The sequence below is a fragment of the Coregonus lavaretus genome (assembly GCF_964263955.1).
Source record: "Coregonus lavaretus genome assembly, chromosome: 33".
NCBI classification, from domain to species: Eukaryota; Metazoa; Chordata; class Actinopteri; order Salmoniformes; family Salmonidae; genus Coregonus; species Coregonus lavaretus.
In genome coordinates, this window is record NC_140020.1 from 9,821,973 (window position 1) to 9,872,515 (window position 50,543).

A 50,543-nucleotide genomic window follows, 5' to 3' on the forward strand; every position below is an offset into this window, starting at 1 on the left:
TAAGTGGATTTAACAAGTGACATCAATAAAGGATCCTAGCTTTCACCTGTTCAGTCTGTCATGGAAAGAGCAGGTGTTCTTAATGTTTTGTACACCAAAGAGGGAATGTAAATTGAGTTTTTCTCTGAGTTGTAATTTCTAAATAGACTATGATAAATTGTGAGATGTAACATTTTATATCTGGTGTTGTGATATTGCAACAAGTAGTACAATATACTGATGTGTACCAAAAGCCTCAAGGTTATACAGGTAAATGAACAAACTGTTCTCCTTACTGTTTTTTCAACGTCTAGCAGCTATTTTTGCATATAAAAACTGATCACCAACTGTAACAATTCAACAGTAACAATGCTTTAACAGCCGAACTTGAGCTAAAAAGTACAAAACTATAAAATGCCTCCCATGTGTAATTCCATTGAATGTAGTATTTCTCAAAGGAAAGAATTACATAAATTCCCTCAGTTACTCTTTAACTTGTGTTAGTGGTGTAACCTTGAGCTTTGCTGCGCTCACTATTCATCATAACTGTGTCAGGGCCACAGGGTACAGAAGTATTCTGAGCACAAGTACCATTCTGTCTCTGGACTGCCCACAGAAACACAGCCTTTATTATTCACAGGGGCCAGCTATTAGTCTCCACTGATGGCGCCAACACAGCTGGCACCGACCAGTGGGAATGTACATGGTGTTGCCAATTACCATATCCATGGAACACTGCATGGAAAGAATCTCCTTTTCACAGTGGACTAAAACATTATCAGGGCAGAAATGAGTCTCCAAGGAGGGAGGGGAGATGGAAATCACATTAGGTCATATGCAAGACACAACCTCATTTTAGAAAACGGAGAAACTGACAAACAAATTGGATGTGAGAAACTAAACAGGTCTAAGCTCAGCTTATTGCTCCAACCTGCTTCTCAGCTGTAAAATTACACAAATTAACCTATAGTTACCATACAAAATACACAAAAACAGAGACAGATTCAATTGGTCTTTAACAGTCATCTCACTTGGAGAAGGGAAGACATCATCTAAAATTGACACATTATCAAGCTAAAGATGGACCAGTGTGCAGCCAGCAGTTAAATATGCCAGACAAAATATCAAATGACATTTGACCACCCAGTAAAATCAATAAATATATTTTTATTAATGCATTATTATACAGTGGAATGTTGATATATGCTCCCAGAGACATTAGAATTTGCTAAGTATATTGCACTTTGGCTCCAGGGATGGGAAGCAAGCTGTTATCTAAATTCACTGGTTACTGTCTGCTGACGGCTCCCCCTGTCCCTGCTGAAGAGACAACATACAGTATCACCATGGTACATATCAGCAGGGAGGTACACAACCTACATCTTGTTACCTTTCTACTTTCACTTCATTTATAAAATGTCTAAATAGTTTGGAGAAGACATCCGGTTGATTACCCCCTAGTTGAAACACAAAGTGAGTGTTTAACTTTCAGGGGCCCTATGGCAGAGAGATGCTTAAGTTAAATACGATATACAGTGCCTTGCTAAAGTATTCAGACCCCTTGGATTTCTTCACATTTTATTGTGTTACAAAGTGGGATTAAAATGGATTTCATTAATTTTTTTGTCAACAATATTCACAAAATACTCGAATGACTAAGTTTAAGAAAAATGTGATCCTTCTTTTAGATTAATTAAAAAATATATACAGTGAGGGAAAAAAGTATTTCATCCCCTGCTGATTTTGTACGTTTGCCCACTGACAAAAACATGATACGTCTATAATTTTAATGGTAGGTTTATTTGAACAGTGAAAGACAGAATAACAACAAAAAATGTTATAAATTGATTTGCATTTTAATGAGGGAAATAAGTATTTGTCCCCTCTGCAAAACATGACTTAGTACTTGGTGGCAAAACCCTTGTTGGCAATCACAGAGGTCAGACGTTTCTTGTAGTTGGCCACCAGGTTTGCACACATCTCAGGATGGATTTTGTCCCACTCCTCTTTGCAGATCTTCTCCAAGTCATTAAGGTTTTGAGGCTGACGTTTGGCAACTCGAACCTTCAGCTCCCTCCACAGATTGTCTATGGGATTAAGGTCTGGAGACTGGCTAGGCCACTCCAGGACCTTAATGTGCTTCTTCTTGAGCCACTCATTTGTTGCCTTGGCCGTGTGTTTTGGGTCATTGTCATGCTGGAATACCCATCCACGACCCATTTTCAATGCCCTGGCTGAGGGAAGGAGGTTCTCACCCAAGATTTGACGGTACATGGCCCCGTCCATCGTCCCTTTGATGCGGTGAAGTCCTGTCCCCTTGGCAGAAAAACACCCCCAAAGCATAATGTTTCCACCTCCATGTTTGACGGTGGGGATGGTGTTCTTGGGATCATAGACTGCATTCCTCCTCCTCCTCCAAACACGGCGAGTTGAGTTGATGCCAAAGAGCTCGATTTTGGTCTCATCTGACCACAACACTTTCACCCAGTTCTCCTCTGAATCATTCAGATGTTCATTGGCAAACTTCAGATGGGCCTGTATATGTGCTTTCTTGAGCAGGGGGACCTTGCAGGAGCTGCAGGATTTCCGTCCTTCACGGCGTAGTGTGTTACCAATTGTTTTCTTGGTGACTGTGGTCCCAGCTGCCTTGAGATCATTGACAAGATCCTCCCGTGTAGTTCTGGGCTGATTCCTCACCGTTCTCATGATCATTGCAACTCCACGAGGTGAGATCTTGCATGGAGCCCCAGGCCGAGGGAGATTGACAGTTATTTTGTGTTTCTTCCATTTGCGAATAATCGCACCAACTGTTGTCACCTTCTCACCAAGCTGCTTGGCGATGGTCTTGTAGCCCATTTCAGCCTTGTGTAGGTCTACAATCTTGTCCCTGACATCCTTGGAGAGCTCTTTGGTCTTGGCCATGGTGGAGAGTTTGGAATCTGATTGATTGATTGCTACTGTGGACAGGTGTCTTTTATACAGGTAACAAGCTAAGATTAAGAGTGTGCTCCTAATCTCAGCTCGTTACCTGTATAAAAGACACCTGGGAGCCAGAAATCTTTCTGATTGAGAGGGGGTCAAATACTTATTTCCCTCATTAAAATGCAGATCAATTTATAACATTTGTGACATACGTTTTTCTGGATTTTTTTGTTATTATGTCTCTCACTGTTCAAATAAACCTACCATTAAAATTATAGACTGATCATTTCTTTGTCAGTGGGCAAACGTACAAAATCAGCAGGGGATCAAATACTTTTTTCCCCTCACTGTATAACAATATAGTCGTTGCATAAGTATTCAGCCCCTTTGTTCAGGCAAGCCTAAATTAGTTCAGGAGTAAAATGTTGCTTAACATTTCACATAAAAAGTTACATGGACTCACTGTGTGAAATTATAGGGGTTGACATGATTTTTAAATGACTAACCTTTCCTCTGTCCCCCATTCATACAACATCTGTAAGGTCCCTCAGTCAAGTATTGCACAGTTAAAGCACAGATTCAACTATAAAAACCTGGGAGATTTTTGAAAGCCTCATAAAGAAGGGCAGTGATTGATAGATGACAATAACAAATCAGACATTGAATATCTCTTTAAGCATGGTCTAGTTAATAATGATGCTGTGAATTATACAGTATATTAAACCACCCAGACACAGCATGGTCTAGTTCAGGGGTAGGCAACCCTGTTCCTGGAGTGCCGCAGGTACTGCAGCATTTTGTTCCAACTACGCACCACACCTGACCAACTGAGCTAATTGATCAGTTCAGTGATTGCCTAAATTCAAAACACCTGGTCTTCCAGGTCGGTTAAATCAAACACATGAAGTGCTTGTGGCCCTCCAGGACCAGGGTTGCCCACCTCTGGTCTTGTTAATAATTATGCTGTGGATGATGTATTAAACCAGCCAGACACATCAAAGATGCAGTCGTCCTTCTGAACTGAGCTGCAGGACAGGAAGGTAACTGCTTAAGGATGTCACCATGAGGCCATTGGTGATTTTAAAACAGAAATGGAGTTAAATGGTTGTGATGGGAGAAAACTGAGGATGGATCATTGTAGTGACTCCACAATAATGACCTAAATGACAGAGTGAAAAGAACACAAATATTCAAAATATTCCAAAGCATGCATCTTGTATGCAACAAGGCACTAAAGTAATACTGCAAAAAAACATGGCAAAGGAATACACTTTTTGCCCTAAATGCAAAGCCCTATGTTTGGGGCAAATCCAACACAACACATCACTGAGTAACTGCCTCCTTATTTTCAAGCATTGTGGTCGCTGCTAAGTGTCCAAGTTACAGTTCTGCTTGAAATACTATGGCAAGACTGTAATGACTGTCTAGCCATGATCCCCAACATCTTGACAGAGCTTGAAGAATATTTAGATTTCTTTTGGGGGGGGGAAAGGAAATATTGTACAATCGCCGTGTGCAAAGCTCTTAGAGACTTACCCAAGAAGACTCACAGCTGTAGTTGCTGCTTAGGAGTTTCTAACATGTATGGACTCAGGGAGCTGAATACTTATGCAATGACTATATTTGATTACATTTTATAAATTAACCCCCCCCCAAAAAAAACAACATTTTAACACAATACAATGTGAAGATATCCAAGGGGTCTGAATACTTTTGCAAGGCACTGTATATCTAAAGCTGTGTTTGGTAACAGTTTAACTTGTAATTTATTGGTGTAATACAAGCAAATACACAGTAACTTCTTTAGCTAACAGAATAACAAACAGAATCTGGCCAGTTTCCTTTTAAGAACGCAGCTACCGTATACAACACAGTAATTACGTTCTAGTAACAAGTAAGCATACATATTATGACAAATGTATTACAAATGGTTTCCCTGTGTATAGCTGATTCTCAGGAGTTTACCTTGCTGAGTTCTGGAAAGAGTTCTTCGACAGCAATATCCATCAGAACGTAAGTCATCTGAGGGGAGCCAAAGACAGAAACAAGAGGAGAGAAAACAGTTAATGTCACATGAGACCTTGGCTGCACAGAAGCTATTATTTTGTCTTCATGTTTGGCTTTCAGCTTTACCTGCTTGTTGAGAAGTGGCTGCTGGAAGCCGTCAAAGAGAAGTCGGATGCCCTCGTACTTGGCCTCCTGTCCGATGCACTTTTCCACAAAGTCTGCAAGGTGAAAAGACAGAAAGACGCATCAATACAGTACAGCTGAACTGAGGCCCATGTTATCTGCCTTTGCCATCAATGGTACTGATTGGTGAAACTGGAATGTTTCTGCAATGGAAAATATCTGGGATTGGAGGAAACTGTCTAGGATGATCCCAGAGTTTCCGACTTGGAATCCCGAGTGGGATGACCGCTCAAAACAATTTTTCCCAGTCAGAGCTTGTTCCCCCCCCCAAGTTCCCAGTTGTCTTGAACGTATTGAAGTCGGATGTCGGAGATTTCCGAGTTCCAAGTTGTCTTGAACGCAGCATAACACATGTAAGACACATGAATGCATCATGCTGAGAGCTGTACATTGTGTGTAGAACAGTGCATTCTGTATCTGTTCAACTGTCTAAAGCAGATGAATATGGCAAAATAAAACTATTGAGAAGAGAAAATATTAATAGTCAGCCAAAGCCTGGGTCTAACCTGGCAGATAATTCATCATCTCTTCAAATGCCTTCTTGGCTCTTCTCTGCTCGTCTCCTGTGGTGCGTTCCTCACTGTTCTCGCAGAACACAGCATCTGAAATTGGGCAGAAAATGTAATTATGAGTTTAGGAGAGGTGGATTAAGTAAAGCAGGGCAATCCCAGACCTCAATGGACATGGGATAACAAACAATAGTGTTTGGATTTGGATGAGCACTGAAGAACAGCACATCTACAGTGATTGTATGTTGCCCTCAAAACCTTTGGTGGAGCCTTAGGAAGGAAATAGGAGGGGTTGGGGGAGAACGTCAACAAAACAGTCAGGTGTATGAAGGATGCGTTACTGAAGGAACACACACACACGCACGCGCACACACACGCACGCTCGCACACACGCACGCACGCACGCACACACAGAAACAGACAGACACACACGGAGAGAGACAAACAAACACACACACACACACAGTACCTCTGAGCATGGTGACGAGAGACACCACACGGTGCTCCTGCAGGATCATCTCTAGTTTGTGTTGAATGTAGTTATCCATGTAGGCCTCCAACGTGTTCTTAAGCAAGATCCGCCCCCCTGAAAGAATGTGATGCAACCAGTCTGGCATGTGGAACATGACTCGACCTGTCCATCAAACACAACATGACTGGTCAACGTGTGCGTCTGACAGTCAGGATACGCAAACCATAGTAAAGCCTTTCTATCATGACACACACTGTAGTGGCCATCACTGGTAGTGCTAAAACCCCCTAAATAAAACTCTGGATTCACTTGCACAAGGTGAGCGTTGGACCAGTAACCGAAAGGTCACTGGTTCGAATCCCCGAGCCGACTAGTTGAAAAATCTGTCAATGTGCACTTCAGCAAGACAATACTCAACCCTAACTGCTCCTGTAAGTCGCTCTGGATAAGAGAGTCTGCTAAATCAGTGTTTCCCAACTCCAGTCCTCCATTACAGCAACTGGTTACAGTGTGTTAGTACAAGGTGTAGAGATGGGTTGTATGGAAGTTATTTTGTATAATGTGGAACTCGAGTCTGATCTTATTTCTAGTTCCGTTGACGGCGGCCTCATTCATTTTGGCAAACGATTTGGCTGGAGGGAAGGCCGTGCCAAAACCTGTAGTTTGTAAGGAACCCAGAGTAGAGGAACCTGGTGGGTTATCAGAAAAGTACCCTAGAGTGTTCCCAGCGTGTGCCATTACATATGCTATGTCTAAGAAAGTCGCCGGGAGCAAGTCTAGTGTGGAGGAGGATGTCAGTGATCCCACCATGGACGATCTGTTTAGAAAGCAGCTGATTGCAGAACAGAGTGAAGATGTTTCCCTCTCTTATTTTTGCTGGAATACATCCAGAGGAGGAGTTTGAGGAAGTTAGTGTGGGTTACTTTGACAGAGATGGTGTTCGAGTGGGGAAGTGGCGTTCTCGTGCCACAGTGTATCTCAAATTGTCGTTCCAGTTACACTTCAACAAGAGATACCGAGGTTGTCTCACAATGGTAGAATGGTAGACCATCTTGGGGTCAACAAGACGTATGACCGTATTTTGCATAACTTCTTCTGGCCTGGTCTGAAACAGGATGTTGTGGCTTACTGTAAATCCTGTCGCATTTGCCAGCGGACGGGTAAACCGAATCAAGCTGTGCCGGTTGCACCTTTGCAGCCTATTCCTGCTTTTGACGAACCTTTCAGCAGGGTTCTGGTGGACTGTATTGGTCCTTTGCCCAAAAAAGTGGCTGTTTTTGTCTTGTATTTAATGATTTACGGCCAGTTTATATTGGAGAAGGCAAGACTTTTAGGTTGATTATGTTGTGAGATTGAAGTAGGATATATTTGTTGTCTTAAGGGGGAAGGTGTTACAGGCTTTTGTTTTTCCATTTATGTTTTGATGTTGGACTTGAGCATGTATAGCTCGTTAGCATGTAGGGCGCACTGATTGGTGTCACCTCGTTAGTCAGTATGGGTTACACCTGTGCTGGTTGCCATCTCGTTAGTGGGAAGGTGTTTCACCTGTGCTGGCCCAGGTGCTATTTAAGAGTGGCTGGCCCAGTGCTCCAGTTGTCTTGATAGATGCGGAGGGTCAACACCTTTAGTTGGGTCTTCCTATTTTGATTTTTAGACAAACAATCCTTTATCTGATTTCGTTTTGCTCCACCGCTTTGATTTGTTTCCTATTATTACATTTGGTGTCAGTTTTTCTTTTGTTTGCTTCTTCGGCACATTTTGTGGGCGCTCATGGCGAGTGTCTTAGGTTCCAGTTGTTGTTGCTAGTCAACTTTCTGTGGACATCCCCATGAGTGTCTTTCAGAACTCCTAAAACCCCACCTATTTCGTTTTGGTTGTTGTCAGTGACCCGTTGTTAGTTCCCCCTTCTGTTTGAGTGCTGGGGGAACATAACACATTTCATGGTTCAGTTCTTCTGTGAAAGGGAACTACTACTTGTGCCTGGTCACTTACCCATAAACATCATGTAGTCATACATCCCTTCTACTGCAATCATCTCCATAAAGTAGTTCCGGTTATGAGTCTCCAGTGTCTTAGACAGATTAGCATTGTTTTTGTACAGGTCATTGGAGAGCTAGGGAGATAGGAAGGGACACAATCCTTATATTGACAAGGAATGAAATACTACAAAATATACACAACTGTCAAGGCAGTTCAGAGCTACAGGGCAATCAGTCAAGCTATCTTCTTACTAACACTGTCTTACATCCTTACTGATCAAAATAGTTTTTTATATGCACAGTTTCAGTGGAATATGTTCTTCCAAAAGTGATAAACCCTGGAATGACCGGAACATTCTCTGTTTCTGGGAAGGCGTGTGTAAAGATTTATCGTTCTGACATAAGTGAGAACATCCTGGCAGAGAGCAGGGCTAAGGAGATAATCAGGGATTAAGGCTGTCCACTGAGGCAAGATATATCCCTACATATAGCTGAGATGGATGGGAGGGGTGTACATAGTATTTCCACTGTGACGTGTGTATAGGACAAGTGGACTCAGGACAGATGGAGTTTTGCACAGTGATTGTAACTTAGGTAAAACCAGGGAATTTGGGGAAAGTTTAGGGAATTTTGCAACCATAGCTGACCTTCTTGTTGGCCTCAGCAGTAGAGCTGAGGATGGTCAGCTCAGGCCTGCTGGGTTTGACTTTGGGAGATTCACAAGAGTTGAAGAAGGACTGGATGAAAGGCTCTAGGTTCTGTCCTTTCTGGCAGGCAGAGGAAGCAGACAGAACATCGTGATTAATATCAGACCACTGAGCCGGAAGGTCTGCAACACCATTGTCTGATCATATATTCTTTATTTAAGAGTGGAATAGTTTCAGGGACTAACTACAGTATATCCAAAGAGATATTCTACTATTAAAATACCATTGGATAAATGCCTCTTACCTCTTTTATAATTTTTCCAGGGACAGACCTGAATATTTTACCTGAGAAGGAATTAAATCAATGAATCAACATGGCTCCACATGGAGCTACATAGCTATTCATCAATTCATTTCTCGTATATTTCTCCAGGGCATGTTTAGGCCTCCTTGTGTTATACATTCTGTATGAATGTGTGGGTTATTAAGGATGCATCCCAAACGGCATCCTATTCCCTATACATTGCACTACTTCTGGTCAAAGGTAGTGCACTATATGGGAAATAGGGTGCCATTTGGCATGCATCCTATGCATTTTTAGTGCTCCTTGTGTTATACATTATAAATTAGTGTTATTCGATGCTCCATACCCAGATTGACATCAGGCATCATCTTGTCCATGAACTGAGTCTCCATGCTGTGAGGTGACAGGAAATCTGCTAACAACTGACTGTTACTCAGCTCTGGGTGCTGCAGCAGTCTCTGTTTACAACACAGACACGCACACAGACACACACGCAGATCACAGACATATTGTATTGTAGTAGTTTGATTTCATAGAACTGTATAGGTACTACAGTTACTGTATACTACACACTACAGAGCAACAGGCCTACGTACACAGTGTACAAAACATTAAGAACACCTTCCTAATATTGAGTTGCACACCCTTTTGCCCTCAGAACAGCCTCAATTACTCGAGGCATGGACTACAAGGTGTCGAAAGCGTTCCACAGGTATGCTGGCCCATGTTGACGCCAATGCTTCCCACATTTGTGTCAAGTCGGCTAGATATCCTTTAGGTGGTGGACCATTCTTGATACACACGGGAAACTGTTGAGCGTGAAAAACCCAGCAGTGTTGCAGGTCTTGACACGAACAGGTGCGCCTGGCACCTACTACCATAACCTTCTTGAACCTGTCTCCTCCCCTTCATCTACACTGATTGAAGTGGATTTAACAGGTGACATCAATAAGGGATCATAGCTTTCACCTGGTCAGTCTATGTCATGGAAAGAGCAGGTGTTCATAATGTTTTGTACACTCAGTGATTAAGAATACCTGCAAATACTCCTCAAATTCTTCCCTCTTTGATGATAGGAACTCATAGTTCTTTGGTCCAATAATTCTTTTGGAAGGGAGCTGTGCATCTGCAAATGAGCCTGTGCAAAAGAGAACAAGTTCAAAACTACCAGTGACACATAACAAATGTGAAAAAAGGTAACTGAAACTCTGGTCACATCTACTAAGCACAGGATTACAGAAATGGCAAAGCCAAAAAGGTACACTTCCTCTAAAGAAATGTGTGAGAAAGTACACAATGTTGTCTTACCATGGAACTCTGTGAGTTTATTTTCTAGAACGTAGAATTCCATGTATCTTCTGAAGATGGACCAGTCCTCCGTTTCATGTCCCACTGAAACAGGAAAAAAAAAAAAAAACACTCAAGAATCAACACAATTGAAAGCCAACATCAACACTGCAGTTTTATATTTCCCAATCCCCACACACATTATTCATAAAACACATACATTGTGCATGCAAAATGGCACCCTAAAAGTAGTGCACTGTGTAGGGAATAGGGTGCCATTTGGGACTTCCTCGTAAACAGCTCTGTCCATGCCCTCACCTTCCTTCATGTCGTTGCGTTCCACATCGATGCAGAACACGGGGACCCTCTCCTTCTTCACCTCGTCATCGTAGAAGTCAATGTAGGGGATGGTGATGCTCCAGGCTGACAGGTTCCTCAGGACTCCTGGAGTACTAGCTGCCTCCACAGGGATGTCATCCTCCACCACCATAGCAGCTTCCTCAACCTGCAACACAACATGGGATGTGTTAGTGTGTGAAAATTCAAGAACCATATTGGAATTGGAAATAAGTGTTGTGTGATACTTTAAAGTATATCCTCGGAGTGTACTTTTTTAAACTGTACTTACTACTAAATTAACTGAGAATTAAATCAAAATCACTATGGAAACCCAGCCTGTGGAGACAATATGCAGGAGTAGAAATCCCCCATTCATATGCACAGTGGAGGATTGGGATGTAATCATGGTTTGGGTGTCAGTGTTAGTTTTGGAGGGGAAGTTCTCACCACTTCATCTTCAGCGTCGACCATGGCGTACGGCAGCATCGCCCCCTCCATGGTGGTGCTCTTGAAGACACCTTTGATTTTGCTGCCGATCCGGCTGATCCCGAACGTCTCCCCTCGTTTTGAGACGATCCTTCACAGGCACACACGAAAACATATGCATGAACACAGAACTGAACACACATGGAAATGGAATGCCAGACAGGCAGCTGTGTGAGACTGCATGTGTTGTTGCTGGCAACAGTTGTTGATGCCACTTATCCAAACATCTGCTGTTAATGCAGCGTTGCCTCAAATGGTGCTATGCAGATCAAAATAATTGAAAATGCTGTAAAGATGTTGAAATTATAAGTCCAAAGTCAAAATGCCATGCTGAGGTCCAAATCCAAACATGAACACACAAAGAGAGCACACATTATGAAATGTTGCACATTCAACTAATACCAAGCAGATAGATGAGAACATATGCACTCAAGCAATGAGAGGTAGTTTGTAGTTGTGTTCAAGGAGTCCATGCTTACAGACTAAGGCTCAAATCTAGCCATGTGTCAGTAGACGGTTGAATGTTGGATGGGCAAGTTAGTGCAGACCAAATATTAGGAACAAGAATGGAAGGTTGAATAGAGATGGCGTGAAATTGAGGCCCTCCAACGCTGTCCCGACAAGGGGGTCTGGCATCCATTATACACAGGAGAACTATGGGCGCTCACACAAGACAAGACATGGATAGACCATTAGAGAAACAGCATGAGAGGAGATTAGTTATGGGGCCATGGGTAACACCATCTTTCTCCTCTTCCTCCATTCTGTGGCTCTTGAGTTCAACCCCAAAACTAGAAATTAAAATACTATTTAAAGCACCTGCTACTTTGAATGTTCAACAATTCTTCAACTGAATCGAAAAAAATTACATATAACACCAACTCTTGTTCAGTTACAGCAATACAACAAGGTAAACAGTAAGTCTTAACAAAAACAACACACAAACGCTAGCTTGCAAAAGCCTACTGAAGAATAGTGCTTATTGCCCCACAATGCTTTTTCTCAGGCACATTTTGGTTCCATTCACTACATTCTGGGCAAATTATATCTTGCATGCAGCCAACTCAACGGCAGTGGGACATTAGCCTGGCCTGCATCATTCCGAGACACATACTCACCTCATATCATCCACACTCAGACTATTCCTGGAATAACAGGTACAATGAATTACAGGCTGCCAAGATAAACAGGATAAGCCCACAGCTAAAGGCTTCAAATAGTACAAAATAGCTTCAGAGCCCTTTGTGGGGATGTGATGGGCGTAAACAGGCCTATGTTACATGATCCAATAATAACAATACACCACCCTAATGTGGAGTCTTGGCTTAGAAGTAAAGATGCATGGTGTGTAGTACATGTGTAGTAAATAGCCATTGAAACTACACTTAACACTTCTGTATAGAAGAATATGAATCCTCTCCAATCAAGTCTCTATTTAGATGCAGAGGCAATGTGTGTGTATAATATGAGTGAGTGCAACATGAGTGAAAGGTTATCCTAGAAAAAGAACACCACTAAACACTTCAGCTTAGAAGAATATTACACCTCTTTCTAATTTTACAATCATTGCCATCAGGAGCACAAACCTGTTCATTCTGGAGTCCCTTTTTGGAGACTCTGCCCCCTTCAGCAGGTGTGTGAAATACTGCAGAAATAGAGTTATGAATGGGTCAAATGTTATCAGTTTGTCAACTTGCGTTTGTATATTGAAACGTTCACGTTGTCATTGTATCATGTTCTGGCTCTTTGTAGGAAAATTTCAATGAAGGCGATTAGATTAGGGTGTATGGTTTATGTCCACATAGAAAATACAGGTTGCGTCCCAATAATCTCTCCTTTCTCCAGAAATGTGCACTTGTGTCTGTTCACTTCCCTTCATGGATTAGAAAGGAAAATGACAGGTAGATGGAAACTCCCTCTAGCCCAAGCCTACTCGACCAATCCAATGCTTTAACATTTTTGGGGAGTAGTGAACGAGCGCAAACTTCAGGAAGTAGGTGAGATTATTGGGACGCACCCAGAGAGTACAGTGTCAGTGCATGGCTGGGGCTCACCTCATCGCTGTGGCAGAACATGGGGGTGAAGACGCTCTCCAGCAGGGACAGGACATGCTCGTAGGCCTCAAACAGGCAGCGCATAGTCTGCAGCTTCACCACTCCCTCGTACGGCCCCTCTGCAACTAAAACAAGAGACATATGTTTTTAAAGGTTTGTGGACTTCCAGAAAATAGCACATCTCACATCACACTGTGTTAAATGATTGGGGTAAAATTGTGAGCACCAACTGTCCATCACAGCTTACTGTTTCGTATTTCCTCGACGATGAAAGGGTCAAAACTGATCTTGTCGATACTCTCCTCTAGGCAGTAGGTCTCGTAGAGGTTCTGCACCTCACCATGCAGACGCAGCAGCTCAGAGTCACTCAGCTCCGGACACAGGATCTTATCATTGAACTCCTCTGGAATTACATGAAAGAGAAGTGGATAAATGCTGTTACAGTGTTACCTGATTGATCTATGTTTTATAAAACTTTAAAATTCAATAAAAACTTAACTGAAAAGAAAGAAAAAGTGGGGTTGTGTAGTTCCTCTTGAAATATCCATGGCTTGACTATGGCTACTTTACGTGTCATCATGGACATACAGTACATGTAATGGATCTTTGATGGATTTATATAAATGCCTCTCAATATAAGAGTAGTATGCAGGAAAGATGTTAGGGCTGAGAAGAACCACATTTCTCTCTGGGGACAATAAAGTTTGGTAGGAGGGGCAGTTAAAGGACCTTATAGCCTTGTATAAGGTTCTATTAGATTTGTCCTTACCCACAGTGAGTAAGAACTGGAGCACGTGCACGGCCCCCTCCTGCTTTAGGAACTTCATGAAGCGGAACAGAAGGTCCTGCTGCTCCCGGATCTCCTTCAGCTCCAGCTTCAGCACCTGGGAAACCAGATGGCAAGAGGATAGACAGAGTTCAGCAACTGTGGGTGCTCCCCAAATGGCACCCTGTTCCCTTTATAGTAAACTACTTTTGAACAGGGCCCACAGAGCCCATAGTAATGCTCTATATAGGGAATAGGAGGCCATTTGGGACACATCCTGAGTTTGTCCATGCAAAACACTCTACCAATATTTCATTTATTAATTAATCTCTTCTCTTTTTTGTATAAAAAAAAAGAAAATCTGTTTAAGTTCATTAAGTACCTTTCTCACTGTGCTTGTAATGGCTGAGAGGGTACTGTACAGCCAATTAATTGGTCAGTGGAATGGATATGTCGCTAACAAGGGCTTTTTGTGCCCATAGGACAAAGTACTTACAGATGTCTTCTTGGTACGAGGGTCAGCATATTTCTGCAGGAATGGAACCAGGGTAGACGGTGGCTCCATGGCCAGCTCAGACTGGGAAAACAATTTGAGGAATGAATCACAAATCCATGAATGCATGATGCTTCCACTAGAGGATAGGTAAAATGCACAATTTACTTACTGGAGAGTCATCAACAAATATTAGCACCATGTGGTTTACAGTATCCTGAAAAGCAACAGGAGGAATGCATCAGTAAGATGGAATAGGTCAACCACCACTCAGTTACATTGCTAAAATTCCAGTTCTAGAATGTTCTGCTCATTCATGCATTTCATTGATACAATATTGATGCAGAGAGTTCTGAGTTTGTATAATTGGTCCATTCACTTGATTCTCCTCCATTGAAAAACAATGGCTTGCTCAGCACAAAGCTGTTCTTGCACGGGTCATGTGAATGGGCCTTTAACTTCTATACCCTCTATCACTAAGCACACATACATCATTACACTTACAGGATCAGCCATGAAGTCCATGGTTGGGAGGAACACAGAGCCTACCAGGATCTCTTGCATCAGCAGAGCTAGAGATCTGACAAAGAGTAAGACACAGGATTCAGATTAAGACAGGATTCCAATTCCAAAAAAGAAATGTTGTCCTTTCCCTTCAACAGGTACACGAACTCTGGCTGTGTCCCAAATGGCACCCTTTTCCCTACAGTTGAAGTCAGAAGTTTATATACACTTAGGTTGGAGTCATTAAAACTCATTTTTCAACCACTCCACAAATGTCTTGTTAACTATAGTTTTGGCAAGTCGGTTAGGACGTCTACTTTGTGCATGACACAAGTAATTTTTCCAACAATTGTTTACAGACAGATTATTTCACTGTATCACAATTCCAGTGGGTCAGAAGTATACATACACTAAGTTGACTGTGCCTTTAAACAGCTTGAAAAATTCCACAAAATGTTGTCATGGCTTTAGAAGCTTCTGATAGGCTAATTGACATAATTTGAGTCAATTGGAGGTGTACATGCCGAAGAACACCATCCCAACCTTGAAGCACGGGGGTGGCAGCATCATGCTGTGGGGGTGCTTTGCTGCAGGAGGGACTGGTGCACTTCAAAAAATAGATGGCATCATGAGGAAGGAAAATTATGTGGATATATTGAAGCAACATCTCAATGGGTCTTCCAAATGGACAATGACCCCAAGCATACTTCCAAAGTTGTGGCAAAATGGCTTAAGGACAACAAAGTCAAGGTATTGGAGTGGCCATCACAAAGCCCTGACCTCAATCCTATAGAACATTTGTGGGCAGAACTGAAAAAGTGTGTGCGAGCAAGGAGGCCTACAAACCTGACTCAGTTACACCAGCTCTGTCAGGAGGAATGGGCCAAAATTCACCCAACTTATTGTGGGAAGCTTGTGGAAGGCTACCTGAAACGTTTGACCCAAGTTAAACAATTTAAAGGTAATGCTACCAAATACTAATTGAGTATATGTAAACTCCTGACCCACTAGGAATGTGATGAAAGAAATAAAAGCTGAAATAAATCAACCATTCTTTCTACAATTATTCTGACATTTCACATTCTTAAAATAAATTGGTGATCCTAACTGACCTAAGACTGGGCATATTTACTAGGATTAAATGTCAGGAATTGGGAAAAACTGAGTTTAAATGTATTTGGCTAAGGTGTATGTAAACTTCCGACTTCAACTGTTTGACATTACTTTTGACTATTGCCCTATGGGCCCTGGTCAAAAGTAGTGCACAATACAGGGTATAGGGTGCCATTTGGGATGCATCCTGTCTGGTTGGTTTGGCCTACCTGCAGTCAGTGGCTTTGGGAGGCATGAGATAGGCAAAGAGCATCTCTGTCACCTTCCTGAGATAAAGCAGCTCATCTCTGCGACTACGCAGAGCAAAATGTAAGTCAGGGCCATACTCATCCAGAGCAGCCTGCTGCAAACCCTCAGTGTTCTTCACTGGAACACACACACAGACACAGTATTATGCCTTGCACAGTCAGTGCACATTTAGTTCTCTGTTGACCAACATCTTACAGTGCAGAAACGTATTGTACTTTGTGCTACAAAAATCTACAAAAAAATAAACCTTTTTGCTTGGCCTTTGCAATGATTTCAACATGCTTCATGGCTGCTTTCATCATTTTGCCAGAAATAACTGAGGGGACATCAACCTGTATGAAACATTTTCACAGTTAGTGTAAAGCCTGAGTACATTAACAATGTATTAACCATTATCAACAATATGTGCATGCAAATGGCATACATAACTCGAATGTGTCTGCTGAACATAACTGTTCTGAGAACAGAATGTGGGACGAGAGAGATGAATGGACTGAGAACTATGCATCACCTTCTGAGCGCGTCGAACTAACACAGATGCAAAGAACCGAAAGGTCATTCTCAGTTCATCTACACATGCCTCATCATCTGTGATGTTCCTGTCAAGTAAAGAAAAAGCATAATGAAATACTCATTCACACCTCTCTCTCTTCTCCAGACAGAAAAGAGAAGTCAAATGTTCAAAACTGTGGTAGAATCTACTCACCGGTACCAGGGATATACAAAATTCTCCAGAACCAACTCGAGCACCTACGGGCCAAACAATAATACTACATTTATTTCCTGATTTGGACCATAAAGATATTGACTGATTGACAATCTGTTATAATTGTGATTTCTAATCAAATTCTATTTAAAATGACCCATTGCAATACCTCAGAAATGGAAGCATCCACTTTGGAGTAGACTTTCAAGTCCAACCATGGCTGATAGTTTTCTAGGAGTAATGTTGGTCTGTGAAACACAACATATTTCAAAAGTGATGTGAATGAGCAGCACCGACTCATAGTGTCCACTAGACGGCAGATTACCTCTGACCAATGGGGCCAAATCCTTTTTTGCATTTTACTAATTCACATTTACATTTTAGTCATTTAGCAGACGCTCTTATCCAGAGCAACTTACAGTTAGTGAGCGCATACATTTTCATACTGGCCCCCCGTGGGAAACATACCCACAACCCTGGCGTTGCCAGCGCCATGCTCTACCAACTGAGCTACAGGGGACTAATCAATGCCACTGCTGTTCATTGCTGCTCAACACAAGCTTCCATTCATTTGCCATACATGTAAACGTGACATTTGGTCTGTTCTCCATTTGTGCTAGGTCTATATTGAGTGGTCTGACATACCTGTGGCGTTTGCACTTTACTTTCCCACACACTGCACAGCTATGTCCCAATGGAAACAGCTCCTGTTGCGCTTGCTGCTGGAAGAATAGATAGGGAGACCCTGCAGCTACAACACTTGTCACTTCCTTTTGGATATCCCACTGATAAATGGGAAATGACCAACTATTTACAGAAACTTAATAAGCAACTCAACCACAACACACTGCATTGCCCTCTGACTACTGGGTCGTATTCATTAGGGCACACGAGGGAAAACGTTTGCAACAGAAAACTAAAACGAGTACTTATTTTTCAGGAGTTCAGGAGGTAGTCCCTCCCTGTTTCAGTCCGTATTCTTCCATTTGGTGCCTAATGAACATGACCCTTGTATTTAAGGCTTTTTAAATGTACTTACTTTGTTCTTCGGCTTTATCGTGTACAGGATGTTGGGCAGGAGTGATTCTGGACCGAGGGAGCAATAGAACGTAATCACTCCAGCCAGGAAGGACCAAAACACCATCAGAATGTGAAGATACCTAGAATAACCAGGTCAGACACATAGCTAGATGTCTAATACCTCAACTGAAAAAATTACATATTCTGAAAGAATGAGTACAGACAGGATGCTGAACTCACGTTTACCCCGACATGAATTGAGCAAAATAACCTTTAAACTACTTCAGATTACATGAGCATAAGGTATAACATTTGTCATTCATTCAAAAACAGATATCCAGCTTGTTTGTCCACAAAACCTACCTATTAAGAAGTATAGTTAATGATAGCATGAAAACCAGAAGAAAGCAAAATACAGGATATTGACGTCCAACTTCCCTCAGGACATCAATTTGCAGTCCTTGCTTCAGGCTCTCCAGATAAACTCGAATACGTTCCATTTTACAAATGGGGTCTGTTGAAGAGGTGAACATTGCATTTACTCACGCTGGCTTGAAAGATGTAGCTAGCTAGTTAGCTACATGGATAGCCTACTATTTGAAGCAAAAAGTAACACCATACCAGCTACAATTTACTTTAATTATCAAGGGGTACGCGACATTAACTAGCAGGCAACTTACAAATGAGTAATCCAGTCAGCTAGTTCTTCAGACAGCGAACCATGTTATAATTTTGTGCACGTTTCAGATAGTTAGCTATAATGTCTTCTCTGATGTCTTCATTTTAATTGTGGCTAGCTAGCGTTCTGTTATTTCCTATTTCAGAAAGTGTTGATTTCCTTGACAGATCGACTGTTTCCTTAATCCTACGGTCGTCACTTCCGGTTCTAATCCTTGCCACTACTAGAAATGCCCAGCAGAGCAAGGGATAGGGATGCTACTGAGAAATATTTAGTACCAGTAGTCTTTGGTTGTATAAGCGTTCATATTTATTTTCTGTAACGGTCGTTAATAATCCTCTTATTATTGATGTGAAAATTCTGGCATTTACAATTAAACTCGTGTAGTTTTTAAATAGTGACGTGAACATCGGTAAACAAAATAAATCTTTGACTATTGCTGTAAATTCCAGAAAAAGGAGTGAGTGTAGTAGTGTACTAATCAGCATGTTTGAGTTGTTGAATTGTCAGTCTTGTCACCAATTACCAATACATCTATACACTTATGACTATAACCATTAACATACACATGGATATACAGTAACAAGAGCACTGCAATAAAATCAAGACCTTTATTTTAAAAATAAGTTACTCGCCTCACTTTACAGTATAAAACAATTTATTTGCAAGATTGCAAAAAAACTTGTTAGCCACCAACAATATTTTAACACTGGTAACATTATTTCAAAGAGTTGTGTAATGATAGACTTACTGAGGGAGTCAACTGTGTACAAAACCTGATCAAGTTGTTCAGTCTACTTTAAGCAATTTCAAAAAGCTGCAGCATCCCTTTTGAACTGGATAAAACCAGTCATATCCAGCTAACTAGGCTACTAATCACATGCTCAACATGATGCAAATTGAAGACACTTGTCACATATGTCAAATGTGACAAAAAGGCAGCTGGTTGGATGTCTGATCAATGTTCACGTTGTACAACATGATTAGGCAAATTTCTGTACACAAAGTAGGTGGATGGCTTTCAAACAGTGTATGCAACCTTACAAAAGGGATGCGATCATGTACAAAAGTTAGACTTCCTATCCCATTGAGCAAAGAAAGGGACACTACAAAGCTTCTGAAAAAAGTAGGTCTTTCTGGTGTTCAAGCTTTTACAAAAGTAACATTTTCCTAAACTATAATACAACCAGTAACTACATTATCTGAAGAAGCACATTGCAAATTCAGTTCAAACCAGATGAAAGCAGGGCTTGTTCATTCAGGCTCATTACATGAGATTCTTTAACACGCTGAGTTTGACTGTTCGCAGTGTCAGACAAATAGCACGCAGCACCTATAATAAAAAAACTAAGTGCTCTGCTGTTGCCCTTGTGCATATTTAGTAGGGCCGGGACGATACCAGTATCGCGATACTCGTATTGTGGCAAGGAAACAAAACCCTAATGTTGGAAACAAACATTATGGTGTCATCCAGAGTCACATCTATTTATTTTCCAAGCTATAGCACACAATATTATACATACAGTAGATTTTTAAAGGACCAAAGAGTTTGGTCTGCTTCGTGTTGTCATTTTTGCCATGGAAAAACTAGTACGATGCTGGTATCGTCACAGTCCTAATATTTAGTGGGGGGAACAAGCCCTGCTTCCAATGAAGTTTTCCTATTTACAGTACAAACAGGGCAGTTGAATCCTCTGTACAGAGGTAGTTAACCAACCCTTTAAAGACAAGTTCTGAAAATAACCACTTTCCTGGAATGCCTATTTATGCCAGGGGGTTACAGCTAAAACATGATCTTAAAACCAATCCAAATCAAAACAGGATTAAACATGTCTATTCCAGCATAAAGCTGCATTAAGCACACAAATATACATTAGCATCAAGCTCCTCTGAGCCACTTCAAACTTAGACAAAGTGCAAAAGACATAACTACATTTCATTTCAGGATGAAGAGTCCGCTGGGAAATCTCAACATCTTCAACAGTCATTTAAAATGGCATATTCTTTGGGGATATGGGGGAAGGTGGCAAGCAAGTGACTTGACTTCTCTTTTGATCATCTTCTCCTGTGGCAGTTCTGGGAGATACGCTGCTGTAAGGTTGGAATATCATTGGACCATTGAGTTGACCTTACCATCACTTCCACTGGCAGCTTCCTGGTGTAACCCCACATACAGTAAGTAGCAGGTCAGTCTTCATAGTGACAGGTCAGGACCGGCCTCGACCCCTTTTCCCTGCTAGTCAGGTAACAAAAGGATGCAATTAGAAGATAGATCACAACAGAAGACCACATAACATCTAAACACATGTAACTACAGAAAACAGGCTACTGCACATTAAAGACAAACACTCTTGTAAGCATTCCCCCGACTTCCACACCTTTCAACTTCACATGCAACAAGTCTATGCCTTTAGGAAAAGGTCATGCAGAACAGTGGCTTTGCTGTGTTCTTTAAAAGGAGACAAGTTAAGTAGTTGGGATGTGGAAAGATTAGGGCTTATGGCCAAACTACAAGCACTACATACAGACAGTCTATGCATGCCAATTATTTCCCACCATTGCTCAATTAGGATTTTTTGAGAAACATGCAAGATCAGTGTTAAGGCTACCAATGACTATATAGATCCTTCTGGGACAAGAAAAGCTTCACAAATTGTGCTTTCTTAATAGCCAACGGGACAGATTTGAAGTGGCCATCAGAGAAAGATGTCACTTATTTTCATGGCATTTCTTTAATGAAAATCCATTTAATTTGGGCTACAAAAAATTGTGAAATCAAATTGACAGCAGAATGTTTGAGATATGGCTTTTAATTAAAAAATACTGATGGAGTGTCTCTACACATACGTAACACTTGAATTGTGGAAATATGCCGACTGCTGAACTATGTGATAAAAAATTTGATGGCATGCAAAAGTGACGTTGCAGCATGTGGCTAACATAGGCAAACCTTTAGTCCTTTTCTTCCACAAGGAGCCTTAAATTTGAAGGCAATTTAAAGAGAGAATTTGCCGAAACATGAATTTGCAACACAATTTGAAGTTTTGTACACTTGTGCGTGTATGTTTATTAAAGCAGACAAACAGCAAAGAATACAAGCCAAAATGTAAAGGCAAAAAATAGGACTAGTCCCTTTTTTTCATCTTTTTTTTTTTTTTTTTTTACAAGACAAGCTATTTCCTAGAATTACCTTCTGTAACATACAAATTGTAATTTCATTTGTTTTAAAAAGCGAGGCTACATGTTTAAGAGACATAAGCGTTGTTGCTGTTAGCTACTTAAGACATGGAGACCAGAATTGATAAAAACATACATAATACTACTATAGCCAAATAGAGAGCTGAAGCACATGATTGCAAATTGTCAAAACATTATGGAAATCACAATCAACTTTGTAAAAAATTTACCAGTTCGCCAGAAGCAGGTGGGATTGTATCTACGGTTCGAATCCAAGCGGATTATGAAAATATATACAAGACAAAACTTGCCAGATGTCACCAAATTGGAAAAAAGGGAGGCAACTGTATGGATTTACAGCTAATCAGATCAAGCGTCTAAAAAAAAGCCCTAATGTTTTACTTCCACTGTTGCCCAAAAGAATCCTGATAAAACTCCTGGTTGTCAGATTTGTAACCATAGTTACCAGAACGATCACCACCTTGGAGCGGTTGCTGAGCAATGGGTTGAGAGCCCCAGTTCTGATTATTGGTCTGGCGCCGCTTGGAATCTGGCTGGTTGTACCCATCAGCTTTGCGCTTTCCTCCTACATTTCCACCGCGGCCACCCCTTGCACCACGTACCCCGCCGCGGCCTCTCTGCTGCACACCTCCTCTGGCACCTCGCCCACCTCCTCTGCTTGATCCTGGACCACCACGCGGTGAGAAGCCACCTCTGCCCCTGAAAGCGCCTGCACCGCCTCGGCCTCTGGCTGGAGATGCGCCCCAGGCACCTCTGCCCCCTCTTACTCTAACGGGAGCCTGATAGTCATCATAGCCGTAGTAGGGGTCCTCGTATCCATCACGGTAATTGTGGTAATCATAACCATAATAATCGTAGTAATCCTCGTAGCCATAATAGTCTGGGGGGTAAGCATACCCTCCCCTACCACCACCTCTACTCCGGCCGCCTCTTGTGGGAGGGGGCAACTGAGGGGGGCCGTAGTTGTAATAATAATCATCATACCTATAGGGCAAAAACAAGCAGAACCATGCAAAAACTTTCAAGACACTGTACACACATGGACTCATAACTGTTCTTATGGGATTAGAACATAGAATCAGTCATGCAACCATTTCAAATTGGGCTTTGAAAAGTGGAGCCTTTTGTAAAGAGCAGTAACATTTGTAACATTTTGGAAGACTTCTTACATGTTTGTTTTGGCTGCTTGTCTCTGAGCTTTGCGTTCTTTCCTCTTCTGATCGGGGGGCTTTGCAAAGACTATGTCAATGTGCTCTCCCTCTAGATCTTTGCCATTCATTTCAGCCAATGCCTGTGGAGATGGTGGCAAACAACAGTCATCATACAATTACACACCTATACACTGTCATGTACTTACAGCAGTGTATTCTCATTATATTATCACTCAATGTCAGTACCTTGACTGCACTGTCCCGCTCATCAAAGTGAATGAAGGCGTAATCTTTCAGCTTTTTCACTCGCTCCAGTTTACCAAACTGGCCGAAGGATTTTTCCAGTATTTCTTCCGTAACACTGTTCGCAAGGTTTCGGACAAACAAAACTTTGACCTGTGGGTTGAAATGCATGAAAGGAAACGTATTAAGAATTTCAAGTACATGGTTTCCACAAAGACATAAGTATGATCTCTACCCAGTTAAAGACTAGCTGTTGTATTTTGTTAAACTGCAAGCAAGACTTCAGGTGGGAAACGAAACATTTTCCCTTCTCCTTCAACAGAGGGATTTGTATACCCAAGATTAAGTTAATTTGGCACCATTCAGAAACCCTGGTATCATCCCAAATGGCGCTCTATCCCCTATATAGTGCACTACTCTTGAGCAGGTCCAATGGGCCCTAGTCAAATGTAGTGCACTATATAGGGAATAGGGTGTCATTTGGGATACACATCATTTATCCAGTGTTTCATCACTTTGCAATCAGCAGAGCACCTACCTTGGCCATGACCTCTGAATCGGGTTCCTCGATGGGGTCTGCCCATTCCACAGTAACCATGTTCCCCCAGACTTTCACCTTGCCACTCATCAGCCTGCGTCTGGCCTGAGCAGCAGTTTTGTGGTCCTCGTATTCCAAAAAGCAAAAACCTCTGTTCTTCTTTTTGTCATCCGGCTGATGGTACAGTATGACATCATTAAGACCCTCTGTTGGAAAAAGAAAAAGTCAGGTCAGGTTTAAACTGCATTAAATATCACATTCTCATAGCTAAAGCAAATCTGATCTTGATGTAGTTAGTTACAACCACAAGACATGTCATTAACTTAATAAAATGAAGAGCCCCAATCTCACTAATCAGCAAAGATTTTTCTTACCTGTGACTTTAGCAAACTCCTCCACCATCTGCTCTTTCGTTTTACTCTTGGGGATGGAGCCAACGAACAGCCTGTTATTGGCAACAGATATACACACTCCAATGTGCTTGCCGGGGCGTATTTCATGATTATTACACTACGGAAAGAGAGGAATTCGTCAACCAGGGTGACAAGCATAAATATGAAACCGCCATGGCACAGAAAGTTCATACTTTCAAATTGATTAAACCGATAAAGCCTGAAAATACATTTCATATTAGACATGAGGAATACTGTAGAGCTGGGTCCTCCAACCTTCTTAAGTATGAGCTACTCATTTTTTGGTGGCTTTCAAATAGGTACATTCTCCTCCCTCCCCTGCAACTCTTCCCCGGGTCCTTAGTGTACAAGAAAAAGTAGAGCACTGTGTTCTGTCAATATACCTGGTAAAATCATGGTTAATAAAACTACTAAGGGGGCCCTATAAAAGCAAAAAAATGTCTCTCCAAATTATGTTTCCCCAAATTATGTTTGGTTTAATTTTTTGCTGGTTTTAGACTTGTTTTGTTTTTCACTCATTGGCAGATACTGTGTTAGAGTTAGCTTTTTAAGCCAATAGTGGCTAACCAGGGGTTGGGATGCTGTCAATGTTGCGTTGATTAGATAGTAGCTGATACTTGTGAGATTTGTTTATCACAGTTTGCAGTGGAACATGTGAAAATTGCATGTACTTTCAGAATTGTTTGGCGAGCTACTCATACAGTACCAGTAAATGTTTGGACACCTACTCATTCCAGGATTTTTCTTTATTTTTACTATTTTCTACATTGTAGAATAATAGTGAAGATATCAAAACTATGAAATAACATATATGGAATCATGTAGTAACCAAAAAAAAGTGTTAAACAAATCAAAATATATTTTATATTTGAGATTCTTCAAAGTAGCCACCCTTTGCCTCAATGACAGCTTTGCACACTCTTCACATTCTCTCAACCAGCTTCATAAGGTAGTCACCTGGAATGCATTTCAATTAACAGGTGTGCTTTCTTAAAAGTTAATTTGTGGAATTTCTTTCCTTCTTAATGCGTTTGAGCCAATCAGTTGTGTTGTGACAAGGTAGGGGTGGTATACAGAAGATATCCCTATTTGGTAAAAGACCAAGTCCATATTATGGCAAGAACAGCTCAAATAAGCAAAGAGAAACGTCAGTCAATCCGGAACATTTCAAGAACTTTTAACGTTTCTTCAAGTGCAGTCGCAAAAAACATCAAGCGCTATGATGAAGCTGGCTCTCATGAGGGCCGCCACAGGAAAGGAAGACCCAGAGTTACCTCTGCTGCAGAGGATAAGTTCATTAGAGTTACCAGCCTCAGAAATTGCAGCCCAAATAAATGCAGTTCAAGTAACAGACACATCTCAACATCAACTGTTCAGAGGAGACTGCGTGAATCAGGCCTTCATGGTCAAATTGCTGCAAAGAAACCACTACTAAAGGACACCAATAAGAAGAGATTTGCTTGGGCCAAGAAACACAATCAATGGACATTAGACCGGTGGAAATCTGTCCTTTGGTCTGATGAGTCCAAATTTGAGATTTTTGGTTCCAACCGCCGTGTCTTTGTGAGACGCAGAGTAGGTGAACGGATGATCTCTGCATGTGTGGTTCCCACTGTGAAGCATGGAGGTGGTGTGATGGTGCTTTGCTGGTGACGCTGTCAGTGATTTATTTAGAATTCAAGGCACATTTAACCAGCATGGCTACCACATCATTCTGCAGCGATACGCCATCCCATCTGGTTTGCGCTTAGTGGGACTATCATTTGTTTTTCAACAAGACAATGACCCAACACACCTCCAGGCTGTGTAAGGGCTATTTGACGAAGAAGGAGAGTGATGGAGTGCTGCATCAGATGACCTGGCCTCCACAATCAACCGACCTCAACCCAATTGAGATGGTTTGGGATGAGTTGGACCGCAGAGTGAAGGAAAAGCAGCCAACAAGTGCTCAGCATATGTGGGAACTCCTTCAAGACTGTTGGAAAAGCATTCCAGGTGAAGCTGGTTGAGAGAATGCCAAGAGTGTACAAAGCTGTCATCAAGGCAAAGGGTGGCTACTTTTATGAATCTAAAATATATTTTGATTTGTTTAACACTTTTTCTGGTTACTACATGATTCCATGTGTATTATTTCATAGCTTTGATGTCTTCACTATTATTCTACAATGTAGAAAATAGTAAAAATAAAGAAAACCATTGAATGAGTAGGTGTGTCCAAACTTTTGACTGATACTGTAGGTGGGGTAGCTCACGATCGACCTGTTGGAGATCCCTGCTGTAGAGGATGCCATAACTGGAGTGTCAAGGTTTGGTTTGGAAAATTCTGGGAACTTTCAATATCTTCCCTGGTTTATCCGAAATCCCGGTTAGAGGATTCCCGGAATCAGGAGTGTATAATCAGGAAATACGGAATCCTACAATCAGGATTTCTGGAAAACCAGGGAATTTATTGAAAGTTCCTGGAATTTTGCAACCCTAGTCAAGGCACGGAGACACTCACCAGGTTTACTGCTTCTGAGGAAGCCTCTTTCGTGCAGAAAGTGACGAAGGCATAGCCCCTGTTCAGTCCACTAAGGGGGTCCATCATTAGACGTAGATCCCAGATAGGTCCCGCCTTCTCAAAGAGCGGCACCAGCTCGTCCTCAAACAAGTCTCGAGGAATTTTCCCAACAAATATCTGGAAAGGGAGGGAACATGTTATGAAGAAACATCTGTGAGCAGATGTGAAAGTGCTCGGTTCTGGAAATGTATACACATAAAATATTAATGGAACTCAAGGGCATAAGGGGGGATTTTTTTTGTTACACTTCAGTGTTTTAAATTTCTGCCCAGCCAGATCTTAGCTGTAAGCTCTGTGTTTTATTTTATTTAACCTTTATTTAACCAGGTAAGCCAGTTGAGAACAAGTTCTCATTTACAACTGCGACCTGGCCAAGATAAAGCAAAGCAGTGCGATAAAAACAACAACACAGAGTTACATATGGGGTAAAAAAAACAAAGTCAAAAAATACAACAGAAAATATATATATACAGTGTGTGCAAATGTTGCAAGTTATGGAGGTAAGGCAATAAATAGGCTATAGTGCAAAATAATTACAATTAGTATTAACACTGGAATGCTAGATGTGAAAGAGATTATGTGCAAATAGAGATACCGGGGTGCAAAAGAGTAAAATAAATAACAATATAGGGATGAGGTAGTTGGGTGGGCTAATTTCAGATGGGCTGTGTACAGGTGCAGTGATCGGTAAGGTGCTCTGACAACTGATGCTTAAAGTTAGTGAGGGAGATAAGAGTCTCCAGCTTCAGAGATTTTTGCAATTCGTTCCAGTCATTGGCAGCAGAGAACTGGAAGGAATGGCGGCCAAAGGAGGTGTTGGCTTTGGGGATGACCAGTGAGATATACCTGCTGGAGCGCAGACTACGGGTGGGTGCTGCTATGGTGACCAATGAGCTAAGATAAGGCAGGGATTTGCCTAGCAGTGATTTATAGATGGCCTGGAGCCAGTGGGTTTGACGACGAACATGTAGTGAGGACCAGCCAACAAGAGCGTACAGGTCACAGTGGTGGGTAGTGTATGGGGCTTTGGAGACAAAACGGATGGCACTGTGATAGACTACATCCAATTTGCTGAGTAGAGTGTTGGAGGCTAGTTAGTCAGGATGATATCTATAAGGGTGCCCATGTTTACAGATTTAGGGTTGTACCTGGTAGGTTCCTTGATAATTTGTGTGAGATTGAGGGCATCTAGTTTGGATTGTAGGATGGCCGGGGTGTTAAGCATATCCCAGTTTAGGTCACCAAGCAGTACGACTGAGGATAGATGGGGGGGGGCATTCAATTCACATATGGTGTCCAGGGAACAGCTGGGGGCTGAAGGGGGTCTGTAGCAAGCGGCAACAGCGAGAGACTTATTTCTGGAAAGGTGGATTTTTAGAAGTAGGAGCTCAAACTGTTTGGGCACAGACCTGGATAGAATGATAGAGCTCTGCAGGCTCTCTCTACAGTAGATTGCAACTCCACCCCCTTTGGCAGTTCTATCTAGACGGAAAATGTTGTAGTTGGGGATGGACATTTCTGAATTTTTGATGGCCTTCCTAAGCCAGGATTCAGACACTGCTAGAACATCAGGGTTGGCGGAGTGTGCTAACGCAGTGAATAACTCAAACTTAGGGAGGAGGCTTCTGATGTTAACATGCAAAAAAACAATGCTTTTACGGTTACAGAAGTCAACAAATGATAGCTCCTGGGGAGTAGGAGTGATACTGGGGGCTGCAGGGCCTGGGTTAACCTCTACATCACCAGAGGAACAGAGGAGGACTAGAATAAGGATACGGCTAAAGGCTTTAAGAACTGGTCTTTTAGTGCGTTGGGTACAGAGAGTAAAGGGGGCAGATTTCCAGGCGTTGTAGAATAGATTCAGGGCATTATGTACAGACAAGGATATGGAAGGATATGAGTACAGTGGAGGTAAACCTAAGCGTTGGGTAACAATGAAAGAGATAGCATCACTGGAGGCACCGATTGAGCCGGTCTCCGCGTGTATGGGGGGTGGAACAAAGGAGCTATTTGAGGCAGTTTGAGAGGAACTTGGGGCTTTACAGTGAAATTGTATAATAACAACTAACTGGAACAGCAATAGGCAAGGCATATTGACATGGGAGAGAGGCATAAAGAAATCACAGGTGTTATTAGAGAGAATTAAGACAACAACTGGTAATGGCGATGAAAGTTTGGGCTGAAGCTAAACAGATAAACAGGACAGGGTACCGTGTAAAGGAACAGTCCAGCAGGCATCAGCTGTGCAGCTGAGTGATCATAAGGTCCAGTGAACAGCAATATGTGAGTCCGAGAGCAGTTCGAATTGGTGCTACAGCACAGGCTAGCAGGAAGCATGGCTGTTGTTTGCGTGTGCTAGTGGGCCGGGGCTAGCAGATGGACCTTCGTGGTCGTCGCAATGGGAAGCCTGTTGAAACCACAGATGATTACGTCGGCAGACCAGTCGTGATGGATCGGCGGGGCTCCGTGTCGACTCTAGGAGGTCCCGTCCGGTTGACAGAGAGGTAGATAGCCGGGAGATGGGCCTGACTCGAGGCTAGCTCAATGCTGATTAGCCAACAACAACATCCATTTGGTTGCAGTTAGCTAGTTGCGATGATCCGGAGTTAAAGGTCCAGTGATTCAGTGATTCCAGCAGAAAAACCGATATGTTCTGGGTCGATAACGCGCTGTGCAGACAGTGCAGACTGGCCGATAATAGTCCAGGCTAGAGCTGGCTGGTAGGTAGTGCAGGCCACGGACAACGGTGAAAAAACGCTAACGGTGGCTAATAGCAAGTAGCTAGTTAGCTGGCTACTCCCGTCCGGTAGACAGAGAGGTAGATAGCCGGGATATGGGCCTGGCTCGAGGCTAGCTCAAGGCTAACTGGTGCTTGCTTCGGGGGCAGTGGTGATTAGCCAACAGCAACATCCATTCGGTTGTGGCTAGCTAGTTGCGATCCGGTGTTAATGTCCAGTGATTCAGTTATTCCGGCAGAAAATCCGATGTTCTGGGTGAAAACCGCTAACTGTGGCTAATAGCAAGTAGCTAGTTAGCTGGCTAGTTAGTTTCAACTGGAGATTCTAGATAAAAGGTAAGTCAAATAATAGAATCCGTTCCACATTGAGTGAGGCGGGTTGCAGGAAAGTATATTTAGTAGAAGGACGAAAAGTGTGATAGGGAAATATGTACGAAAAATAAAATAAAATGCAAAACAGGCTATTTACACGACCGCACTGCTACGCCATCTTGGACATAAAAGTGTAACAAGAGTCACTCCAGAACTACAAATGTCATCATTAGGACAAACAGCGATTTGTAGATGTTTGATGGTCTCATTCATAAGTGTTTGTTCACTGAAAGGTAAAGACCTTACCTCTGTTCCAATAGTGGGTTGAGCACCTGAATACACAGACTCTGGAGGGGGGCCTCCATACTTCCGCTGACCCGTTGTCACATCAAGTGTATAGCTGGTTCTATCAAGCAGCGCCTGACATTATCAAAATAAATAGATTAAATGTTGCAACTACACAAAAACAATGCTTGATTGTCACAAATAACCAAAATATTCAGCTATGCAAAAAAAAATATTGTCACAGCCTAAATTGACAGACTTTTGGAACCTTGGTATAATACTCTGACAAGCTAAGTGGAGTCAAGATCAAGTCTGCCAACAAATGCCCAACTATTACAATATGCCAAGGCGGTGGGAAGAGATTGGAACAGGCATGTTTCATTTCTACAAAGAGCATGGAAAGTAAACTTCCTGGTGTTGACATACTTTTATTTTTGCCTCATCTGGTCCTTTTGTGGAATCTGAAACTTTGGTCCCTTGCTTCTCCCTCTGTCTGTAAGTCTTCATTACTCCACAGAGAAATGCACTTTTGTTCTGCAAGGATAAATTAGAGCTTTTAGGTCCTCCCAGCGTTTCCTTAAATCAGAAAATCATCCTCAACCAAGTGTAACGTAGCATCCACTTACTTGCACGTGCGACAGATCACTTTCCTTAAACTGAAGCAGGACTTGCAGAGCACCTTCTTCATTAAATTCTTTTAAGGCTTCAATAGCCCTTTCATCTAGGTCACTGTGCGCTACCAGTCCTGTAGAAGAGAGACATTCCAAATATAACCATTTTGTTTGCCAATGACAGCACAATAAGACATGGCATTATGTCCAATCAGATCTTAGCGGTAAACCATCACAGCAATGTTCAGTTGCTCCAGGATTTGAGTAATAGATATCATCATGTGGACAATCAAAACAGAAAGTAGTCAATATTGCTAGAAAAAGTAACCAGTTCTCAAGTAGTAGGTTAGTTGTGAATAAAACATGAAATTATTTATGATAACAGAAACATAAGGGAATTAACAAACATGCAGCTTATCAAAAGAGGGAAACTATCTTGCTATCTGCACCCACAAGCAAAAGCAATAATCACACTGTAACCCAGGTCAGTCAACTGTACTTGTAAATACAGATGTCTTATGAGCCCTGTTATGCTTTTCTTTATATTATTTATAATTAGCATGTCCACAATGTGCTTCTGGGGACATCAATTGTCCCAGTCTAGGCAGCTGGTGCCATTGTTCCTGCATATGCCAAGCTGGCCTCAGATTGCCCCTGAGACCATATCAAGACAACCCTCCCCCATCCACCCACTCCAGCTTCTCAGTTTCAAAATGTATAATAATCCACAATAGGCTTCCATCCACATTAAGCCATAGCTTCTCTACTCTGTCCAGACACAATGCATTCAAATTCCCACTCAGAAATACAGTTTTTTGGTATGGTGAGGATTGCTTTGTTTGTACCCATTTTGTAAAGAAATCAGACAAAGTTGCTTTGGTAAATACAAACTGCAAATAGATTACACAACAAAAAACGGCAGTTGCACTTACCTGCTACGTAAATTTCATCTAATTTGTCAGCAACTTTCTGAGGTAAACCAGCGTCTAATAAAGTCTGGAAATGGTCTGAATGTTTAACTTCAGCTGCAGTTGTGTCCACTGTAGTTATGTCCATTGGTTCTTCTGTACCATTTCCATTTACTTGATCGGTCACCTGATCGGTCGCCATGTCTCCAGACATCTGTGTAACGCAATGAGTCAAATGAATTAAAGACTGGGAAATGTTGTAGTATTGCAACAACCCTTTTATGATCATGCTAATCATGAAACTACTGCAATTAAGAGAAATGTTCTAAGATGGTCTTGTTTTAGCAAGCTAACAGTGCCTGAAAAAAATAACTGCTCTGAGAACAGGACAAGTCCAGAGGTACGCGGCTTTATACTGAACTTCGGAAATGATGCTAATGACGGACCTGGGAGTCAGTTAACCGTTAACGATAACTAACGGTAGCTACAGTCAGTAGCTAACATTTGGATGCGTTTTTGGACTCGTGTAGGAACCCATACGAGCGGAACCAGCTAACTACGTTACACGTGTTTTGTGGCCACTGACGGTACTGGTGTAACGTTAGTAGTCTTGTTTAACAATACACTGTAAACTAGCAAGCAAACTAATACCACAGATAGAACAATGAGGTTTAGTTATACAATTATTTGCTAATACATTACCTAACGTTAACTACTGTAACGTTAACCCCTTCTTCCGGAATTTATTGTCTGAAATATTTGCCACCGGTTCGCTGGTGGAACTAACATAGCTAGCTAGCTACGCCGTGGCCCCGGCCTGGTGTCCAGCCGCCAAATAACTAGCTAGTTAACTTAGCTGTCTAGCAAATGACGTTAGCACTGGAATCCATTTTCAAAATGCCAGGTAGGATTAGCTAGCTTGCTAGTTAGCTAACGTTAACCACGTTACACGTTGTTTGAAAACACTGCAAGAACAAACATCTTCACCTATCCGTAACTTGACCAGTTGGCAAATCATGCAAATATTTACCATTTGATAGTTCACTGAGGTGCACGGTGCTGATTTTGTCTGATTTCAGGGTGTTACAAAAAAAAGAAAAAATCTACGATTCCCGGCGTAGGTCCGGTTGAGTTCTGGTTTTCACTCGTGTCCCGATGATGTAAAATGGCGGCTGGTTGACGCCGCGAGTGTTTCTACATCTATGGGGTTTCTGCAGCTGCTAACCACGGGCTGGTGCAGTTTCACTGTGTATAGTAGCCTCAGAGAGGAAGAGAGAGGCCCAACTCCGTGAAAAATCTGTCTCCCTCCAGCAGGTAGCGTTTTTTCGTCCTCCAAAGCAAGGAGTTTTTGTATGGTCAATGAGTGTCGAAATTGGTCAACAAAAGAATGTATGGCTTATTTGCAACGTGAGGTTTATTTGATCGAATATAAGTTTGTAATGCTTAAGTTCTTAGGAGTGTACTGATATACACTATATATACAAAAGTACGTGGACACCCCTTCAAATTAGTGGATTCGGCTATTTCAGCCGCACCCCTTGCTGACAGGTGTATAAAATCGAGCACACCGCCATGCAATCTCCATAGACAAACATTGGCAGTAGAATGGCCTTACTGAAGAGCTCAGTGACTTTCAACTTGCACCGTCATAGGATGCCACCTTTCCAACAAGTCAGTTGGTCAAACTTCTGCCCTGGTCAACTGTTAGTGCTGTTATTGTGAAGTGGAAAATCTAGGAGCAACAACGGCTCAGCCGCGAAGTGGTATGCCACACAAGCTCACAGAACGGGACCGCTGAAGGCGTAATGCGTAAAAATCGTCTGTCCTCGGTTGCAAGTCACTACAGAGTTCCAAAGTGCCTCTGGAAGCAACGTCTGCACAAGAACTGTACGTCGGGAGCTTCATGAAATGGGTTTCCATGGCCGAACAGCCGCACTAGCCTAAGATCACCATGCGCAATGCCAACCGTCGGCTGGGGTGGCGTAAAGCTCGCCACCATTGGACTCTGGAGCATTGGAAACGTGTTCTCTGGAGTGATGAATCACGCTTCACCATCTGGGTTTGGCGGATGCCAGGAGAACACTACCTGCCCCAAATCATAGTGCCAACTGTAAAGTTTGGAGGAGGAACAATGGTCTGGGGCTGTTTTTCATGGTTCGGGCTAGGCCCCTTAGTTCCAGTGATGGGACATTTTAACGTTACAGCATACAATGGCATTCTAGACGATTCTGTGCTTCCAACTTTGTGGCAACAGTTTGGGGAAGGCTCTTTCCTGTTTCAGCATGACAATGCCCCCGTACACAAAGCGAGGTCCATACAGAAATGGTTTGTCGAGATCGGTGTGGAAGAACTTGACCGGCCTGCACCGAGCCCTGACGTCAACCCCAACGAACACCTTTGGGATGAATTGGAATGCAGACTACGAGCCAGGCCTAATCACCCAACATCAGTGTCCGACCTCACTAATGCTCTTGTGGCTGAATGGAAGCAAGTCCCCACAGCAATGTTCCAACATCTAGTGGAAAGCCTTCCTAGAAGAGTGGAGGCTGTTATAGCAGCAAAGGGGGTACCAACTCCATATTAATGCCCATGATTTTGGAATGAGATGTCCGACGAGCAGGTGTCCACATACTTTTGGTAATGTAATGTAAGTAGGATACGTAACATCCCGGCAACTCGCGAGGTGGCTATGCTAAATGAGATGTAACCACCAGTCCAAAGTCTTTGGCAAAGAAAGGTTAGGTGGGAGCTAGACAGCCCGCTGTGCCGTTTTGTGGACGACTCCCCCCATTGTTAGGGCGGGGAGACATCTTGTCAGTATATCCATAATATTTTATAGCCTACAGTTTATGAATGGGGCTGAGGCTAACGTTACTCCTTATAGTCCAAGGACCTTACATGTTCTGACTGTTTAAAGGCGAATTGGCTCTGGAAGTCAAAACAGCCAAATACTCCATCTAAACGTGAATCGATTCTCAATTGCGGTACAGTTCTAGAAACATAAATCTACTTTCATATCACATCAAAATAATTTCACAAATGGAAAATACACGTACTGTACACAGTTTTAGCAGTTCCAGCCAACAGTATTTTTCAGAGATAACACGTCTTCCGTTTACATACAAGTTTTAGGAGATGTTTTCGGTAAGCACTGTGGGAATCCTAACCCTATAAAATGTGTATCAATTTAACATAGTTTTTTGAAAATTATTTATCACTGATAAAGATAGGTCCTTATGCTTCCAAAACCTTACTGCAAGTGATGCGTGTTCAGACCGAGTGTTGGGGCTCTTAAGGTTAACAAAACTTTAGGTTACGACTGTAACCCCAGTTCTCTGATAGTATGAGTGAGGTATTTCACTTATGGGATACGCCCCCAGCGTATTAATCAGAAACCTTTATTACACTACGCCAGCCATGATTGGCTGGACGTCGAGACGTGTGTGTCGGGGAAGGATGTCCCTCCTACCCTATAAAAGATCCGACGCGGCGTCTCTGAGTCATTCAAAAATAAGCCACACCTCTTCCTCGCTCATGCAAGGAGGGTGATCTGGTGAAATACCTCACTCATGCTATTAGAGAACGTGGGTTACAGTCGTAACCTAAAGTTATCTTTCAAGTATTCGTTTCGGTACTTATGGGATATACTGACACCTGTATTGCCAGACAAGCTTATCCTGACGACCGACTGCCCTGTGCGATATATCACACAAATGGGCTTTGCCCTTCAGAAGATCCTACACCTAAAACAGTATGCACCAGGGTCGGTGCAGTGACATGGAGCCTATAAAATGTTGCAAATGTATGAGTCGAAGCCCAACTCACTGCTGAGCAAATATCTTGGATAGATATGCCCTTAAATAAAGCCCAGGACGTTGCCATTCCTCTAGTGGAATGAGCTCGTAGGCCAGCAGGAGACTGAAGACCCTTACTTGTGTAGGCCAAAGCAATAGCCCCCACTATCCAGTGAGATAGGCATTGTTTAGTGAGCGCTTTACCTGTGTGAGGTTTCACTCAGGAAACAAACAACTGATCACATTTCCTAAATCCCTTAGTCCTGTCCATGTAGATGCGCAGAGCGCGTACTGGACACAACATATGCAACCGTTGATGTTCCGGAGAGGAAAACGGTGGGGGATAGAAAGCTACTAGCTCCAGAGGAAGACACATCAAAGATGGGTTAACAATCTTAGGGATAAAGGCAGGGTTAGGCCGCAATGATACCCTATTGTTACCAGGTGCAAATTGTGCACATGACAAGTGCACCGAGAGTGCGTGAATGTCACTTACACACTTGGCGGAGGCCAATGCTAGTAATAACGAGGTCTTAAATGAAAGCATCTTCAGCTCCACCTGATCCAGGGGCTCAAAAGGCTGTTGGCATAGATCATCCAAAACAATTGATAAATCCCATGACGGGGCAATCTGTTTGGACACCGGACGCAAGCGACTTGTACCCTTCATAAAACGGGCGACAAGGGGGTGTTGCCCCACTGTCGTGCTCCCAAAACCCACATGACAAGCCGAAATAGCTGCAAGATATACCTTAATAGTAGAAAAAGCCTATCCTTTTTCTAATCATTCCTGTAGAAACGACAGGATTACCGGGACAGAGCACTGGAATGGCACTGCCTGTGATTCAGTGCACCATTCCTCAAACACTCGCCATTTACAATTATAAAGGGACCTGGTGGATGAGGCTCTAGCACTCTGAATAGTCTAAATTATATTTTGAGGAAGCCCGGCAGTGTTGAAGTTGAACCATTCACGGGCCAGGCCCAGAGTACCAACCGTTCCGGGTGAGGATGGAAAATCTCCTCTCGCGCCTGGCACAGTAGGTCCCGACGCAAGGGAAGGGGCCACGGATGGCTGCATAGCAGTTGAGTGATCTCCGCTAGCCAGTGTTTCCCTGGCCAATGTGGCGCTATTAGTATGAGAGATAGACCTTTCTCCTGCACCCTGGCTAGGGTGGGGGAAATCAGGGCCAGTGGGGGGAATGCATACAGGAGGACGAGTGGCCACTCGTGCGCCAACGTGTCCACTCCCATCGGTACCTCCCGATCCCTCAGGGAAAAGAACAGTAGTCACTGAGTATTTTCCATCGATGCATAAAGATCCACTACTGGAATGCCGAAGTGCATCCAAACCTGATTGGCTACTTCCAGGTGAAGCTTCCACTCTCCGTATAGAGGGTTCCCCCTGGAAAGTAAATCTGCCCCCAGATTCAGTACTCCCGGTACATGAGTAGCTCTCAGTGACTGGAGATGCACACTGCTCCACATAATCAGTCTGTGTGCCAGTGTGTGTAAGTGAGGGGATCTCAGTCCCCTGTGTCTGTTTATGTAAGCCACAACAGTGGTATTGTCTGTTCTGACTAGAACAGTAGCTGCTAGGGGTTCCCTTGGAGAGTTCATCAATGAGCTTGACGCCTTGATAAGTTCCTTTCCTGAGGATGGCTCACCCCTCACAGATCTGGGGGATTTCAACCTCCCTACGTCTACATTTGACTCATTTCTCTCTGCCTCCTTCTTTCCACTCCTCTCCTCTTTTGACCTCACCCTCTCACCGTCCCCCCCTACTCACAAGGCAGGCAATACGCTTGACCTCATCTTTACTAGATGCTGTTCTTCTACTAATCTCACTGCAACTCCCCTCCAAGTCTCCGACCACTACTTTGTATCCTTTTCTCTCTCCCTCTCCTCCAACACTACTCACTCTGCCCCTACACAGATGGTAATGCGCCGTCGCAACCTTCGCTCTCTCTCTCCCGCTACTCTCTCCTCTTCCATCCTATCATCTCTTCCCTCTGCTCAATCCTTCTCCCTCCAATCTCCTGATTCTGCCTCCTCAACCCTCCTCTCCTCCCTTTCTGCATCCTTTGACTCTCTATGTCCCCTATCCTCCCGGCCGGCCCGGTTCTCCCCTCCAGCTCCGTGGCTTGATGACTCATTGCGAGCTCACAGAACAGAGCTCCGGGCAGCTGAGCAGAAATGGAAGAAAACTAGACTCCCTGCAGACCTGGCATCTTTTCACTCCCTCCTCTCTACATTTTCTTCATCTGTTTCTGCTGCTAAGGCCACTTTCTACCACTCTAAATTCCAAGCATCCGCCTCTAACCCTAGGAAGCTCTTTGCCACATTCTCCTCCCTGCTGAATCCCCCCCCCCCCCTCCCTCTCTGTGGATGACTTCGTCAACCATTTTGAAAAGAAGGTTGACGACATCCGATCCTCGTTTGTTAAGTCAAATGACACTGCTGGTCCTGCTCACACTGCCCTACCCTATGCTTTGACTTCTTTCTCCCCTCTCTCTCCAGATAAAATATTGCGACTTGTGACGGCAGGCCGCCCAACAACCTGCCCGCTTGACCCTATCCCCTCCTCTCTTCTCTAGACCATCTCCGGTGACCTTCTCCCTTACCTCACCTCGCTGATCAACTCATCCTTGACCGCTGGCTATGTCCCTTCCGTCTTCAAGAGAGCGAGAGTTGCACCCCTTCTCAAAAAACCAACACTCGATCCCTCTGATGTCAACAACTACAGACCAGTATCCCTTCTTTCTTTTCTCTCCAAAACTATTGAGCGTGCCGTCTTTAGCCAACTCTCTTGCTATCTCTCTCAGAATGACCTTCTTGATCCAAACCAGTCAGGTTTCAAGACTGGTCATTCAACTGAGACTGCTCTTCTCTGTGTCACAGAGGCTCTCCACACTGCTAAAGCTAACTCTCTCTCCTCTGCTCTTGTCCTTCTAGACCTGTCTGCTGCCTTTGATACTGTGAACCATCAGATCCTCCTCTCCACCCTCTCCGAGCTGGGCATCTCCGGCGCGGCTCACTCTTGGATTGCGTCCTACCTGACCGGTCGCTCCTACCAAGTGGCGTGGCGAGAAGCTGTCTCCGCACCACGTGCTCTCACCACTGGTGTCCCCCAGGGCTCAGTTCTAGGCCCTCTCCTATTCTCGCTATACACCAAGTCACTTGGCTCTGTCATATCCTCACATGGCCTCTCCTATCATTGCTACGCTGACGACACACAACTAATCTTCTCCTTTCCCCCTTCTGATAACCAGGTGGCGAATCGCATCTCTGCATGTCTGGCAGACATATCAGTATGGATGACGGATCACCACCTCAAGCTGAACCTCGGCAAGACGGAGCTGCTCTTCCTCCCGGGGAAGGACTGCCCGTTCCATGATCTCGCCATCACGGTTGACAACTCCGTTGTGTCCTCCTCCCAGAGTGCGAAGAGCCTTGGCGTGACCCTGGACAACACCCTGTCGTTCTCCGCTAACATCAAGGCGGTGACCCGATCCTGTAGGTTCATGCTCTACAACATTCGGAGAGTACGACCCTGCCTTACACAGGAAGCGGCACAGGTCCTAATCCAGGCACTTGTAATCTCCCGTCTGGATTACTGCAACTCGCTGTTGGCAGGGCTCCCTGCCTGTGCCATTAAACCCCTACAACTCATCCAGAATGCCGCAGCCCGTCTGGTGTTCAACCTTCCCAAGTTCTCTCACGTCACCCCGCTCCTCCGCACACTCCACTGGCTTCCAGTTGAAGCTCGCATCTGCTACAAGACCATGGTGCTTGCCTACGGAGCTGTGAGGGGAACGGCACCTCCGTACCTTCAGGCTCTGATCAGTCCCTACACCCAAACGAGGGCACTGCGTTCATCCACCTCTGGCCTGCTGGCTCCCCTACCTCTGCGGAAGCATAGTTCCCGCTCAGCCCAGTCAAAACTGTTCGCTGCTCTGGCACCCCAATGGTGGAACAAGCTCCCTCACGACGCCAGGACAGCGGAGTCACTCACCACCTTCCGGAGACATTTGAAACCCCACCTCTTTAAGGAATACCTGGGATAGGATAAAGTAATCCTTCTACCCCCCCCCCCCCCCCCCCCACCAAAAAAAAAAAAAAAAAAAAAAAACATTGTAAAGTGGTTATCCCACTGGCTATAAGGTGAATGCACCTATTTGTAAGTCGCTCTGGATAAGAGCGTCTGCTAAATGACGTAAATGTAAATGTAAACATGACGACCCTCCAGAAATGAGAGGACAGACTTTAATGCTAGGGACACTGCAAGGAGTTCCAGGCAGTTTATGTGAGTAGAACGGAGATGGGGTCCCCACACCCCGTTGACTGCTCTGCCCTCATGGGTCGCACCCCAAACCGAGAGATGCGTCTGTCGTGACTACTGTTCTGGATAAAACAGTGCCCATCTGGGCACCCTGTGACAGAAACTTCCAGTGCCTCCAGGGGCACAGCACTACTATGCAGTCTATGGAGATCTGTACACGGTGATGTATGTGACGTTTGGGCTCAGACCCAGAGAAGAGACCCAGCCTTGAAACCCTCTCATATTCAAATGTCCTAATGGGATGACTACTAAAGCCGATGCCATCAACCTTAGTAGCCTCAGGCATGTTTTGAAAGAGACCAGGTTCCCTCTGTGAACAGTGCTAGGCAATCTTGGAATGTTCTTATACGAGGCGAGCTTTGAAAGATACTGAATCCAGGATTAAACCTAGGAATGAGATTGTCTTCGTGGGAATCAGAACGCTCTTTACTGTGTTTATTCTAATGTGTTTATTCTTTACTGTGTTTATTCTAATGTAATGTAAATGTAAATGTTTATTCTGAAACCTAGAAATGTCAGGTGTTCCAATAATAGCTGACTATTTTCTTAGACCTCTTGTCTCGATTGCGCACACAGCAGCCAATCGTCTATTTACGTCATCATCCGAATGCCCCTCTCTCTGAGTGGGGCTATGGCTACCTCCGTACACTTCATAAATACACAAGGTGACAGAGAGAGGCCGAAAGGGAGCATCAGAAATTCGTAGATTACGCCTTGAAAAGCGAATCTGAGAAATGTCCTGTGAGGGGGGTATATTGACATCTGAAAGTAAGCATCCTTCAGGTCGACGGATAGGAACCAATCGCCTGGGCGCACAGAACGTAGCAGAGCAGTGTGTGTCAACATTCTGAACGTCTACTTTCTCATGTGCCTGTTTAGAGCACGTAGATCTAAGATCGGGCGTATGCGGGCCCCCTTTTTTGGAACAAGGAAATATCTCGAGTAAAAACCGCAGTGGCTTTGCTCGGGAGGAACAATTCTTATTGCCCTTTTCCCTATTAGCAATGTGATTTCCTCCTGGAGTACACGCGCTGATTCTCCCTGAGCCTGAGTGTATATGATTCCCATGATTCGAGGCGGGGTGACAGCGAATTGTAGTCTGTATCCGCTGTCTATCATGCCCTGTACCCAGTTTGACACTGCGCATGTCCGCCAGTTCTCCCTCGGCTCTGAGAGAGGGCATACCTTCCCCCATAGATGGTGCAACAGCATCCTCTGTCGGGGGGAGGGTGTGACAGTTCGTAGCGGGAGAGCGCTTATGTGGCCTGTCACCACAGAAGGAGCGGTAGCGCCCTCCAGTGGCGTTATAGGGAGGCACCGTGTTTGTTTAGATTTTTTGAGAAACAACGTCTGACTGCTTTCTTGGCCTGTAGCCTGGTCGCGCTAGTGTTAACATTTTTTATGTGAACTGACATTGGGGAGTGTTTGTGAGACAAGAGATTGGCCTTGTAGGGGCATCCATTTGAACATTGTCTCTTCTCCTCTTTGGGCTGTACTCTGTGACCACCAACTTGGGCCCGGTATGCCGGAAAGAACACTGAGGTGCCTGGGAACTTGCACCCTGGAACAGGCTCAGGGTTGGAGGAGGGGATAGAACAGTGCTTGTGGTAGACGGTTCTCGCCTCTCTGGCGATGTGGACATTGCTAGGCCATTCACTTCTTCCTCCTTACCCCCTGGGTGGGGTTAGGGGCAGGCTGGCCCTTGGTGCCATGGGTGGGAAGGGGGGTTTCTTAGACTAGGGGCCCTTAGAGTCCGAGGTTTCTCTGCTGCCCTGGGTTCGCAGCTTGGGGAGCTGGGCGCCTGGGGATCTTAAAGGTTTTTTATTTTTATTTTTTTATTTCACCTTTATTTAACCAGGTAAGCCAGTTGAGAACAGGTTCTCATTTACAACTGCGACCTGGCCAAGATAAAGCAAAGTAGTGCAATAAAAACAACACAGAGTTACATATGGGGTAAAAAACATAAAGTCAGAAATACAACAGAAAATATATATACAGTGTGTGCAAATGTAGCAAGTTATGGAGGTAAGGCAATAAATAGGCTATAGTGCAGAATAATTACAATAGTATTAACACTGGAATGCTAGATGTGCAAGAGATTATGTGCAAATAGAGATACTGGGGTGCAAAAGAGCAAAATAAATAACAATATAGGGATGAGGTAGTTGGGTGGGCTAATTTCAGATGGGCTGTGTACAGGTGCAGTGATCGGTAAGGTGCTCTGACAACTGATGCTTAAAGTTATTGAGGGAGATAAGAGTCTCCAGCTTCAGAGATTTTTGCAATTCGTTCCAGTCATTGGCAGCAGAGAACTGGAAGGAATGGCGGCCAAAGGAGGTGTTGGCTTTGGGAATGACCAGTGAGATATACCTGCTGGAGCGCAGACTACGGGTGGGTGCTGCTATGGTGACCAATGAGCTAAGATAAGGCGGGGATTTGCCTAGCAGTGATTTATAGATGGCCTGGAGCCAGTGGGTTTGACGACGAACATGTAGTGAGGACCAGCCAACAAGAGCGTACAGGTCACAGTGGTGGGTAGTGTATGGGGCTTTGGAGACAAAACGGATGGCACTGTGATAGACTACATCCAATTTGCTGAGTAGAGTGTTGGAGGCTATTTTGTAAATTACATCGCCGAAGTCAAGGATCGGTAGGATAGTCAGTTTTACGAGGCCATGTTTGGCAGCATGAGTGAAGGAGGCTTTATTGCGAAATAGGAAGCCGATTCTAGATTTAACTTTGGATTGGAGATTCTTTATGTGAGTCTGGAAGTTGAGTTTACAGTCTAACCAGACACCTAGGTATTTGTAGTTGTCCACATACTCTAGGTCAGACCCGTCGAGAGTGGTGATTCTAGTCGGGTGGGCGGGTGCCAGCAGCGTTCGATTGAAAAGCATGCATTTAGTTTTACTAGTGTTTAAGAGCAGTTGGAGGCTACTGAAGGATTGTTGTATGGCATTGAAGCTCGTTTGGAGGTTTGTTAACACAGTGTCCAATGAAGGGCCAGATGTATACAAAATGGTGTCGTCTGCGTAGAGGTGGATCTGAGAGTCACCAGCAGCAAGAGCGACATCATTGATATACATGGAGAAAAGTGTCGGCCCAAGAATTGAACCCTGTGGCACCCCCATAGAGACTGCCATAGGTCCAGACAACAGGCCCTCCGATTTGACACACTGAACTCTATCTGAGAAGTAGTTGGTGAACCAGGCGAGGCAGTCATTTGAGAAACCAAGCCTATTTAGTCTGCCAATAAGAATGCGGTGGTTGACAGAGTCGAAAGCCTTGGCCAGGTCGATGAAGACGGCTGCACAGTACTGTCTATTATCAATCGCGGTTATAATATCGTTTAGGACCTTGAGCGTGGCTGAAGTGCACCCGTGACCAGCTCGGAAACCGGATTGCATAGCGGAGAAGGTACGGTGGTATTCGAAATGGTCGATGATCTGTTTGTTAACTTGGCTTTCGAATACTTTCGAAAGGCAGGGCAGGATGGATATTGGTCTGTAGCAGTTTGGATCTAGAGTGTCACCCCCTTTGAAGAGGGGGATGACCGCGGCAGCTTTCCAATCTCTGGGGATCTCAGACGTTATGAAAGAGAGGTTGAACAGACTAGTAATAGGGGTAGCGACAATTTCGGCGGCTAGTTTTAGAAAGAAAGGGTCCAGATTGTCTAGCCCAGCTGATTTGTAGGGGTCCAGATTTTGCAGCGCTTTCAAAACATCAGCTGTCTGAATTTGTGTGAAGGAGAAGCGGGGGGGGCATGGGCAAGTTGCAGCAGAGGGTGCAGAGTTGGTGGCCGGGTTAGTGGTAGCCAGATGGAAAGCATGGCCAGCTGTAGCAAAATGCTTGTTGAAATTCTCGATTATTGTAGATTTATCGGTGGTGATAGTGTTTCCTAGCCTCAGTGCAGTGGGCAGCTGGGAGGAAGTGCTCTTATTCTCCATGGACTTTACAGTGTCCCAAAACTTTTTGGAGTTAGTGCTACATGATGCAAATTTCTGTTTGAAAAAGTTAGCCTTTGCTTTCCTGACTGCTTGTGTATATTGGTTCCTAACTTCCCTGAAAAGTTGCATATCGCGGGGGCTATTTGATGCTAATGCTGTACGCCACAGGATGTTTTTGTGCTGGTCAAGGGCAGTCAAGTCTGAGGAGAACCAGGGGCTATATCGGTTCTTAGTTCTGTATTTTTAGAATGGGGCATGTTTATTTAAGATTGAGAGGAAATTACTTTTAAGGAACAACCAGGCATCCTCTACTGACGGAATGAGATCTATATCCATCCAGGATACCTGGGCCAGGTCAATTAGGAAGGCCTCCTCGCTAAAGTGTTTTAGGGAGCGTTTGACAGTGATGAGGGGTGGTCGTTTGACCGCGGACCCGTTACGGACGCAGGCAATAAGGCAGTGATCGCTGAGATCCTGGTTGAAGACAGCTGAGGTGTATTTAGAGGGTATGTTAGTCAGGATGATATCTATGAGGGTACCCATGTTTACGGATTTAGGGTTGTACCTGGTAGGTTCGTTGATAATTTGCGTGAGGTTGAGGGCATCTAGCTTGGATTGTAGGATGGCTGGGGTATTAAGCATATCCCAATTTAGGTCACCAAGCAGTACAAACTCTGAGGATAAATGGGGGGCAATCAATTCACATATGGTGTCCAGGGCACAGCTGGGGGCTGAGGGGGGTCTGTAGCAAGTGGCAACAGTGAGAGACTTATTTCTGGAAAGGTGGATTTTTAGAAGTAGAAGCTCAAACTGTTTGGGCACAGACCTGGATAGTATGATAGAGCTCTGCAGGCTATCTCTACAGTAGATTGCAACTCCACCCCCTTTGGCAGTTCTATCTAGACGGAAAATGTTATAGTTGGGGATGGAAATTTCAGAATTTTTGGTGGCCTTCCTGAGCCAGGATTCAGACACTGCTAGAACATCAGGGTTGGTAAAGGTTGAGGGGGGTCGACCCGCTGCAGCCTGGGCGAAGGTGCAGCGAGGCACTGGGCTGTTTCTTCCTGGGCAGACAGAGCTGGAGGGCTTCACCCTCCCTCTTTTTCTCCTCGCACCTTTTCTGCATCATCTCAACGGTGGGACCGAAAAGGCCTTTAGGGTCTACTGGAGCATCCTGGATCTTCAGCTTCTCACTATCAGACACCGTGGATAGGTTGAGCCATCGAACCCTCTCCTGGGATATCATGAGCTCCATCACTCTCCCTGACGCCTGGACAGCGGCTTTGAGCAGACGCAGGTTGAGTTCTGTGGCAATACAGATCTCATCCCATAGACCCGGCTCTGGTGTGACCGCTAGCTCCTCCTGTAGCTCAGCTTGGTATGCCGAGAGCATGGAGGTGGTGCTGAGAGCCCTCACTGCTGTGGCAACCGACCTGTAGACCTTCTCTGTCGCAGAGGACTGGAAGCGCTCGTACTTGGTTGGTAAGGTGGGGCCAGTCGATGTCATGGAGGACTTCTGGCTGGGGTGTAGATGGGAAGCCACCAGGGGTTCGATGGGGGGCATGTGGGCAAGCCCAATCCCCGTCATGTCAACACAGTCCAACACCGACCCACCTTGGACAGGGTTCTTGGAGGAGAAAGGTGTACTCCAGGTACGGGTAACCTCCTCCAGACATTCTGGGAAGACTGGCAGTAATTGCCTGGCTGCCCGTTCGGCTTTGGGTAGCCTCTTACCCTCGTAGCGGGACGTGGTGTTCTCTGCTACTGCATTGGGCCAGGGAATCACCAGTTTATTCACAGCGCGTTTGCACACGTCTTACAGGTCCACACAGAGCTGGTGGGGATTGCGCCCCACCTGCGTGTCAGGTTTCAGATTCCCCGGCAGGAGGCTTGGTGGCCTGGCCTGAGGGGTTAAAGGAGTCTTCGTCTCCATCCAATGATTCTGAAAGGAGACTGTCTGAAAAACATGTGGAGTCATGTCATCTCCAATCAGGAAGCCCGACGGGGGGGTCGCGAGGTCATTGCTGGAGTCTTCCAACAGCGGGGCAATGGCGTCGAGCTGGTCGCCCCCAGCTCATGCTAGCCGTCGCTCCACAATCTCCCGTGGGGATATCAACACCTCAGGTGCACCTTCGGGGATGCCGGCCCCCATGTTAGGGTCCTGTTGACTCAGGCTAGCTTGGCGTGGTAGCCTGCGACGGAGGCTCTTCACAGTGAAGAAGGCACAGTGTGGACAGGAGCCGGGGGAGGCTAATGCTTTCTGGGCATGTTGCATCCCAAGGCAAGCAGAGCACACCGAGTGGGTGTCCTTGGCCGATATCTTCTTTACTCAAGAGCAGATTCGTGCCGAGAGCTTCTCCTCGTTTGGGGTGGGAGATGCTTTCGTCGCCATAGCTTGGATGCTATGTTTTTAGCTGTCAAAAAAACAGATAGCTTGGTGTAGCTAGTAAAGACTTTCCTTGCCGAAGTAAAACAACAACAAAAAAAAGCTAGCTAGCTAGCGTATCGGCTAGCTTGCCGACAACTAGTCACTGTTTGGATACAGCTAACTTGGTCATGAACTGCTAAAGGATGTAAATGTGAACGAGTTAGCCGTGTCACAGCTGTACCCATTCCTCCCTTGAATAATTTTCCTCTTGCTATGGTGAAGGGAAAGGAAAATTGTCACCACTGCACAATCCCGAGAATAGCGCACGGCGAGCGAGTTGTAAGCTCACGTCTGTGGACAGTTTAGCTATTTCATGAAAATGCAGTCGTGTCGAGGTAAGCTTCCTGATGAAAAGCGAGAAGAGGTGTTTGAATGACTGAGACGCTGCGTCTGATTTTTTATAGGGTAGGAGGGACATCCTTCCCGGACGCACACGTCTCAACGTCCAGCCAATCATGGCTGGCGTAGTGTAATAAAGGCTTCTGACGAATACGCTGGGGGCGTATCCCATAAGTGAAATACCTAAACGAATACTTGAAAGAGAACTCCCCATACAGAAGACGCCTTGTCCAATGACTTATGTGTAATGGAATGGAACTGATCAAGCGCTAGGGCAACTAGGTGCTTTTGGAACAGAACAGAAGCAGTGGCCTAGTGACATTGTCCAGAACAAACAGGGAGACATTTTTATAAAGGTGTTAGCTATGATGCCTGAAATATTTATCTTCTTCATATGTCATCTTAATCCCTTTGTCATGTACCATAAATTAGTTCTCACAAGAAAAGGTATAAGGGCATTATGGACCCAAATAAAAGTGCAGGTGGACCTCTAATCTTTAGAACAGCCAGACAAATAATCATTTCAAAAGCAATATTTTCCAAGGCTTCACAGTATTTTTATGCATAATTTCATAAAGACATTTAAATTATTCTGGATGACTACCATAATTTCATATTACATTTTGCAGTGCAAGGCCTGATCCTTACCAGTCATTTATATTAATCTGTTTCAGGTTTATGAATCTGTCTCTGGGTCAGATGAATCGGATTCAGATGAGTCAGACGAAGAGTCAGACGATTCAGACAGAGTCAGATGAAGGAGAGTCAGTTATGTTAGTCGAGTCAGACGAAGCGTCCAGCAAGGCCAATAATGTATCCAATTCGGTACCCGAAACACTTTCGGACTCTGTCCCAGATAAAGAGATCCTGGCCCTTGATGGGGACAGTCTTCTGCTCGACTGTGGTTGGCTTATGGTCCTCTGGGCCAGTCATACTCAAATGGCGGACCGCGGTCCGTGTCCGGACCCAGCAAAGGGTCAATACGGACCGAACAGCACCAAACGATATCGAAGTCAGTAAATTAATTTCATACAGCTTTCAAACATGATTGACCGGGCGCCGTTTCCTCTCTCTGTCTCTAGAAGAAACACCAGCCTGGGGCCGCATCCTATCCAATCGCGTGCATTTATGCAAATTAGTCTCATGAAGAGAGCCGCGTCTCATCCAATCGCATAAATATGTGCAATATCTTCGACAGTGAAAGACGGTGTTGGGACTGGGAGCAAGCAGCAGACAGATACACACACACGGAAATACGTCTATCGATAGACATTGTGAATGTGAGGATGGCTTGTTCAAAGAAAATAAAAGTTGATAGTGAAAATCGCATTTTCAAAGGAGAGTGGACAGACAAGTACGCATTAATTCTCCCCGCAACAAGTTCAAAACCAATGTGCCTGATATGCTCAGATTCCGTAACGCTCGTTTAAAGTGCCAATGTGAAGCGCCACTATGACACAAAACACAGTCATTTCGAGCAAACGTATCCCCAAAACAGAGGTGAGACGAGAAAAATAAATCCGCTCAAAGCACAATATGCGAGGTCCACTAAAATTATTGTGCATTCCCTGACAGCCCAAGAATGTGCAATGGAGTGCTCACTGAGAATAGCCTGGGTTTAGGGAAAACGCAAAAAGCCATTTACTGAGGCAGATGGTTAAAGAATGCTTGAGTGAAGTTGCCGAGACCTTGCTTGATGGTAATCAAAAAGATGAGCTGAAGGAAAATATCAAACAAATGCCACTGTCAGATTCCACAGCAATGAGAATAACTGAAATATTAGCTGAAGATGTGATTTCACAACTTGATGAGGCCATTCAGAATGCACCATGAATTTCTTTAGCTGTGGATTAATCAACAGATATCACCGATAATGCTTCTGGTATTTGTGAGATTATATGACAAAACAAAAAAGGAATTCTGTGAGGACCTGTTGGGTTTAACAACTCTGGAAACACACATGAGGAGAGGACATTCATGAGGCAATCAAAGGGATGCTGACAAAAAGGGGGATACATCTGAAGTCGGTGGTCTCTATCACCACAGATGGAGCTCCAGCCATGATAGGAAGAGGGAGGGGACTGGTTGCACGTTTGAAAGAGGACCATCATCCACCAATCTGTAATGTGTGCCAGTCTGGGAGAAGTGTATGCTGAGGTCATGACAACAATGATGAAACTGATAAACTTCTTGAGAGCATCATCTCCTCTACAGCATCGTCTGCTAAGAGGCTTTCTGACAGAGGTTAATGCCAGCTATGATGACTTACTACTGCACAACAATGTCAGATGGCTCAGCAAAGGCAGGGTCTTAGAGCGCTTTTGGGCCATTCGGGAGGAGATCAAATCTTTCCTATCAGAGCGAGAGTGAAAAAGAAACTCAGTTTACAGAGTTTTTGGAAGATGTGGAGAAAATGCAAACAGCTGCATTTTTGGCAGACATTACATCACATCTTAATGAGCTCAATGTTAAGCTGCAGGGACAGAACAACACAGCATGTGATTTGATAACAGCAGTCCGGGCTTTCCGGAGGAAATTTGAGATTTTCAAGACTGATCTCCAGAGACAACTTGTCCACTTCCCCAAACTTTTGACGCAAACCCAGGGAGAGAAAGATGTGCCCCACCATGGTGATTTCATACAGAAGCTGATGGATACCTTCAAGGCTCGCTTTGATGACTTTTCTCTTGGAAGACAACTGTTGCTGTTCATACAGAACCACTTCTTGGTCACAAATGTCAGTTTTCAGAGGAAGCAAAACAGACCTTCAGATGGGTCAATGTTGCATCACTACAAATGGAGTTGATTGAACAGCAAGAAAATGTGGCTTTGAAAGAGCGGGTTGTTGATTGTGACCCTGTCAGTTTCTGGGGAAAGATGGTACTTGCAGCTGGTTTCCCTGTTCTAAACAAAATGGCACTACACATCCTGACCATGTTTGGTTCCACATACTGCTGTGTCAGCCTTCTCCACAATTTTTACGTTTTAGTCATTTAGCAGACGCTCTTATCCAGAGCGACTTACAGTTAGTGAATGCATAAATTTTTTTCATACTGGCCCGGTGAGAATCAAACCCACAACCCTGGCGTTGCAAGTGCCATGCTCTACCAACTGAGCTACACGGGACCTATGTCAATGAACATGATTAAAACCAAATACCACACCAGGCTCACCAATGAACACCTGCACCAGTGCCTTAGAATTGCACTCACACCATTTTTGCCAAAGTTCAAAGTATTGGCAGGAGAAAAAAAGGTGTAATTTCTCTCAGTCATTGATGCAAGGCCCAGAGTGACTTGTGCATGCATGGAACAGTCTGTGCACTCAGATTTTATTTTATATTGAACTCTCCTTTGTTCTCCATAAAATGTGCATTTTAGTTTATTATTTGCTCAATTAAGATAAATGTAAGGCCCATGTACATTGGCTCAGTGACCTTTTTTGCATACAGATTACTATGCAACCACTTTTGTTCTTCAGCAATGTCACAAATATGCACTTTATTATATTTTTGTAAAAAAAGAAACCATTCATTTTGCAGCCAGTGCAGTTTTAGAAGCACGTTCAGTTGCATCCTCCTCTACAATTTGCTCTGTACTGTTCAGCTCGTCAACTTGCACCAGTCTTTCAAGATAAATACCTGGTAAATTACCAGTATGCCACTTTCACCCCTTCAGGGAATCTATTCCATGTTACCAGCACCTAAGGTACACAATTTGAGAAACTATTAGGGGTGGTTTCCCAAACACAATCTTAATTGAAAGTGGTTTATAGTCCGGGACTAGACTTAATCTATGTCCAGGAAACCGGCCCTTAAAATTTGAAGCTAAGATTGATTTATTTTTAATTGGAAGCCGGGGTGAAAAACAGACCAACATCAACAGGTTGTTCCTGGGTAGGTTCTGCCTGATGCAGGTCTCGCACCCTCTGGGTGACTTCAGTCACACATCCTCTGCCTGCCACTGCTTAGGTATTGGGCCTAACCACAGTAACCTTGAGAGGGAGGGCCGAAAATTTGCATTGCTTCAGTTGTTACAGT

The 50,543-nt window shown here is 44.0% G+C and overlaps 2 protein-coding genes across 10 annotated transcripts; both read right to left on the bottom strand.

Moving 5' to 3' along the window:
- Positions 1–1,126: 1,126 nt before the first annotated feature.
- On the bottom strand, positions 1,127–18,841 carry LOC311108595 (sorting nexin-14-like). Of its 3 annotated transcripts, XM_084151250.1 has the most exons (30): positions 18,700–18,788; positions 18,383–18,533; positions 18,039–18,159; positions 17,645–17,721; positions 17,169–17,247; positions 17,000–17,043; positions 16,805–16,892; positions 16,541–16,625; positions 16,254–16,410; positions 14,932–15,007; positions 14,600–14,644; positions 14,431–14,511; positions 13,938–14,052; positions 13,416–13,571; positions 13,169–13,293; positions 12,701–12,759; positions 12,233–12,259; positions 11,076–11,205; positions 10,608–10,794; positions 10,311–10,394; positions 10,040–10,140; positions 9,349–9,460; positions 9,003–9,043; positions 8,699–8,818; positions 8,065–8,185; positions 6,070–6,234; positions 5,598–5,693; positions 5,035–5,126; positions 4,867–4,923; positions 1,127–1,299 (listed from the first exon to the last, which is right to left on the bottom strand). In XM_084151250.1, the coding sequence occupies exons 2-30, from the start codon at positions 18,517–18,519 to the stop codon at positions 1,261–1,263; spliced, it is 2,817 nt and encodes a 938-aa protein (XP_084007376.1). In that variant the 5' UTR covers positions 18,520–18,533; positions 18,700–18,788; the 3' UTR covers positions 1,127–1,260. The 3 variants fall into 3 exon arrangements, with proteins under 3 accessions (XP_084007376.1, XP_084007378.1, XP_084007377.1); XM_084151252.1 differs by lacking the exon at positions 12,233–12,259 and having other exon boundaries at positions 18,700–18,841; XM_084151251.1 differs by lacking the exon at positions 12,233–12,259 and having other exon boundaries at positions 17,645–17,718.
- A 454-nt stretch (positions 18,842–19,295) lies between these two features.
- On the bottom strand, positions 19,296–32,858 carry LOC311108515 (heterogeneous nuclear ribonucleoprotein Q-like). Of its 7 annotated transcripts, none has more exons than XM_084151159.1 (12): positions 32,685–32,816; positions 31,679–31,868; positions 30,762–30,880; positions 30,562–30,669; positions 30,157–30,270; positions 26,742–26,918; positions 24,203–24,338; positions 23,829–24,034; positions 23,294–23,443; positions 23,066–23,187; positions 22,499–22,880; positions 19,296–20,931 (listed from the first exon to the last, which is right to left on the bottom strand). In XM_084151159.1, the coding sequence occupies exons 1-12, from the start codon at positions 32,685–32,687 to the stop codon at positions 20,893–20,895; spliced, it is 1,746 nt and encodes a 581-aa protein (XP_084007285.1). In that variant the 5' UTR covers positions 32,688–32,816; the 3' UTR covers positions 19,296–20,892. The 7 variants fall into 7 exon arrangements, with proteins under 7 accessions (XP_084007285.1, XP_084007284.1, XP_084007283.1 ...); XM_084151158.1 differs by having other exon boundaries at positions 19,296–20,934; XM_084151157.1 differs by having other exon boundaries at positions 22,357–22,880.
- Positions 32,859–50,543: the final 17,685 nt, after the last annotated feature.

Excerpts from the sequence above, each read along its gene's own strand:
- LOC311108595 (XM_084151250.1), bottom strand. The coding sequence starts at position 18,519 with ATGGAACGTATTCGAGTTTATCTGGAGAGCCTGAAGCAAGGACTGCAA. Across the intron at positions 16,626-16,804 it reads TAGTTCGACGCGCTCAGAAG|GTTGATGTCCCCTCAGTTAT; the intron begins GTGATGCATAGT and ends TGTTTCATACAG. Across the intron at positions 14,512-14,599 it reads TATTTGTTGATGACTCTCCA|TCTGAGCTGGCCATGGAGCC; the intron begins GTAAGTAAATTG and ends TTGTTTTCCCAG.
- LOC311108515 (XM_084151153.1), bottom strand. Across the intron at positions 23,188-23,293 it reads AGCGGGACAGTGCAGTCAAG|GCATTGGCTGAAATGAATGG; the intron begins GTACTGACATTG and ends CCATCTCCACAG. Across the intron at positions 22,881-23,065 it reads CAAGCAGCCAAAACAAACAT|GTATGATGATTATTATTACA; the intron begins GTAAGAAGTCTT and ends TTTGCCCTATAG.